At 34.6% G+C, this 72,089-nt stretch overlaps 2 protein-coding genes, 1 long non-coding RNA gene and 1 other non-coding gene across 12 annotated transcripts; 2 read left to right on the top strand and 2 right to left on the bottom strand.

The window, feature by feature from the left end:
• Nucleotides 1-7,591: 7,591 nt before the first annotated feature.
• LOC114420379 lies at nucleotides 7,592-11,915 on the top strand. Its single transcript, XM_028386291.1, has 2 exons — nucleotides 7,592-7,826; nucleotides 11,407-11,915. The coding sequence occupies exons 1-2, from the start codon at nucleotides 7,592-7,594 to the stop codon at nucleotides 11,913-11,915; spliced, it is 744 nt and encodes a 247-aa protein (XP_028242092.1).
• A 2,830-nt stretch (nucleotides 11,916-14,745) lies between these two features.
• Nucleotides 14,746-19,258, top strand: LOC114418787 (transcription factor bHLH18-like). Its single transcript, XM_028384294.1, has 4 exons — nucleotides 14,746-14,894; nucleotides 15,042-15,668; nucleotides 17,985-18,356; nucleotides 18,977-19,258. The coding sequence occupies exons 1-4, from the start codon at nucleotides 14,859-14,861 to the stop codon at nucleotides 19,085-19,087; spliced, it is 1,146 nt and encodes a 381-aa protein (XP_028240095.1). The 5' UTR covers nucleotides 14,746-14,858; the 3' UTR covers nucleotides 19,088-19,258.
• A 3,888-nt stretch (nucleotides 19,259-23,146) lies between these two features.
• Nucleotides 23,147-23,253, bottom strand: LOC114420787. The gene has a single exon (XR_003668420.1). It is a non-coding gene; the product is annotated as a small nucleolar RNA R71 (small nucleolar RNA).
• Nucleotides 23,254-44,989: 21,736 nt separating this feature from the next.
• On the bottom strand, nucleotides 44,990-59,141 carry LOC114418790. Of its 9 annotated transcripts, none has more exons than XR_003668100.1 (8): nucleotides 58,773-59,141; nucleotides 58,257-58,669; nucleotides 57,910-58,028; nucleotides 57,440-57,544; nucleotides 57,121-57,323; nucleotides 56,149-56,664; nucleotides 54,577-54,763; nucleotides 44,990-45,272 (listed from the first exon to the last, which is right to left on the bottom strand). It is a non-coding gene; the product is annotated as an uncharacterized LOC114418790 (long non-coding RNA). The 9 variants fall into 9 exon arrangements; XR_003668099.1 differs by lacking the exon at nucleotides 44,990-45,272 and adding an exon at nucleotides 48,486-48,745; XR_003668098.1 differs by lacking the exon at nucleotides 44,990-45,272 and adding an exon at nucleotides 52,172-52,831.
• Between the last annotated feature and the right edge of the window lie 12,948 nt (nucleotides 59,142-72,089).

The following is a 72,089-nucleotide window of genomic DNA, read 5'->3' on the forward strand; positions in this document are numbered from 1 at the left end:
ATGAGACTGCATACATAGTCCTATCATATTCATAGTGTAAGCAACTGCTTTTGTTTCTTACCTGTAGGTCTGTACAAGGAAGAGGAAAACATTTGTTCTAGTTAATTCTGGTTCAGTGTATGGCTTTGGCTCAATGGGATTTGGCAGCCTCGGATTCCTGGATAGAAGGGTATCAGATAAAGTATTGAAACCTAGAATCCTAGATACCTTGAGAGCTCACCATGTTTCCCAAATTAGCACTGGCTTGTACCACACTGTGGTGATCACTAGCAGGGGATAGATATTTGGCTTTGGAGACAATGAAAGAGCACAACTTGGTCATGACACTTCACTAAACATGTAATTTTGACACAAATGAGCTCTTGTCCTTGATGAACAAAAGATACAAAGAAGAGAATAAGGTCCCAAAAGGATGTGATGGAAATCTCATCGATCCATCATCTTATAGAGATATTATGCGTGATGAAAAGTCTGAAGATATTGCAGAAGGTATTGCAAAATGAGCTCTTAGTCTGCAAGATTCTCTAATCATGATTCGCAAGTTGCAAGAAGAGGCTTCACCATATTCAGCTTCTTTTAGGAGAAAATATACTATGAAACCTGAAAGAGACAGAATTGAAGCAAAGATGATTGGTAGAACGCAGGCTAATCCATTTGGGGAACAAAGTAATCCAAAGGGGTTTCAAAGACCACAGCCTTCAGTTGGTGGCTGTCTAAGTAATTGCCAAGAGGAACTTAAGAAGGTGATTAAGGAGAGTTTGGTTAGGCAAAATATGTTTCCAAAGACCTCTGAAAGATTAAACTTTGGTTCAGAAACATTCTCTACAAGCACAAGCCAATATTTTGTTGTCAGGACTAACAGCCTTTTTGATCCTTCTTTCTTAGCAATAGCTCCAAAGATGGAAAAAGCACCTAGCCTAATTTTCAAGCTGATGGGTTTAGAAGAAGCCCCCTCAAAATCATTTCCAGTTGTTAAGCAAAAATAGTTGGATAGAGAGCCAGATATGTCAAAGGTAAGAAAGAATGACTCTATAGCTGAGAAACAAAAGGCCCTGAGGGAAACTCTTGACACCACACATTTCAAAGGAATTTTGAAGGAGAGTTTTGTCAAAGAGCCCAAGCTTCATGTGCTTCATTTCAATGATACCAATTCCAAGCAGTTTGGTGATTTATCTCATATTGCACTTATGAAACCTCGATGAACTCTTTATCAGGAATCAGTAAAAAGTACATATATGTCAGTTCCTCCAAAAGAGTTACCCATAACAAAACTGAAACTAGAAATAGCCTCTTCTATAACTATCAAACATAGAAAAGGTTCCAGTTCCACAAACATGGGAAAAGAAATGGAAAAAGGTATATGCAAACGGGTGAACAAAGAGGAAGGACCTAAATTTCTCAAAGAGGTTATGAAACTTGATGCAAAAGGAATTAATCCTGTTGAAGAATCATCAGGTAAGGTAAACTTGTATTGTCACATTGGTCATACATCACAGACAAATGAGACAATTGATAAAAAATGGAAGGTGCAGACCATTAGTAGAAAATAGCTGGAAAAGGATATCTCACAACCTATAATTGCGGCAACAAGACCTCAATATCAACAAGGAATCCCCTCCACAAAATTGAGGAAGCTAAAAAGTGGGTCCAGATTCGACATGAATGAGATTTCTTTCCTAAAGAGAACAGGTTCAATCAACATCTCCACTCAAAAATATTAATAATTCCAAGGACCTAAATATTAAGATTAAAAAAACTGATTATGTGGTATATTCCTTAACAGGTAGAAAGAATTAGATGAAGAACCAAAGCCCTATTATTGAGCCTGAACCAAAGCCCAATTATTTGATAAAACCATTAAGAATGGGGCCAAAGATGAAATATTTTGATAAATATTTTGTTTTCGTGATCGTGGCTAATTTGATTGTGGTAACAAAAGGATTCATCAAAAGAGTTAAGAAAAACTCCTATTGAGTTCTTGTATTAGAGATACTCTAAAATTGAACTAAGCTAAAATGAACATGTAGTATTTAACTTAAACTTATCATATTTTTTATATTAAATTCTCACATTAAGTAATGCCACATGATATCTTTTTTACATTTACAACAACAAGTTGATATGAGATCTATTTAGAACAAGTTGCAGAATTTCAAGAAAACATTTACAAACATATATATTTGATATGAGATCTTACTGAAAAGAATAAAAGTAACTAATTAAAGTAAGATTTGCAACATGAAAATATTCCTCATGAATTTTAACGATAATATTCTTCCTAGTCGTCTTCTTTCTTGACTACCCTACTGAAGTTGCACATGAAACGTCAAAAATTATGTGAAGGCTCTTGAATTCACTTGAGAAATGCGAATAAGTCAACTATACTTGTATGCTTAGGAGTAAATTATGTGAAGGCTCTTACGGCACCTTTATTGATCATGGGGAGGGATATCCGCAAGTTTGTTGCTGGTAGCAGGCACCTTAACTGATCTTTTCACTCTATGTTTCCTACAGAGGACGCACAAAACCATTAATTGAATGTGAAAATGAACTTTAATCTTTCAGATAACAGTCATTAATCATCAATGGTTAATAGTGTATATGAGACAGTAACACCAGAACACAGAACGAGGGTGAAGTAAAATGGAATGCACTTTCTCTTGTGTTGTTGTCAATGTGGAGCATCTAAGTGTAACTGAATCAACAGTTTTGCTAGCTTGAGCATTGGGTTTATGTGGCCTTGTTCTAGGTATGGGATGCACACATTAAAAAAGCAGAGACAAATCAACAGAAGTAGCAACTTAGCATAAAAAACTATAAAACATGAACACCCACTCAAACTTAGCATACTTCTACCATCGTCCAATAACCACATCACTCCTTCCAAACTTAGCATACTTCTACCATCGTGCACACAGGTACAACAACCCACAAAGAACACAAAGTTTACCTACGTACCTCACGGAGAAAGCTTTGAGCTTTGAGAACCGACGAGTGTTTCAGCACCCTAGTACCTAGTAAAGGAGTGTATGTAGGGTTTTCTTCGAGCCACGGTTCCAAGAGCAGTGTAGGGTTTTCTTTGAGTTTTCTTCGATAGGGGGTTCTGTGGGTTCGAGCGAGCGGTTTCTGGTAGTATTGAAAACAATGTGGGAGAATGTGGGTGTCGAGCGAGCGATTTCCGGAAGATTTCAGGTGGGAGGAGAAAGAGAAGAGAGACTGCAGGGTTTTCGAGCGCGCGTGTTGTGAAATTTCAATGTTTTAACTTATAAACATAACAACATTGGTTTTTTAAGGATAATCGATGTTAACTGAATATAGTTAACATTGTTTTTTAGAAAACTGATGTTAACATCAACAAGGTAACATCAGTTTTTTAAAAAACCGATGTTAAGTTCGATTCCTTAACATCTGTTTTATCAAAACCGATGTTAACTCTATGAAGTTAACATAGGTTTTTCCAAAACCGATGTTAACATATTCATCTTAACATCATGTTAACATCGGTTATTTAAATAACTGATGTTAACATGAAGTAGTTAACATCGGTTTTTCTAAAACCAATGTTAAGTAACTCCATTTATTTATAAAAATGCCATCGCGCTTTCATTAACATCGGTTTTCGCAATAACCGATGTTAATTGACCGATGTAGAAAGCCTTTTTTTTAGTAGTGATGTGGAAGAAAATGAATGCATCAGACTAGAAAGTGTGGCGTCCCTAAATAATGACTGATTTAATAGTAATAAATTAAATAGCAGAAACCATGGGAAATTTTTTTTTCTTTTTTTTTTTTGCACTGTTATTCATTTCACAGTAATTAATTTCAGAAGGAAAATTATCACTATAGAGTCCTGAATGGTCAGTTCACAACTCTATTTGGATTCATTTCTTTCTAATCACTCATAACCTCCAAACTATTTTTCTCTTTCAAAAAAAAAATATACCAGCCATCATTTTAGGTCGTCACGTGAGAAATAATAAGGTGCGGTCGGTAAACTCTTTTCAAATAAAGTTCATTAACATTTCTTTTTCAAATAACAAGATAAAACATAATTGTTTTCATCATCAAAAACTGTCCAAAATATGGGAGTTTGCAAAATAGCACAGTGACATCCAGAGCAAAGGTAACAACTGTGGTGGCTTTAGCCACAATATATACAATCATCAAAATTTCTATACAAGAGGTCTACCCACCCAAAAAATCAAAAGAGTAAACCTAGCAGTCTGAACTAGATACACCCACCCACAAATAGTATGTACGGCTAATCTAAGGAGCTGTTTGCTATGATGAAGAGTCGTCACTATTCGCTGTCCCTCCAGGGCCACTCTCCTCTGTTGAGTCTACCTCAGATGCTAACATAATATCCTCTGGAGAATCAATGTCAGGGAGCGGGTCCTCATCATCCTCTGGTAAGTCAGGGGCATCCATAGCAGGTTCAGGAGGTAACTCCTCTGGGTCCTCTTCAAGATCCTCTTCAGAGGATGACACCTTTATCAATTGAACAGGCTCAACTAGTCAATATGGAGTAGGCGTAGGTAGTTTCCATTCCACAGGCTGCTGAAGTATGCGTGCGGGTTGCTCCGGATGTACTAGCGAAGTAGCAGTGAGTCGAATTGTGCCACGGAATCGGCACCTCTCATTGCCTTCGAGGGTCTCCCAAACACTCTCTAAGCACTCCATCACAATGCAATCATGGATCAACTACACTGCCATCGCGATCAACAAAAGATAAAAGAAAAGGGGGAAGACTCTTTCACAAGAAACCTAACTACACAGGTAGCAATACAATGTGTCCCATAACGGCTACACATAGTCAAAATGTCTTTTTCAAGAGATTTCCTCTCTGGTAATCGATTACCAAAGTATGTAATCGATTACCAGTGCCCATAAACAAATTACAACAGCCTTTGCACATTGGAACCTAAAAGTTACACTGTGTAATTGAATACACATAAATGGTAATCGATTACCAGTAGCATATGACACTATGTAATCGATTACACACAATTGGTAATCGATTACCAGTAGCATATAACATTGTGTAATCGATTACACACAATTGGCAATCGATTACCAGAAGCTACTAAACGTCCTATTTCAATTTTTTAACCCCTGTAATCGATTACACACGAATGGTAATCAATTACCAGAGGGAATTTTTCAGATAACAACCCAAGATAGATAGCTGGCCAGCCGCCACACAAGCCTCCTTGCTTCGTGGACTTTTGTTCCTTTATTGGTTGACTTCCAGGAGCTTGCCTGCTTAGGTACGTCACAGGTTCTCATTGGCTGACTATGCCCGGGGTGGGTCGGGATTGGTCAAGCTTGGTTTTGGGCAATAGCACCCCACCTGACGTCTCCAAGGTCTCCTGACCCCCGTGACATATCCTCAGGTACCACTCTATGGTCAACTAATAAAAGTTGGAAGACTGACTCTTCCACACTTTCTCACACCGAGCTTATTGGATTATGGGGCACCCGTCATATGTGGTACTAGGTGGCAATCGGGTGATGGCGCAAAACAAATATCCCATTTCCACAAGCCCAGGCATAAGCACACCATCCCCAGTTGCCCACCTTTAAATTGAGCTCATGCACACGTACGTAGCCCTTCTCCTCGTTCCTCTCAGCACCGGGTCCCCATCAACCCCTCCAAGCTTTCACAATATCAAAACAATTCAATTCCATTTGTCATGAAACTACCTTAAAAAAAACAGAGTGGAGGCAGAAATCTTTACACAAGATTCATTCGAATTCCATAGAGTTTTTCCTACCCACATACCTCAGTAAAATCCTCTTCGTTCCGATTCGTTAACCATTGGATCGCCTTGAAAATTTAACAGGGGGTTCCTAATACAGAAATCTAAGTTTTGACCGTTGGGATCTGCTAAAGAATGTCTAAAACACGAGATATACTACCTTTCCCATGACTGCAGAAACTAACACTGCACAACCATTTTTTTTTTTGCATAATTGGACAGCTTTTCTGCATAATTTTGCAGATTTTCGAAATCTAGCTTACATGCATCCAATTCCACTCAAATTGGATCTTACAAGTCCTAAACCATGTATAAATCATGTTCAAACCAAAAACAAACTTCAAACCAAGGTAAAGCAAAACATAGGTATCCAAAACCCACCAAATTTTAGTGAATTTTCAAGGTTTGAAAGGTGAAAATGAAAATTGGGAAATTTTGGGGTAAACTCTCATCTTCATCAAGTCTATAACATTGAATTAGACTTGCTCAAACTGATTTTAAGGTAAAATCTCCACTTATTCAAAATTTGACCTCTCAACACTCAATTTACACTATAAATGGTTTTTTCTTTCACATTTGCCACTCATTTTCCTCATTTGCTCTGACCAAGCTTTCCTACAAGTCCTAATTGACATTCTAAACTAGAATCAACTCACTTTAAACTCAAATTTCCACTAACCCCAAATTTGACTTTCTAAAACCTCAAAATCTCTCACTTTTCCACCTACAACACTACCATTCTCACATTTAACTCTAAGCTAACTCTCCCCATCCTCTCTACTGGTTTTCTATCTACATTTTAAGTACACATATATCTCAAAGCATCATTATTGAACCCTAAATCAACATGGGCAGTTTTACTTACATTCAACATGTCAAGTTTAGCATAGTTACAACAATTTCCTTCACAAAACAACTACCCTAAAGTAATAACCTAGTAGAACTACCCATTATAGCTCCCAAGAACCCAACACCCACAGATTTCAAGTGAGAAGAAGTCCACCCTTACCTGAAATTGAAGGTCCCACGAGGTAGAGGTAGGCTCCTAGACTCCAAAAACAGTTTTTCCTTGCAATTTGGTGTGGAAATGAAGGGGGAATTTGGAGCTTGAAGAGAGTCAACAATGGTGGTGAAGAAAATGAAAAAGCAACATGGAGGAAGAAAGAGGGGCTGCTGGAAGTTTTGGAGAAAGAGAGAGAAGATTTGGCTTTTTAAAAAAAAAAGATTTTTCTTTTCTTTTTCATTTTCTTTTCAAAAGCAATTCCACATGTCCTTTTTTAATTGGAGCAAAAGGGTCCACCTTTATATTTGATTTAACCACATACTCAGCCATAAAAGAAGAAAAAAAAACTGGACCTTTGTGGATGTTGAAATCCTGCCTCGGTTTGCATGTCGTCTCTCTGGTTCCAGTTCTTCACGTTTCTCTGCACCCGTCGGGGCCCGTTTTCAAAGGTAGGCAATATATATATATATATATATATATATATATATATATATATATATATATATATATATATATATATCAAAACGCTCAGAATGAGACCCTGAGCGTGGTTCAGAGGTTGGTTTTGTTTAATTATAAGTTGCACGTAAAACGATAATTTTTAGACTAATTCATTGCGAATTAATCTATAACCGTCTAGTTATGGGTTACTCTTCGTTAATTAGTCTAACCCGCGTATTTCTCCCCCAATGTATATACTTCTACCAAGAATATATATACATATATACACTGAATAATATATATATATATATATATATATATATATATATATATATATATATAATTATTTAAATGTAATACTTACAAAATTCCGGGTAGAAATTCCAGGATGTCACAGAAAGGATCCAAGAAACCACATAGAGAAAGAAAGAACAAGGAGAAAAAGTTCAAGTCAAAATGTCCAGATCTTGATAAATCAGCTCACATGAAAAAGTTCTTCAAACCAGAAGACATGAAAGTATTGATGAGCACATGGGAAGAACTGGACAACACGTCATCTGATGAAGAAATAAAGGAAGAAGAAGAAGCCAACCTTTGTGTGATGGTAGCGCTACATCGGAAAGGTCAGATTCAGAATCAAATGAAAAGATTATAACGAACTTCAAGGGAAACATGAAGAAAAGATAGATATTTCTTTAGAAATTTCCACTCAATCATGAGATGACTTTGAAAGTCTAAAGTTAAAGACAACAAAGCTTTACCTTGAGAATGAGTAAATTTGTAAAGAAAGATCTAGTCTATTAGAAGACCTTCAAAAGGTGAAAAATCAACTTGACGAATTACAAAATGAGTACACTACACTCAATAAACTTCATGGTTACCTAAATGAGGAAAGGTGTAATCTATTGAAAGAATGTTCACAAATCCATAAGAATTATGAAAACTTGAAGGCAAGTAAACATAACTTATGAGTTGACTGTGAAGGATTAAAGAAAAGCCTGAAATTCTCAAATGATAAACTTAAACAGTATGAGGCTTTCCAAAAGCAACCTCAAGATGTTGTTACACTTCATCGAGAGATTGAATTTCTGAGAGAAACTCTATCCAAATTTGTGGGAATCACAGAGAAACTTAACAAAATGTTAAGATACCACAAATGCCTAATTGTCAAATTTGGAAATGGATATAAAGGAAAAAATTATGCTCATGAGGAAGAAACCATAGTATGTTATTTTTATGGAAAGGTTGGACACATGACATCCAAGTGTAGACATCTACCAAAGACTTGATCGACCAATACTTTCAGAACTAACAAGAAAGGACCCAATAAAATTTGGGTACTTGAAGAGAAAATAATTCATGTTGTAGATATGTTCAACCATAACAAGGACACACCAATCATGGTACTTTGATTGTGACTGTTCACGTCACATGACAGGAGAAAGGTGTATGCTCCAATGCCTCACTCTCATGCATGGTAGAACAATCACTTTTAGGGGAAATCAGAAGGGGAAAATAGCAGGAGTAGGAAAGATAAGTATTGATCCTTATCCTCCCATTCATAATGTACCTTTTGTTAAAGGGCTTAAACATAATATGCTTAACATAAGTCAATTATGTGACAATGGACTTGATGTTTACTTTTTCAAAGAAGGGTGTGTCGTCCAACACAAAAATGGGACTGAACTCTTCACTACTAAAAGGAAAGGTAATCTTTACAAGATTAATCTAAGTGAACTATCAAATCAAAATATAACATGTCTCTTATCCATCAAATGAGATCACTGGGTATGACACAAAAAACTTTGACATGCAAGCTTGAGGTTAATCTCAAAACTACAAAGACATGACCTTGTGAGAATTTTACCTAGAATGTCATACAAAGATGATTTACTATGTAAAGTGTGTCAGAAAGAGAAACATATTAAAACCTCTTTTTCAAGTAAAAACTTTATTTTCACCTTAAGAACACTTGAATTGTTGCATATTAATTTGTTTGGTCCAACTAGAACAACCTCTATCAGTGTAAAGAAATATGATCTGGCAGTAGTGGGTGACTACTCAAGATAGACATGTGTTATGTTCCTTGCTCACAATACAAAGCAATGATTGGATCCTTACTGTATCTAACTGTGTTCAGACCTGACATATTGTTCAATGTTGGACTATGTGCCAGATTCCAACAAGACCTAAGGGAAGTTCACTTAACTTCTATCAAAAGAATATTTATTTATTTAATTGGAACTCTTAATCTTGGTATTTACTTAAGCTTAACAAGGAATTCAGGTTGATCAGTTAGCACTAATGGAAGCTGCCATCTCATTGGTGGAAACCTTGTCACTTGGATTGGCAAGAAGCAAGGATCAACATCATTATCCACTCTAGAAGTTGAATATATATCAGCATAAAACTATTGTACTCAACTTATATGTGATAACAAAGTTGTAATAAGTATCTCAAAAAACCCTACTCTGCATTCACGAGCCAAGTATATAGAAATTAAGCATCATTTTCTAAGAGACCATGTTCATAAGGGAATAGTGAAATTGCAATTTGTACCCACTAATGGTTAGCTTGCTGACATCAGTGAATGAAGTCAATGGAGTCTCAACTAACCAACATATAATTCCTCCAAAAATACCACTTACCCCTTCTTTAGATAAAAAAAACAATAAATATTTCTTTCTTTAGTATTGTACATAATTATAAAAATGGTCGAAGACCCAACCATGGCCAAATTAGAAGCCCGCCAAGGCATAGATATAAATGAACCTACACATCCACCGGACATGGGAGAGCATCAAGTAAATCTTCCTAGCCGGATCATTAATACACTCCATAACTCAATTTATGGGATCCAGCATTGAACAACCGCATACCCACCTTATGCGATTCTAACAAATATGCACATTAGTAAGAATACCTGAAATTAAAGACAGTCACATCAAGATGCTACTTTTTCCCTTTTCATTAGGGGAAAGTGCACTTGAATGGCTCAATTCTCAACCACACCATAGTCTAACCTCATGGTAGCAAATCAAAGACGAGTTCTTCAAAAAATTATTTTTGGAATAAAAAATTGAAGCTATCAAGGAAAGGATAACTAGCTTCCAACAAATGGCATCTAAGTCTATCTTCGATGCATGAGAGAGGTATAAGGCTTTACTTAGGAGCTGTCATTGCCATGGTTACTTCGATTACACCCAAATCTCCATGTTTATAAAAGGAACAACTGATCAATGTAGAAGAATGATAAACACATCAGCAAGAGGATACTATGTCAATGGAACCATATCCAAAGTAAGAAAAATCATAGAAGATGTAGCAGTCAGTAAACAAGGCCATGATTGCAACAACACCTCTCCAAAGGACGTTCCCAAAGAAGACACTGAAGATGAATCCCTCAAACAACAAACACAAATAAAAGCTATGCTAGAGGCTATGATGGAGAACGTAACCAATAACATATTAAAACAACTCCAACCATTGATACTGCCAAAACAACTAATTCTCTCATATGAAGAGTGTGGAGGTAACCACCATACCTATGAAAAGTAGGCAAGGGAGCCAAATTCATGAGAGAACACGCTACAAAATCATAAGAAGTGATAATCAACCTTAGCACCACATCCTACTCCAACCTCAAGAACACCATGGAGGTAATAAATTCGTTAAAAGATCAAGTAAAGGAGTTAACGGGGTAAATAAAAGAAATTGCCAACAAGGTTGACTACAATGTCGTAACAACAAGAAGCGAGTTAGCAACTAAAGAGCAAGTAAGAAAGGACATGGAAGTAGATGACAGAATGGAGGAAGACATACAAGAGGAGGACATGATAGTTAAAGAAATAGCATGAGAGCCAATTAAGACAAAGATTCAACTAACATGAGAAGCTAAACAAGCAATTACATGTTAGAAGCCATATCCTCGCAAACCAACAAAGCAAGACAAGGAACGACGATATAGAAGGCTTATAGACTTGATTAAGCAACTTGATGTCACCATTCCTTTCACCGATGCCAGAGACATATTGTCAGAATAATCGAAGCTTCTAAAAGACCTCAAAACTAAGAAGAAGAGTTTGAAAGACTATGGTGTAGTGACTCTCAAAGAGGATTGTAGTGCCATCTTGGAGAAACCAAAGAAGCTAGGTGATCCCAGTAGTTTTACTATTCCTATATCAATTGGGAATCTATCAATAGGAATATCATTCCTTGATCTTGGATATAGCATCAACCTAATTCCATTATCTCTACTAAACAAAATTAGAAAGGTAGCAAGGAAACCAACATGCTTGATGATACAACTAGCGGAATGTTCCATTAACTTTCCTCTTGGAATAGTGAAGAACATTCCTGTACGAGTTGGGAGGTTCACCATACAAGTGGACTTTGTCATCATGGATATAAAAGAAGACGCCTCTATCCCTTTAATTCTAGGAAGACCATTCATGAATACCGCTAATGTCATCACTAGTGTTGTAAAGGGCAAATGCACTTTACGAATGGGTGACGAGGTCACATTTGATGTGCATGAAGCTATGAAGCACCCCAAGGATAAAGGAGCTTGCTTCAAGGTGGATATAATTGATGAAGTAATATATAAAAAAAACTCCACAAATCTTAACACCAACACCATTAGAGCTTGCTTTAACCAACATCGTGCAAGACCTCACTCAGAGCATAATAAAGAGCTAGAGGAATGCATCTAGCACCTAAACTCCTCAAAGGATATGCTGGAAAATAAAATAAAAGATCTAGGAACCTTGATTGAAGAAAAACCTATCTTTGAATTAAAGCCCTTGCCTCCTCGCCTTAAATATGTCTTTTTAGAGGGAGAGGATGAGAAACCAGCCATCATTTGTAGCACATTGTCCAAAGAGAAAGAAAAAAGACTAATGGAGGTACTAAAGAAGCATAAGCAAGCCTTCAGATGGAAAATCTCTGACCTCAAAGGAATAAACTCATCCATCTTCATGCATGACATCAACCTTGAAGAGGACTTCAAACCAATAAAACAACCACAAAGGAGACTCAAACCAGTGATGAAAGAGGAAGTCTAAAAAGAAGTATGGAAGCTTCTTGAAGATGGAATGATATATGCCATTTCTGACAGTTCATGGGTAAGCCTAATCCAAGTAGTCCCCCAAAAGGGTGGAATAATATTGATAAAGAATGACAAGAATGAGTTGATTCCCACAAGGACTGTGATCGATTGGAGAATGTGTATCGATCATCACCTTCTCAACAAGGCAACAAGGAAACACCATTTTCCTTTTCCCTTCATGGATCAAATGCTTGAGAAGTTAGCCGATCAATCTATTGCTTGAGAGGTTAGCCGATCAATCTATTGCTTTCTGCATGGATACTCGGGGTGTAATCAAATTCTTATTAATCCGAAGGGTGATGAAGGTGCAACCAGCCCGTCTAATGATCCTTTACAAGGGATTGGAGGTCATATCACAAGGTCCAAGACTAAGAGAATGAAGCAAGCATTGCAAGGCCTGATTCTAAAGATCAAAAAGAAAAAAGAACAATGTGAATTAATGGTTGCACCTAATTGGGTCACTTTCCTACAAATTGATAAACATACTTGGAGGCAAACTTGAAAAAGCTTATTTATTTCAGTACCTACCTTACATTACATGCCTGGCCCCATTACAATCTGACATGTCTCACTTATTTGGAATTTTTTGATTTATTTGAGTTGAGTTGATTGATTTACAAAGTTTTGAACTTGCTCATTAAATTGTGATCTTGAGTATAATTGTTTGTCTATGTAACATTGTAAACACTAAGAGACAGTGAGTATAATTATTTAAAAAAGTATTTAATCTTTTATCTTATTTTTTGGTTCAATTTGATCATTTATCTTATGTTTTTGTTCAATTTAATTCTTTAATTTATTTAAGATTAATATCGTTAATTATTTAAAAATGAGTTTTCTTGGTTTAGATTTCTCTAATTCCCTTCCACTTCTTTTTTAAACAAAAAATGTTTATTTTTAAATGATTAACGGCATCAATCTTAAATGAATCAAAAGACTAAACTAGACCAAAAAAAATAAGTAACCAAAACAAAAAATTTAAAAGATAAAGAACTAAAAAATAAAAATAAGATAAAACACCAAATAAATTATTTAATCTATGATAAATTATTAACATTATACAATGCCTCCACAGCTTATAATTTCTGGATCTGTTGTCACGGAAGCAAGGCACAAAACATGATATGGAAAATAAAACATGAAAGAATAGCCAAAACGTTAGATACATCGATTCTTAGAAATATAAAAACATATCTTAGTCCTTAACAATCATAAATATCAACTATATATATTAGTTCTTTTCAAATATTAGAGTATTACATGATAAACATTTGTCATTTTAGCGGAGATTATTGTACGTATTTTGTATTATTTAAGATTAATATATCTAACGCTAAAATTTCCAGGCACAGAGTTGAAATTTTATCTGAAAAAATATAAATTTAGGAAGACTCTTATTAACTAACTTATATGGCAAAATATTACAAACTATGATTTTATATTAATCTTTATAAATTTTATATATTTATTTTTTAATAATTATATTTTAGCAAAAACAGATATAATTTTTACATCACTTTTACTAATTATAAGAATTGAAATTGAATAAAAATTTTACAAGATTAAACCTGAAATTAATTATACTATTCATATTTTGGGAAACTAAAATATATTTAACTTTATTTTATTATAAAACAGCACTGTGTTCATGTCCTCTTCTGCAGTCCCTCTTTTAACTTTTAACTACTCTCCCATTCTCTATTCTCAATCTTTGTGTCAACAGATCTTTCTCACTATCGCAACCCATATAAGATCCACGGGCTAATACCCCAAGCCCTAAAAATCCCCATGGATAAACCTCCGTTGCATCCAATGTCACTACACTAAAAAATAAAACCATACAGAGTAAAAATGCTTAGAGTATGATAAACATCCACCCCATTTTGGAGTAAATAGATTATGGTAGACAGAGAGAAAAAAATAAGAAAAACAATTAATTACAAAAATTATAAGTATAATATTTAATGTGATACGAAAAATAAAAAAATAGATAAAGATAAAATAAATAAGCAAATGAATATATATATTTATAATTTTTGTAACGATATATGATAAGATCCAACAATATAGTGCAAACTTTTGTGATTGCATGCCCCTCCCCAAATTAAATCAACAATAATCGTTAGCTTTTCCAACCCTGGGGCCCAAAACTTGCCATAAGTGTCGACGACAACATTCAAAAAGCAATTAGACGCAAAACTAGCCACAAGCATTTCTCTTAAATTATTTTCCTATTGCCCAATATACAAATTAATGTGGTAGAGAACGTGCATAATAAAAAACATAGCAGGTCACCACTCCTTTTGATTGTATTACCGAGAGTGCCCCATAACTAAATTATCGAGTTCCTTAATTTGAAACAAGACAGGGTTAATTTTGGTACGAGGGGTTTCAATCCCCATGCCACCATTTGTGTATATATTCGACTCCATCTAACGGTGGAAATGGAGGTCGCATGTATAACGAGTTGGGTTTCTTGTCTCCATTCATATAGGCCTAAAGATACTATTGGTTGGGCAAAAATCTCAGTTCTTCCAATTTTCTTTGGATGGAAGACTCGTGGCAGAATTGGATTTCTTCTTTGGTAATGAGACACTAATTAAAAATAATAATTTCTATTTTATATTTTATTGTATGAATGTGATGATCATTGATTTCTCTACAATACATAGATAATCTTTTTTTTTTCTTTAACCCTTCTATTTGGTGTTTTCCCGTTGTGTTGTTATAGGAAATGGGTGACGACAATTCCAATGGTCAATCTCACATTAACTCACTTGATCAGGATAAGCTCCTCACTGGGATTGTCCTAGAGCCAGAGCCACCAAATTTCTCATTTCATCAAAGTGTCCACCACCACCACTCTTCTACCATGTCACAAAATAATCATCATCATAGTAATAACAATGTTTTGGTTCCCACCACAAGCACCATGGGAAGTAGTACCTTATCCTATGATGAGGATGCAAGCTTTGATGAGAGGCATGGCAAAATGCTCAAGTGTAATAGCTCAAACTCCATCACTATTTCTCAAGATATTGTTGCCAATTCACAGATACCATCCAAATCTACCTTCATTTTGTCCTTTGAAAACTCAACTGTGGAACCTGCTCTCCATGATAGACCTAATTATAACAATTCCCCTAAGCATTTTGAGGCCACATGTTCTTCCCTTTTGAGCTCAGAAATAACACTCAACAGTGACTATATCATCACTAAATCAGAGGCCAAGCAAGGTGCCAAGAAGCATAGAACCTCGTCTGAGATCAAAGATCACATAATGGCTGAGAGAAAAAGGAGACGGGAACTCACTGAGAGATTCATTGCACTCTCTGCCACCATACCCGGATTGAAGAAGGTGTGTTCTACAATTTCACAATTCATGTGTTAATAAGTCCTAGCTAGATTCATAATTAATCAAGAAAAATTTAATCCTCCTAATTATTTTATTACATTTTTTTCTCGCAATACACATATATTTTCTCAATCTCCCAATTGCATTATTTTCTTAAAATTTATTTATAGTTTAAAAATAAATAAATAAATAAATAAATAATACGTACACTCACATCACGAACAATTAATATAAGTATATGTTTAAGTGAGTGTTTATAAAATTAATTTTGAAAGTCAATTTTGAATAAAAATTAATTTTAAAATGAAATAATAAAATTCATAAATATAATAAAAAATTGTTTTAAGTTTTTTCTCATCCGTAGGTATTGAAAGTTGTTTTAACTCTAGCGTTAATTGTAATTTTGTAAAAATTAATTTTAAAGTTGTTTTAACTCTAGCTTTAATAAAAAATTCTTTTATTTAATTTCTCAATCATCAAACATCTGATCTTAATTGTGATTTTGTACCTAAAATTATCGTAAGTGTGCTTTAACTTGGTTTTGAAGTGCATCTTCTGGTTTGTTGTGCTGTATAATACTAGTAATTATCTTAAAATATCAGGGTGTTTTTTTTATTTTTTTTTACAAAACTTCTATTTTTGTTTTTACAATAAACCTCTATTAAACTCTAGAAATTTCCACAAAATTATGTGGAACTGTTGCATGATTGTAACATTTTGTATTAGCACGCAGGCAATAATCAGACAGCGGTAGCAAGAACCGGTTCATTGTTTGATGACTAGCATATTCAAACAGTCGTATATTATTACAGTACATCTTAGCATTTAATGTGCTAATATGTACAAGCATGTGTATATGCATGGAAATATTTACTTTTTACAAGTAAGATAGTTTTTGAATTTTTATAATTTTAGAAAGAGAGAAATGTCAGTAAGACAGTAACGTATTTCTTAATTTCAGTTAAAATTCATTTAAAAACTATAAATTAAGAGTGAGACTTAAGATTTATAAAGTTTTGTAATTTCAAACAAATTTTTCATAATAATAGAATGAGTTAGAAAATTTCTTACTAACATTTATATTTAATTGAATGTTTTTAATAATTGATATATATTAAGAAGATGATAACACACAAATAAAGGTACTAATATATAGCATAATGTTCAGTACATATAAATTAACATTTAAATAATAAAAGTGCATGTAGAGGACTGATTCCATGCATTGGATCTCAAGAACTAATTAAACCGAACATGATGGAAAGAGAAATTGTACAAAAGCTCCCTTGTGTTGGAATGAAAGCATGGCCACTGTGGCAGAAAAAAAGCTGTCTATCTCAATTTTAAAACATGTTTACAGCACTTTTTCAGACCACAATTTTCTACAGTGTTTGCTGCACTTTTTGCACCTTTTCAGCAAAGCTTTCTGCATCCTGGCCTGTTCAACCAGACCAGCTTACTTTTTTCTTTCTACCTTGCATCATTATCATCATCATCATATTATAAGTGTTATGTTAATGTATAATTTGGTAGAGTGAAATGAAATAATGAAGTATTTGAATTAAAATAATATAATAAAGGTGTAAGACTTGCTATATTTTTTTTTAAAAAAATTCTCTTCTTATTCATGTCAGTGAAGTAAGACGAAGGGTTTGTAACTTTTGTATTTCATGCATGCTTTATATTAGTTGTTTTACATATTAGAAAGTACTATGATACTCATTACTTAGCATAATAATGAGTAAAAGCTTTACGTAGTTCACTATTATCCTCGTGAAACTCTGGAACCTTTTATAATTTCATTATGAACTCTTTTTCGTTATTTTTTATCAGTACCTTTTCATTAATTTATGTAATTAATATTATATATTACTTCCTTTTTTTGTCCATCACAAATAGTAACTCTAGTAGTTTTAATTATGAAGAGAATAATAGTTTGAAGTTTGAACGTTGAAATAACTATGAAATTGAAGGAATAGTTTTGACATGTTTAAAGGTAGAAATATAGATATGTAGTATTTTCTCACATTTCAACATACGAGTTACACCACGTGCTTATTCATAGGCTTTACAAATTTGTAGTATTTAAACAGCACATAAAAGTCTCCAAATGACACAACTAGACTAGACATGTTATATTTGTATATTTTTTGAAAAACAAAATTGCGTCATAAATAAAACAATGCATTAGTCAAACCGTAATTTTGTTTGGATTCGTGTGTATAGCCTAAGTTTATTAATTGCACATTTTTTATATAAATTTTATTATAACAAGTTTGCATATAATTACATAACTTTATAAATATGATCGATATATAGACAGACAAGGCCTATATACTTCGGGAAGCTATCACATATATGAAACAACTTCAAGAGAGAGTGAAAGAGCTAGAGAATGAGAACAAGAGGAAAACAACATATTCAAGAATATTCATCAAGAAATCCCAAGTGTGCTCAAGAGAAGAAGCCACATCATCATGTGAAACCAACTCTTATAGATCCACGCCACCACTACCTCAAGTTGAAGCAAGGGTGTTGGAAAATGAAGTTCTCATTGGAATCCACTGCCAGAAACAAAAGGATATTGTGCTCAAAATCATGGCATTGCTTCAAAGTTTCCATCTCTCTCTTGCTAGTAGTAGTGTATTGCCATTCGGGACTTCCACACTAAAAGTTACAATCATTGCCCAGGTAAACAATAATGATAATATTTCATTTTCCTGGCAATCGACATTTTTAGAAAAGAAAATTGTTAGTAATATATTTCTTTAATATGTTTTTTATTATTAGATAAAATTTATTAAAAATAATATATTGTGATTTGAATCCTCTGCGGGAAAGACTTCTCTAGCCTCTATATCTTAATTTCTCTATTTTTTTTCTCTTCAATTTTCTATATCTATCTTTCCATTCACTTTGTGCTTCTCCTTTTGATTTTCTTAGCTAAAGAAGATAGAAGATAGAGGAGAATCTATTTTGAAAGATTTGTTGAATCCGTATCTTAGAATTTAATAAGCCTCATGATTTTATAAATTTTAATTAACAGTAAGTGTTTATTGGAGAATGTGATACTAAGTTACTAACACTTTTCTTTTAATCAAACTTAAACATTTAGGAGAATGGATATAATTTCTTTTTATAAATATTCAGACTTACATATCTTTCTCTAAAGAAAGATGGATATAATTTCTTTTTTACATAAAAAGTTTAAGTGCATGAAATTCTAACATGAGAATATCTATATATATTCTCCATATGTATGTACAGTGTATAACAATTTGATATTCTAAATTACTTTATCTATCTTGCAGATGGGCGACAAATACGGTATGGCAGTCAATGATCTAGTAAAAACACTGAGGCAAGATCTCTTGAAGTCACATGACATTCAAAAGTCATATTCCAAAGAGTGCCAAATATAATATGCAATTGTTTATGGAGAGTGAGGTTTGCAGAAATTTTAGTTTGGCTTCTTAAATTTCAACAAGAAAAAAAAGATGAGGATTTGTTTGCAATGAAATTGAACCTCATAATGTATTAAGGTATGCACAACACTTATTAATTATGAGGAAAATTAGTGTTTTTTAGATGAACTTAAAGGAAAGAGTGAAAATGGCTATTGTTAAAGAACACACTGCAAATAACTTGTTCAATTCTACCACATTAGAAAATACTATAAATAGGATTTTTAAAATAATTATTACAATTTTTTTTATTAACCAAAAGTATATTATATATATATATATATATATATATATATGAAGGGAATAAAAGGTAGCAGTGGCATCCTAAGAATTTCAACCAGACTTTAAAGATTCCAAGTTACAGAAGGAAAGGACACCATGATCTCCATTCCCTACATAATTAGCCCTTCCTAAAGCTTCATTCTCCCTCCCCAAGATACAACAAAATAACGCTCACTGCACCCCAATACAACATAAGAAAGAAAAATATCACAACAGATTTCCCTTCTTGCACAAAACAGGATCTGTTGCCCAAGCAATCCATGATGATGAAAAAGTCTTATCCTTTGCAGTTAACCACATCCAAGATGTCATCTTAATAAGCTCTATAGTCTTCTCCACATCAATTGTTTCTGAGAAGCCAAATACTCCATATATACCGCTGCACACCAAGACGCCTTCCAGCATTGATATATCTTGAGATTCTCCCCTTGGATAGAATGTTGCATGGAGTTTCTTCGAGGATCTCTCTTCATGATAAGTTATCTGAATACCAGCCCATTGGTAGCACTTACTCCATACATCTCTCGAGAATTGGCAGTTGAAAAATAGATGTTGTGACGTTTCATCTTGTTGGGCATAGAACATATAGAGTTTCAAGCCAAAAGATAAGGTGCATGCATATTGGGAATTGAATTTTTATCACTAAGGTTTAAGTAGCTTAAATGCAAAGTGGAAGATTACATTTTACTAGATGAACCTTAGTTGAATGGATGTATTGAAAGTTGTTTTGTTTTAACTTCCAAGAGAACTTATTTATTATAGTTGGTGACAATCTTCATTATAAATAGAGAATAAATTTAGTCGAAAAATAACACACAAAGAGAGAGAGTGTGAGAAGAGAGATTCTGAAACAAATTCGCTTTGTTGTGAGAAAAGTGTCTTTGTGTGAGAGTGTTATCATTTTTTGTAACCATCGAGTAGGATACTCCGATTTGTAGAGTGATACACTATTTGGGATGAGTTACAATCTTGTAATCATTTTTGTGATAGTGAAATATTTTTTGAGACGATTTCGTGGACATAAGCAAGAAGTGTCAAACCACGTTAAATTCTTGTGTTTGTTATTATTTTTCCTATGGTGTAATCTTTGTGTGTGTTCTCACAATCCTTTGTGGGTGTGAGTAATTTTGTTTGTGTGAGCGTTGATTACCCAACAGTGGTATCAAAGTTATGGCCAGAAACACACAAAGGTCTTGATTAGGTGTGGTGTGTCATTATTTTCTCTTATTTCTTAAACCCTTTTTGCACCATTTTAATTACTAATTAGTCTTAATTGTCAAATTAATTTGGCAGTTTTATTACTTGGGCTCATTAAGCTATTTTGATGTTTTCAATCTAATTTTAGGAACAAATGAAGCATTGGGCTTAATCCGGATTTTGGTCGTGGACTTAAAGAGGGCAAATAAAACAACGTTTACCTTAAATAATTTTAAATTAGGAGATTGCAATTTCATTTTATATTGTTCAGTGTTTATTTTGTTTTGGGCCAGAATAATGTAATAGGGCCCAGTGACTCTGAGTGACCCTTATATATAGTAGCCTTGGGATTCGTGTAAAGGCTATTCTGTTAAGCTATCATTTAGAGCATATAGGGTTTTACGTTTTTGAGCTTATTGTTACTGTTCACGTAATGCACTTTTCCATTCTCTGCTTCTAATTGCAATTTCATTTTTATTTCTTCTTCTGCCTTTAGTTTCATTTACGTTTTTGTTTGAGTTTCATTCTCGTTTCTATTTCTAGTTTCATTTACATTTCTGCCTTTAGCTTCAATTGCGTTTTTTGATTTTGGTTGAAATTATAGAAGGCTAAATTTCTAGTGTTGTTTCCTTCTGAGGATGAAGCTTAACTCTCTTCGAGGTTCTGTTTATAATGTAGTTTCCTGACAGTTTTCCCTTCACCAATTAACCCACATGCGTTCTTTTAATTTGTGCACGCTTCGTGTTCGATTAATTGGCTCTGTGCTTAAATTGCGTTTGTGCTTAATGAACAAGGGGCTAATTGGTGTATGTGTTGCTTAATCACATATTGACAGCCCTAAATTGATTTTTGCTTAGTAAATTAAAATAGGGTTGGATTATGTGGTTAACTGTTAGGGACGAATTCTTCATAACCTAGGACAAGAGAATGGCTTCTGAACCAGAGGAAACAACACGTTTTTACTATTATCAATTTCGTATTTCAGTTCGCTTGTTCTTTAATTCACACAACAAACAACCCCCCCCCCATTGTTACTGTTACTACTAGTATATTATGAACAATTTTTTTATCATTGCTCATTGGGAAATGACCTAGGATCACTTCCTAGTTACTGCATTTTAATGTTTATTTGATTCGGATACGGCCTCGATCAAATTTGGCATCGTTGCCGGGGAGCAGTGTCCAAAGGTTCATAATTCATGCTTTATGTCTAGTTGTTTTATGCTTTCATGTTGTGTTAGTGTTGTGTTAGTATTGTGTTAGTGTGTTTAGAGTCTTGTTATTTTGTTTAGTGTGATGTTTTGTTTTAGTTTTTTTATTCAGCGCTTCCCCTGTTTCAGCTTTTGTGTTTTGCTGTGAATAGTTCATTGCGACGGATTTAGCGACCACTTTTGCTGAACTGGGACACAGGGTAGTAGTGGAAATCCCTTAGCAACGAATTTTAGAGACCACCCTTGCTTAATTAATTGAGATTTTTTGTTTTGGTAGCTAGAGTTATTATTTTTGGCTGAATTTTTTTGTAGAAAATAGTTGGAGCCCTTAGTTTGGTCAGATTTGAAAGTTCCCAAAAAGTAGCAAATTTGATTTTTGTCAAAACTTCAAATGGCCATAACTTTTGCTCCAGTTATTAGAATCGCTATTATTATATATGTATTTGGGGTAGAAAAAAATTCCCCCTGCCATGGCAGCCGCCTGAGGTCTCCTTATTCCAAAAATTGCGATTCCATCAAAAGTTTTTATTTTCCAAGTATTATTCTCTTATTTTTCTTAACTTATCATTTTTAGCTTCTATAGTTAGACTTTGAATTTTCGTTTGAATTTTTTTGTGCTATCTTCTCATCATTTTATAAGGTTGCTCACAAAATTTCAAGTCATTTGGATATCATTTAATGGTAGTTGTAGTTCAAACCTACACTGTTACTTGCATAAGAAGGCAACTAGTTGTGTGTATGTTGAATGTAGTGTATGACTAGAGGCAATCCATTTGACTTACAACCCTTTGATCCTGAGATAGATAGGACATTTCATAGATTAGTTAGACATCATTTTATACCTTTTGAGCATCATGAGCATTTTGTTACTGGAGAGTCTGTGCATTTTGTTATTGGTGATTTTGAACATCCTGATTTTGAGCATTATAATTTTGAACATTCTGAGAACATGGCACAACCTCCACCCCGTGAGAGAACTCTAAGGGAAATGGTTGCACTTGATTTCACCTACGAAAGCTTGTGCATCCAATACCCTGATGAGGATGTCCAATATGTTCTTAAAACCGGACTGATCCATTTGCTTCAAAAGTTTCATGGCCTTGCAGGTGAAGACCCACACAAACACCTGAAAGAATTTCATATTGTCTGCTCCACCATGAAACCACCAGATGTCCAGGAGGATCACATATTTCTGAAGGCCTTTCCTCATTCTTTAGAGGGAGTGACAAAGGACTGACTATATTACCTTGTTCCAAGGTCCATCACGAGCTGAGATGACCTCAAGAGAGTATTCCTAGAAAAAAATTTCCTTGCTTCCAGGACCACGACCATCAGAAAGGATATTTCAGGCATTAGACAACTCAGTGGAGAGATCCTATATGAATACTGGGAGAGATTTAAAAAATTATGCGCCAGTTGCCCTCACCACCAGATTTCTGAGTGTGACATCTTGGAATTTCTACCCGAAATTTCTGTAAATATTACATTTAAATAATTAATAAAATATATTATTCAGTGTATAATTATATATATATATATATATATATATATATATATATATATATTTATATATATTCTTGGTAGAAATATGTACATTGGGGGAAAATACGCAGGTTAGACTAATTAACGAAGAGTAACCCGTAATTAGACGGTTATGAATTAATTCACAATTAATTAGTCTAAAAATTATCATTTTGCATGCAACTAATAATTAAACAAAACCAACCTCTGAACCACGCTCAGGGCCTCATTCTAAGCATTTTGATATATATATATATATATATATATATATATATTGTTTACCTTTGAAAACGGGTCCCGACAGGTGCAGAGAAACGCGAAGAACTGGAACCGGGGAGATAGCATGCAAATCGAGGCAAGATTTCAGCATAAAAAAAGGTCCAGATTTTTCTTCTCTTATGGCTGAGCACGTGGTCAAAGTCAAATTAAAGGTGGGCCCTTTTTGCTCCAATCACAAAATTGCATGTGGAAATGCAATTAAAAAGGAAAAGAAAAAGAAAAAAAATGTTAAAAGCAAGACCTTCTCTCTCTTTCCTCCAGAAATTTCCAGCCTCTTCTCCTTCTTCCCCTACATTTTCTTCTTGCTCCTCCATCACCATTGTTAGCCTTCTTCAAGCTTCAAATTCTTCTTCAATTCCACACAAAATTTCAAGCTAAAGCTATTTTTGGAGCCTAGGAACCTACCTCTACATCAAGGGACCTTCAATTCCAGGTAAGGGTGAACTTTTTCTCACTTGAAATCTGAGGGTGTTGGGTTCTTGGGAGCTATAATGGGTAGTTCTACTAGGTTATCGCATTTAGGTAGTTGTTTGTGAAGGAAATTGTTGTAAATCATGCTAAAACTTGATATGTTTAATTTAAGCAAAACTGCCCATGTTGATTGATGGTTAAATGATGATGTTTTGATGTTTATGTATGCTTAAAATGCAGTTAGTAAACTGGTAGAGAAGATTGGTAGAGTTAGCTTAGAGTTAAATGTGAGGAAGGTAGTGTTGTAGGTGGAAAAGTGTGAGATTTTGAGGTTTAGAAGGCCAAATTTGGTGTTAGTGGAAATCTGAGTTTGAAGAGAGTTGATTCGAATTTAGAATGTCAATTAGGACTTATAGGGAAGCTTAGTGAGAGCAAATGAGAAAAATTAGTAGTAAATGTGAAAAGAGAGTCATTTATAGTGTAAATTGAGTGTTGAGAGGTCCAATTTTGAATAGGTGGAGATTTTACTCTAAAATCAGTTTGGCCAAGTCTAATTCAATGTTATAGACTTGATGAAGATGAGAGTTTACCCCAAAATCACCCAATTAAAATTTTCACCTTTCAAACCTTGAAAACTCACTAAATTTTGTTGGTTTTGGATACCTATATATGATTTACCTTTTTTTGAGGTTTGTAATTAGTTTGAACATGATTTATACATGGTTTAGGACTTGTAGGATCAAATTTGAGTGGAATTGGATGTATATAAGTTAGATTTTAAAAATCTGCAAAATTATGTAGAAAAGTTGTCAAATTATACAGAAAATTCGATTGTGCAGTACCAGTTTTCACTGTCACGGTAAAAAATTTATATCTCGCGTTCAAGACATTCTTTTACATATTTCAACGATCAAAACTTATATTTCTGTATTAGGAACCTTCAGTTAAAATTTCAAAGCAATCCAACGGTTAACGAATCAGGGATGGGGACTTTACTGAAGTATGTTTGTAGGAAAAACCCATTGAAATTTGAGTGAATCTTGAGTAAAAATTTCTGATGCCAATCTGGTTTTTTTCATGGTAGTTTCATTTCAAATTGAATTGTATTGGTTCCCAAGGACACTATTAAGTCTTGTGGATGTGTGTATTGAATTGATTGATGGTGAGGATGAGAGTAATCCGAGAGAGAAACCAGAAGAGACTACAACTATAAGAGATGATGCATTGTGGTGGTTGACAATGTTAAGGCTTGGAGGGATTGATGGAAACCCGGTGCTAAGAGGAACGAGGAGAAGAACTACGTACGCGTACATGAACTCAAATTAAAGGTGGGCAACTGGGGATGGTGTGCTTATGCCTGGGCTTGTGGAAATGGAATATTTGCTTTGCGCCATCGCCCGACCGCCACCTAGTACCACATATGATGGGTGTCCTAAAATCCAATAAACTCTGTGTGAGAAAGTGTGGAAGAGTCAGTCTTCCAACTTTTATTAGTTGACCACAGAGTGGTACCTGAGGATATATCGCGGGGGTCAGGAGACCTTGGGGACGTTAGGTGGGGTGCTATTGCCCAAAACCAAGCTTGATCAATCCCAACCCAACCCGGGCATAGTCAGCCAGTGAGAACCTCTGATGTACCTCAGCAGGCGAGCTCCTGGCAGTCAACCAATAAAAGAGCAAAAGTCCATGAGGCAGGGAGGCTTACGTGGCAACTGGCCAGCTAACTATCTTGGAAATAATTATTTGAAAAATTCCCTCTGGTAATCAATTACAAGACTTGTGTAATCGATTACAGGTTTTAAAATTTAAATCAAAATGTTTAGTAACTGATGGTAATCGATTACCATTTATGTGTAATCGATTACACAGTGTAAAATTTAAATTCCAATTTGTAATGGCTGTTGTAAGTTGTTTTTGGCCATTGGTAATCGATTACATACTTTGGTAATCGATTACCAGAGAGTAAATCTCTTGAAAAAGACATTTTGACTGTACGCAGCAGTCATAGGTCGCATTGTATTGTTTGCCTGTGTAGTTAGATTTCTTGCGAAAGAGTCTACCCCCTTTCTTTTATCTCTTGTAGATCATGATGGCAGCGCAGCTGATCCGTGATCACGTCGTGATGAAGTGCCTAGAGGGTGTTTGGGAGACCCTCGAGGGCAACGAGAGGTGCCAATTCTGCGGCACAGTTCGACTCACTACTACATCGCTTGTACATCCGGAGCAACCCACATGCACACTTCATCAACCTGTGGAGTGGATACTACCTACGCTTACCCCATATCGACTAGTTGAGCCCATTCAATTGATAGAGGTGTCATCCTCTGAAGAGGATCCTGAAGGGGACCCAGAGGAGTCATCTCCTGAACCTGTTATGGATGCCCCTGACTTACCAGAGGATGATGAGGACCCACTTCCTAATGTTGATTCTCCAGAGGATATTATGCCAGCACCTGAGGCAGACTCTACAGAGGAGAGTGGTCCTGGAAGGATGGAGAATAGCGACGACTCTTCATCACAGCAGACAACTCCTTAGATTAAGCGTATATACTTTTGTGGGTGGGTGTATCTAGTTCAGACTGCTAGGTTTACTCTTTTGATTTTTGGGTGGGTAGACCTCTTGTATAGAAATTTTGATGATTGTATATATTGTGGCTGAAGCCACCCCAGTTATTACCTTTGCTTTGGATGTCACTGTACTATTTTGCAAACTCCCATGTTTTGGACAGTTTTCGATGATGAAAACAATTATGTTTTATCTTGTTATTTAAAAAAAAAATGTTAATGAACTTTATTTGAAAAGAGTTTACCAAACACACCTTATTATTTCTCACGTGACGACCTAAAATGATGGCTAGTATTTTTAGAAAAAGAAAAATAGTTTGGAGGTTATGAGTGATCAAAAAGAAATGAATCCGAATAGAGTTGTGAACTCGCCACTCAGGACTCTATAGTGATAATTTTCCTTCTGAAATTAATTATCGTGAAATAAATAACAGTGCGAAAAATTTTCCCATGGTTTCTGCTATTTAATTTATTACTATTAAACCAGTCATTAATTTAGGGACGCCACACTGAGCAACTTCTTCTGCAATATTTTTATGAAGGACTCAGTAACAAGGAGAGAAGTATGATAGATGCTGCCAGTGGTGGAGCCCTTGGAGACATGACCCTTGCTGAAGCCAGGAATTTAATTGAGAAGATGGCTTCCAACTCCCAACAGTTTAGCGCCAGAAATGATGCTATAGTCATTCGAGGAGTGCATGAGGTAGCTACAAACTCATCTGCATCATCTGAAACTAAGAAGCTTGAAGATAAACTAAATGCCTTGGTTAACTTGGTAACCCAACTGGCCATGTATCAGAAATATGCACCTGTCGCAAGACTCTGTGGTTTATGCTCCTCTGCCGACCACCATACAGACCTTTGCCCCTCTGTGCTGCAATCTGGAGCAATTGAACAGCCTGAAGCATATGCTGCCAACATCTACAATAGACCTCCTCAACCTCAGCAGCAAAATCTGCCACAACAGAACAATTATGACCTCTCCAACAACAGGTACAATCCCGGGTGGAGGAATCATCCCAACCTTAGATGGTCAAGTCCTCCACAATAGCAGCAACAACAACAGCCTTATTTTCATAATGCTGCTGGCCCAAGCAGATCATACGTTCCTCCACCAATCCAGCACCAACAACAACAGCAACAACCACAACAGCCCCAGAAACAGCAAACAGTTGAGGCTCCTCCGCAACCTTCCCTCGAAGAACTTGTGAGGCAAATAATTATGCAAAACATGCAGTTTCAACAAGAGACCAGAGCCTCCATTCAGAGCTTAACTAATCAGATGGGACAATTGGCTACAGAGTTAAATCAACAACAGTCCCAGAATTCTGACAAGTTGCCTTCTCAATTTGTCCAGAATCCCAAAAATGTGAGTGCCATTTCATTGAGGTCGGGAAAGCAGTGTCAAGGACCTCAACCAGTAGAACCTTCCTCATCCGCAAATGAACCTGCCCAACTTCACTCTACTCCAGAAAAAGATGATGACAAAAATTTAAAGAGTAAGTTACCTAACAATTTCTGTGCAGGTGAATCTTCCACTGGTAATTATGATTTGCAGAAGCAGCATATCCCTCTTCCATTCCCTCCAAGAGCAGTTCCCAACAAAAAAATGGAAGAGGCAGAGAAGGAGATCTTGGAAACATTTAGAAAAGTAGAGGTAAACATACCTTTACTGGATGCAATAAAGCAAATTCCAAGATATGTTAAATTCTTGAAGGAGTTGTGCACTAATAAGCGGAAGCTTAAAGGAAGTGAAAGAATTAGCATGGGCAGAAATGTCTCTACATTGATTGGTAAATCTGTCCCCCAAATCCCTAAAAAATGTAAAGATCCAGGTACATTCAACGTACCTTGTATTATAGGGAATAGTATGTTTGACAATGGCATGCTAGATTTAGGAGCTTCTGTTGTTAGTGTTATGCCTCTGTCTATTTTTAATTCTCTATCTCTAGTTCCTTTGCAGTCAACTGATGTGGTAATTCATTTAGCTAATAGAAGTGTTGCCTATCCTATTGGTTTCATAGAGGAAGTCTTATTTAGAGTTGGTGAACTAATTTTCCCTGTTGATTTTTATATTTTGAATATGGAGGAGGGATTTTCTCAAGGATCAGTTCCCATCATTCTAGGCAGACCCTTTATGAAAACTGCTAGAACTAAGATAGATGTATATGCAGGCACACTATCTATGGAGTTTGGTGATATAACTGTTCATTTTAATATTCTTGATGCTATGAAACACCCATCTGAAGATCTTTCTGTATTTCGTGCTGAAATAATTGACCATGTTGTTGATGAATACATGAATGATCTTTATTCTAATCTGCATGCCTGTCACTCTTCATGCATTGAGTCTGAAATTGTACTTGATCATATGTCTGAATTTAATGCTAAGAGTGAATCTAAAATTGATATTGATTACATGTATAGTGATGTTTTACCTCTTGAGATTGATTTTATAGAGTCAGATAGAACTAACCATGTTTCAGGAAGTACACATACCTCTGACTTTCTTTATGAGGTACAGGCTGAGAAACCATCTCTTTCTTCCACTATCCAGCCGGCCACACCAAAATTGAAACCTCTGCAATCAAATTTAAAACATGCTTACTTGGATGATAGCAAAAGTTTTCCAGTAATTATATCTGCCTCCCTTGCTGATGAGCAAGAGGAGAAGCTGTTATATGTCCTCAAGAAGCATAAGAAGGCTATAGGCTGGACCCTGGCGGACATTCCTGGTATTAGCCCATCCACATGTATGCATCGAATAAATTGAGAGGATGGGGCTAAACCAGTAAGACAGCCACAGAGAAGACTCAACCCGATGATTCTTGATGTAGTGAAGAAGGAGATAACCAAGCTTTTGCAAGCTGGAATCATTTATCCTATCTCCGACAGCCAATGGGTGAGTCTCGTCCAGGTAGTCCCGAAGAAAACCAGCCTCACCGTGATAAGAAATGAGAAGGAGGAGTTGATTCCTACTCGGGTGCAGAACAGTTGGAGAGTCTGCATCGACTATAGGAGGTTGAACCAAGTTACCAAAAAGGACCATTTTCCCCTGCCATTCATTGACCAGATGCTTGAACGCCTGGCAGGTAAATCTCACTACTGTTTCCTTGATGGTTTTTCTGGTTATATGCAAATCACTATTACTCTTGAGGATCAGGAAAAAACCACATTCACCTGCCCCTTTGGCCTGTGCAATGCCCCTGGTACCTTCCAGCAGTGCATGATCAGTATTTTTCAGTGATTTTTTAGAAAATTGCATAGAGGTGTTTATGGATGATTTCACTGTATATGGATCCTCTTTTGATGTTTGTTTGGATAGTCTAGAAAAGGTTTTGAATAGATGCATTGAAACTAACCTTGTTCTAAATTTTGAAAAATGTCATTTTATGGTTGAGCAAGGTATAGTTTTAGGCCACATTATTTCCAATAAGGGCATTGAAGTAGATCCAGCAAAATTTTTTGTTATATCACAATTGCCTTACCCCTCTTGTGTGCGAGAGGTGCGATCTTTTCTTGGTCATGCAGGATTCTATAGGCGCTTTATAAGAGATTTTAGCAAAGTAGCCCTTCCACTATCCAACTTGTTGCAAAAGGAGGTGGAGTTTGACTTTAATGATAAATGCAAAGAGGCTTTTGATTGCCTCAAAAGAGCATTGACTACCACCCCTATCATCCAGGCACCTGACTGGATAGCCCCTTTTGAGCTTATGTCTGATGCATCAAATTATGCATTAGGGGCTGTCCTTGCTCAGAAAATTGATAAATTGCCTAGGGTGATATATTATGCTTCTAGGACTTTAGATGCTGCCCAAGCGAATTATACTACTACTGAGAAAGAGCTACTAGCCATAGTTTTTGCTCTTGAAAAATTTTGTTCTTATTTTCTTGGTACTCGCATTATTGTTTACACTGACCATGCAGCTCTAAAGTACTTGTTGAAGAAGGTTGATTCGAAGCCTAGATTGATCCGATGGATGCTCTGGCTCCAAGAGTTTGACTTGGAGATCCGTGATAGGAGCGGAGCACAAAATTTAGTTGCTGATCATTTGAGTCGGATCGAACATGTGTCTGATGAGGACTCACCCATTCGAGATGATTTCCCGGATGATCATTTGTATATATTGTATAGTATTTCTGATTCTTCTTCTACTCCCTAGTTTGCTAACATTGTCAATTATTTAGTTGCTTCTGTTTTTCCTCCCTTAGCATCTAAAGCTCAAAAAGATAAAATTAAAAGTGATGCTAAGCATTTTATTTGGGATGACCCCTACTTGTGGAAATTGTGCAGTGATCAGGTCATTAGACGATGTATTCCAGATCATGAGACTGACTCAGTCCTGCGGTTCTGTCATTCTTCCGCACCAGGAGGTCATCTGGGTGTTCGAAGGACAGCTCATAAAGTGCTTGATTGTGGCTTTTATTGGCCCACCATCTTTAAAGATGCGTGGAAGATTTGTAGCACTTATGAGCAGTGTCAGAGAGCAGGAAGTGCACTTACATGGCAACAACAAATGCCTCAGCAACCTATGCTATTCTGTGAGGTGTTTGATGTTTGGGGCATAGATTTCATGGGCCCTTTTCCTGTCTCTTTTGGTTATGTTTACATTCTCCTTGCAGTTGATTATGTTTCTAAATGGGTGGAAGCCAAGCCCATTAGAACTAATGATGCTAAGGTTGTTGCAGATTTTGTCAGATCTAATCTGTTTTGCAGGTTTGGAGTACCTAAAGCAATCTTTAGTGATCAAGGAACCCATTTTTGCAACAAATCAATGCATGCCTTGCTTAAAAAGTACGTGGTTGTACACAGAGTATCCACACCATACCACCCCCAAACCAATGAACAGACAAAAATTTCTAACAGGGAGATCAAGAGAATTTTAGAGAAGATTGTGCAGCCAAGCAGGAAAGATTAGAGTACCAGGCTTGATGATGCTCTTTGGGCACATCGGACTGCCTACAAAGCACCCATAGGAATGTCTCCTTATCGGGTTGTCTTTGGAAAGACATGTCATCTTCCAGTGGAGATTGAGCACAAAGCATACTGGGCAGTGAAGACCTGCAACTTCTCTATGGATCAAGCTGGTGAGGAAAGAATGTTGCAACTGAGTGAGTTAGATGAGATCTGCCTAGAAGCCTACGAGAATGCCAAGTTCTACAAAGAAAAGACCAAGAAGTTTCATGATAATTAAGAAGGACTTCATGGTTGGGCAAAAAGTGTTATTGTATAATTCTAGGCTTGGGCTCATGAGTGGTAAGTTGAGGTCTAAGTGGATTGGTCTTTTTTTTGTTACTAATGTTTTTCCTTATGGTACAGTTGAGATCAAAAGCGACACCACAAACAAGAGCTTCAAGGTCAACAAACACCGACTTAAGCCATTCCTCACAAACCCTTCTTTAGTGGACATAGTGGTGGAAGAGACTTCCTTAGAAGATGAAAGGCTGGCTTCTTTAAATGAAACCGAGTGGGCTAAGATTCAAAGGAGGGTTGTGAGCATGATTCGGTTAGTCCTTGCTCCCGAGATAAAACACAACATGTTGAAGGAGAAAACACCAAAGGCATTGTAGGAGAAGCTCAAGGATATCTATGCGTCAAAGTTGTTAACCAATCACCTTTGTTTGAAGATGGAGTTATATCAACTCCAAATGGAGATGGGAGGAGATCTTCATGACCACATCAACAAGTTCAATAAGCTAGTAAGTCAATTGTTGAATGCAAATGATAAACTCTCTCATGAGGAGTAGGCATTGTTGTTGTTGGCCTCACTACCAAGGTCCTTCAAAGAGCTGGTTCAAACGTTGCTTGTAGGAAGATCAATTTTAAATTTGGATGAGGTGATTGTCGCTCTTAGAGAATGAGAGAATCATGAGAACTAAAAATGTTGTTGATGATGGACACAATGCAATAGTTGTGGTGGAGTATGAGCAAGGAAGGAATCATTCAAGGAGACATGATGGGCCAAGAGGAAGATCAAAACCACAATCGCATCCACAATGAGATATGAGTAACATACAATGTTACTATTGCAGTGAGAATGGTCATGTGTGAAGTGCAAACAAATGAAGGAGGACTTGAGGAAATTAAGAGATAAGAACAAAGATGGTGCCAAATCCCAAGCTAATGTAGTAAAAAGTGTTGAAGATGATGTGTTTTTGGCAACGAATGATGAGGTTGCTAAAATAAAATAGGTGATGGATTATGCTGCCTCAAAGCACATTCACATAGATCGAGATATGTTTGATACTTTGAAAATTGATGGAGAATTCGATCATTTCAAGTTAAGGAATGGTGGAAAAATGAAGGTTGAAGGCATAGGGAGTGTGAGGTGTTGGATCGAGTGGCCTCAGAATAATTAAGAAGGGGGGGTTGAATTAATTATTCCTAAACCTTTACTAATTAAAAATTACTCTTCTAAGGCTTTTACTAAGTTGTTAACAAAATGAGGAGTAGAAGAGAAAATTAACAGAAAGTAAAAGCGGAAATTAAATGCACAGCGGAAAGTAAAAGAGTAGGGAAGAAGGAAACAAACACACAAGAGTTTTTATACTGGTTCGGCAACAACCCGTGCCTACATCCAGTCCCCAAGCGACCTGCGGTCCTTGAGATTTCTTTCAACCTTGTAAAAATCCTTTTACAAGCAAAGATCCACAAGGGATGTACCCTCCCTTGTTATCTTTGAAACCCTAGTGGATGTACCCTCCACTAGAACTGATCCACAAGAGATGTACCCTCTCTTGTTCTCAGTCAAACCCAAGTAGATGTACCCTCTACTTGTACCATAAAGGATGTACCCTCCAATGTGTTGAGACAAAGATCTCAAGCTGTTAAACCTTTGATACTTTGTGAATGGGGATACAAAAGAATTCTCAGACGGTTAGTCCTTTGAACACTTTTGTATTAGGGAATGGGAAGAATCAAAAGAATTCTCAGACTGTGTCGTTTTGAATTCTTTGACAAGGGAGAAGGGAGACACAAAAGAATTCAGGCGGTTAGTCCTTTGTTCTTTTGGAAAAGGGAGAAGAGAGACACAAAAAGAATTCAGGCGGTTAGTCCTTGGCGAATTCTTTTTGACAAAGGGAGAAGAGAATGAAAAGATGAATAGTATAAGTTTTCAAAGTTTAGAAAACCAGAAAACTTTGGAAAGCTTTTAGTACAAAGAAGAAGAAGAAGTTCAAGGAGATTTAGGGCTTGTAAAAGATTGATTGAATAAGTGTTCAAGATGCTTGAAATGCAAAAGAAAGCCTTGCTTTTATAGACTCTTCATGTCTGGTCAAGACAACCATTTAGAAGAGTTATAACTTTTAGAAAAACTTAAAACCAATTTGAAAAATTCAAAAACTATTTGAAGAGTTACATCTTTTGATTTATTCAGAAACAAACACTGGTAATCGATTACCAAATCAGTGTAATCGATTACACAAGGCTTTTATGTGAAAGGATGTGACTCTTCACATTTGAATTTGAATTTCAACGTTCAAAGGCACTGGTAATCGATTACCAAAATATTGTAATCGATTACAGCTTTTTGAAATTAATTGGAACGTTGTAAATTCAATTTGAAAACTTTTTCAAAACAATTTTGCTACTGGTAATCGATTACCCGAGAGTAAAAACTCTTTGGTAAACATGTTTTCAGAAAAATCATGTGCTACTCAATTTTTTAGAAAAACCTTTTCATACTTATCTTGATTAAGCCTTCTCTTGATTCTTGAATCTTGATCTTGATTCTTGAGATCTTGAACCTTGAATCTTGATTCTTGACTCTAAACTTTCTTCTTGAGTCTTGAATTCTTCTTGATTCTTATCTTGAACTCTTGAATTGTTCTTGATTCACTTGAGTTGTTCTTTGATTGATCTTTGAGCTTTTTGTCATCACGTTTGTCATCATCTTTTGTTATCATCATTGTTATCATCAAAACACCTTTGAATCACCTTTGATTCTCCATGAAGCTTTGCTTACAATCTCCCCCTTTTTGATGATGACAACTTCTGAAATCAAGAAACACATACACATTCTTTTTCCTAGTCGATCACTCACTTAATTCTCCATATTCTCCCCCTTTGTTTTTGAATTTATGCTTCACTTGAAGGGACCATAGAAACGCTTAGCAAGCTTGGAATAGGATGATCCTCTAGTAGAGAGTTGGCGCTGAGGGCGTAGCTTAACCTTAACCCAATCTCCATTCTTAAAACTCACTTCTCGTTGATGAATATCAGCATTGAGCTTCATCCTTTCTTGTGCCTTCAAGAGTTTCCTTCGCAAGCCTGTGAGCATAGCTTCCCTATTGGTTAATATGTCATCCATTGCATCAATCTTCGATGTTCCAGCTAAATACTATGGAATTGTTGGGGGTTTCTTGCAAAAAGTAACTTCAAAAGGTGAAACACCTATACTCGAGTGTTGAGATGTGTTATCAGACCATTCAACCCACATCAAGAATTTACCCCAAGAGGATGGCTTGTTGTGCACGAATGCCAACAAATAATGTTCAATTACTCCATTCAAAACCTGTCTGGCCATCGGATTGGGGATGATAAGTTGAACTCATACATAACTTGGTGCCACTCAACTTGAATAGTTCTTGCTAGAAATGACTAATGAACAAAGGATCACGGTTTGAGACTAAGCTACAAGGCATACCATGCAATTTACCCATAATATCCATATAGGCAGTGTAGTGAGGTTGTAACATGCCCAGGTGTAAGCCTTCGGAGAAGCGATCGACCACGATCAAAATTATGGTCTATCCTTGATATGTAGGGAGCCCCACAATAAAGTCTAGGGATAGGTCCTCCCAAGGAATAGAAGGAATCGGCAATGGGCATAATAAACCTACAGGTTTGTGATCTTCATATTTAGTGTGCTAACAATCAATGCACGTTGCTATAAAGCGTTGAACATCATCACGGATGCTCTTCCAAGTGAAGTTTTCCTTTATCCGAGCCAAGGTCTTCTTAATTCCCATATGACCACTCGTGGGTGTCGTATGGAATTCTTTCAGCAAGGTTCTGATGAAGTGAAGCCCGTTAGGCAACCAAACGCGACCTTTATGTAAAATCAGATTCTAAGCAATGGAACAATCCAGATGAGCAGAAGGGTTATTCTGAATGGCTTGCCAAAATGCACAAAATTTAGGGTTGGAAGATAATTCCCTTTTGAGTTCTTGTAAAAAAGTGAAATGAGGCATGGATAACATGAAACGTGAGCCATGGGTAGCTTCAAGGATTCTCGACAATGCGTCTGCAACCTGGTTTGATTTACCCGAATGATATTGGATTGAGTAGTCATACCCAATCAATCACGCCACATACATCTGCTACACTAGAGTCTGCACAACCTAGGACATAAGTTCTTTGAGGCTACGGTGATCAATGAGGATCACGAAGTAATGACCTAAAAGATATTGTCTCCATTTTTTAACCGTCATCATAATGGCACATAATTCTTGGACAAAGGTTGAAGCATGAAAGAGTTTGGGGTGTAATGGTTTGCTGAAGAACGCGATTGGGTGGCCCTGTTGGGATAATATTGCACCTATTCTTACCCCTGAAGTGTCTATCTCTAATATGAAGGGTTGAGAAAAATTTGGTAGCAATAATGTGGGTGCCTTGCTAACTGCATCCTTCAATTTATCAAAATCTTCTTGAGCTTCTAGAGACCATTCTAACTTCTCCTTTGTCAAAAGATGAGTCAAAGGTGAGGCAATTGTGGCATAGGCTTTAATAAAACGGCGATAGAAGCCCATTAATCCCAAGAAACCCTATAAGGCTCTATGGGAACAAGGAGCAGGCCATTGTTGAATAGCTTGGACCTTGACGGGAACAGACTCTACCCCGCGAGTCGACACCAAGTGACCCAAGTACTCAATCAAAGGCCATTGGAGCTCGATGAAAGCACCAATATGTTAGGCTCACAAAAATAAATCCTTAGAATTTAAGGCTAAGGGAACCTCTAGAAGCAAGGTGAGAACTAGAAATGGTTTTCTTCATGGCCTTTCTTAATTCATATATATATATATATATATATATATATATATATATATATATATATATATATATATATATATATATATTAGATGCAGAATACTAAATGAAAAAAAAAATAACAAACTAGCCGATAAGCATATTCCCTAATCTGTACTAACTAATCCTGCGAGGACAGCATTATCATTCTTCTAACCGAATTGGTTATTGCTTCTTCACACATAATCCACTAAGTGCTTGGCTGGTAAACCCCAGTTAAATGCATTTCCGACGGTTGAGATTTTCGTTGGAAAAACGTCTGTGGAAAATGGATTATCGACAGTTTAAAGCAACCCTTGAAAGTGCATATATAATATACCTAAACCCCTGGTATTTACTACGGGTTATAACCCCCATTAACACTAGTCATAACTCATAGTTTTCAAGGAACTTACCCGTTTTGTTAAGCCCCGTTAATACCAAATTTTATTTTTAAGAAAATCATTTACTATTTAGGATTACTCCTGCCTTATTTTTTTTATTGTTACGATTTAGAACAAAGGGTCTTTGCATTTACATAAGTTATGAACAGCTCTTATTTTGTGAGCTAGTGCTTGGAGCTGAGGTAAATCCAAATTCTAATAAGGTGTTGTGCTAGTAGCATATGTGTATTCTATATTTTGTAAAGGTCACATATGAGTAAAAACTTGGGAACAAATCAATTTTTCTGGGGAATAAAAACAATAGCTAGTGATCAGTAATATCGGAATAAAAACAATAGCTAGTGATCAGTAATATCAGAATCTTCTTCTGCATTTGTCTATTTACCAAATAAAATATTTCCTCCTATCATTTTCATAAGAAACAAGTAGTGATATTCATTATTATTATTATTATTATTATTATTATTATTATTATTATTATTATTATTATTATTATTAACTATTAATCTGATAGTTCCATGTCAAATGAGACCAAGTTGACTAATTAACAATGCCTTGAATTCTTTTTTCTACTACTTCATGTCAAAGTTTAGTCAAAACACAACAGTAGTTCTTATTAGAATTATTATTTTTAAAAGTTTTATGTTTGCCTAAGTTATTGGCTGCTTCTGCTTCTTGTTTCTAACTATCTGTTGATTCACTCTCTCTCTATATTTGCGACTTTTCTTTCATACATTCATCTACTTTTTCATATGATGACTCGTCTTCCATTCATCTGCTTCTTCACATCATACACAACAAGAATCATGAACAATACCAGAGAAAGGGAAAACATGTTTGCCATTGCTAATGTTTGTGGTTACATAGAGTGTTTCTATGAGAATGCCTCAGTTTTTGTGCTTGCCATTAAAAACATGGCACATGTAATCACAAACATTATCAATAGCTTTTCCCTTTTACTGTGTATGATATGAAGAGGTAGTGAATGAAAGAAAGAAGAGTCGAACTTGGATTTCCTATAGCCAGGCTTAACATAGTCTGTCTAGATTTAGTGGCTAAAGTTTTTTCATCTTTTATTTTATTAATTGTTGACAAAAAAAATATTGATGGCTTAGATTAATGACTATGTGACAGCGTGAATGCAAGGAATCCAAATCCGCAAAGAGAGTCAGTCAACAAGTTAGAAAAAGGAAGGAGAAGCAACCAATAACTTAGGGAAGCATAAAAGTTTAAAAAATAATGATAATAATAATAAATGTTGTGTTTTCACAAAACTTTGGCATGAATAAACAAAAAGAACATCCAACAACCAATAGAAGTTGATAAGATAAAACTACCTAGGAAAATTGATAAAATTTTTGCTCATTGTGACCATTATAGATTTCATATTATACTAGTACAACACCTTATTAGAAAATGGATTTGGGTCTAACTCAACTCTAAACGCTATCTCAAAAACTAAGAGTGCATAACTTATATATATATATATATATATATATATATATATATATATATATATATATATATATATATATTATTTTGACTATATTTCTAGTCAACATGAAATCTTCGATCTCCAATACAACCTAAACAATATCTCGAAGAATCTAAGGAGGGAAAAAAATAAATATCTATACTCGTGTGCATTAGGGGAATTACAAAGAAGAATCAAGTAGGCTAGAAAAAAAATGACATACCTAGAAGTTAAACACTAGCATATGTTAAACAATAAGTTAAATCTTTCTACGCTATAATTAGTTGTCGAGTGTTCTGCAGTTAAAAACTTTAAGTTAGAATAAAACCTAGAAACTAATTGGGGAACAAGTTTTCATTCATTTCATAGTTTACATGTCTACCATTTTTATCTCTTTGTATCTATGTGTCTCTCTTACATGAGTGTATTAACATACTTTGCTTAGGTTAATTGGTTTTGGACTTGTGGACAAGTGTTGTCATTACTAAAAATGGAACCTTTTACAGCACACGCTCAACGATGGTTGTCCCAAAACCATCTTTGTTTTGAACGAGGTGGCAGTTTTGTAAATACTGCCCACATTTCAAAGATGGTTTTCACGAAACCGTCTTTCAAACCTCAAAATGACGACGATTTTTAGTAAAATCGTCGTCCTTTTGAAGTATTCAAAGACAATTTTGCAAAAACCGTATTTGAAATTTAGGCAATTTTTATTTGCATCGGCCCTAGCTGTCTCACTCCCACTACCTCTACTTTCTTCTTCCTCCTCCCTTCTCTCATTCCCCACCCACCTTGCTCCCTTCTCCTACGCCCTCCTTTGAGGTCTCCTTGACACTTAACCCGCGTCGACAATGACAACGGCAATGACGGCAACCCTGACCACTTCGAGATGGATGAGTACAAAATGGAGGAGCTCGACAACAAAAAGGACTTTGACATTGAGTACAACCCATTCATGACCGTCGTCCTCGACGATGAAAACATCACCATCATCAAGAGCAAGAGCTTCGTGTCCACGCTGGGCTGGGACTCCAACCCCAATAATGATGTCTATGATTTTAGAGAGGTTCCTAACCCTAATAATACCACGCTTTGAATCCATGCATACCTCTTCTTTCTTTTGTTCAACTTTTCACCATTGAGTTTTGAATCTTTGTTCGTTCATAGATGTATGTTACTCCTTCAGATATAGATGCTTATTCAATTCCCAAGGTTCTTGCTCCAATGCCACAGAAGGTAAGGTTCACTTTATTTGGATAAGTAATTCATTATTACAAAATGCTATATATATATATATATATATATATATATATATATATAGGTTGTGAGACTTACAGATGGCAAATTGGCAATTAAGATGTCAGATTATTATTTCTTGTGTTTTGAAGGTGGAAACTCTTGCTCTAGGAAAACCCTATGTTTTTTAATTTTGATCTCAAATCTGGTCTAAAATTGTGTCAACCTTTAAAGCATTGATGGATTATTAACTCCTGCTAATTAAAGATTTACATAGTAAAAAATGTAATAGAAATTAGTTAGTGGACTCTTAACTGGATTTTCATTATGATCTATGAGAATATATATCATCATCTTTTTGGTTATGCTTTTGGCAGCTATGTTGATAGATTTGTTGCAATCCTTGCAGTGAAACATGACTGTGTGTTTGGTGATGACTTGGATTTAAATGAAATAAGCTATATGTTTGAGGTATTTTGCAGTTCCCCTCCCCCGTACCCTTTTCACTACCTCTCATTCTCACATAAACATTGAGATTGGTAATATTCTTCCAATGATATATCAGGTAATTTATTGTATGGCATGTCATGACAGTTTCTCAACGAGCTTAAACACCCTACTGTGTATTCTCTATCTCCCAGAACCAATGTGACACCAGCCATGACCAAGGATGTCAATGGACTATTCAACGTGTAGAGAATAATAGGAGATGATTGAGATTTATAGGAGGGCGTCCAGGCTCATTTTGATGTAACAAGGTGATTAAGCTGGCTATATTTTTGTTTAAGATTTTTTTATCAGCCTTGCAGTATGTTACAATCATGCTACTTCTCCATATACATTTTGTTATCACCATATTACATAACTTTAGTTAATTTAATTCTAAACCAGGGATTTTTCTATAGTTAATATTGTAGCACCCCATTTTCTTTGAAAAAAATATTAATTAAAAATGGATTTTAATTAAAATAAATGAGTTTTTATTTAAATAAAAATAGAGGTTTGGAATAAATAATAAATACGAGTTTTTAGAAAATAAAAAGAAATTTTTAGAAAATATGAGAGGTTTATTTATTCATTTTTTATTATTTATTTAATAGAGAGAAAATAGTGTTTTTATAATTAATAAAATAAACTAGAAAAAATAGGATAAGAATTAGTCATCAGATTTCTCACTATATAAAGGAACTTTTAAACCCAGAGCAGTTTTACAAAACATTTTCTACATTTTATGTTCCTTTTCTCTAATGCTCAACTAACAGAGCAACCAGAGGAGGAGCTCTAGAGAGCACCGGAGATGTCATCATTGCTAACGGAGAATGCTTGAGCGACTACATCGAGATAAGGAATGAATCACTCATACTTAGGGATTCGAATGAACATGTGTAGGAATTCCTAGAATATCAATTTTTTGGTTGTTTTATGAAATTTAATTTTGTTCTTATGCTTTTAATCACTGTGTTTGGCACACCAATTGATATCCCGATATAAAATTGTAGTGAAATTAACGTGTTCCTGTGTTGAGTGTGAGCCCTAAAAATTAAGCCTTTTTTTTCTAATTAGCATGAATTGGTAGAGTTTCTCTTGTTTGCATAAACCTAGGTAGAATTTTTATTTCTCCTCTTTCCAAATCCTTTTGATTTTTAAATTTACATATATTTTTTTCTTGTCATGATAACTCGATTTCCTGCACTTTATAAAGTGAATGCGTGAAAATTATGCGGCAGTGATTTTTTTTATACTTGATATATTGGTCTTTCAATCTTGTTAATTTCTTTTTCTTCTTTCTAGAATTTCCGACACCGCACTATATTCACGTACATATATTGACACTTTTATTTCACAAGTTTTGTTTTTCTTCAGCATACATGATTTATCATGAAATGCATAGGAGAAGTGGTTATTAGATATTTGAATTGACTAAAGCTTTATTCACATTATGTATTTAGGCATTAGCTAGATTCTCATGGCTTCGTTGGAATATGTTTAATATACTTATATATGTTTTCCATATAAAGCTTTATTCACATTATCTAATGATACATTTGATATTTATTGTAATTATTTTATATTAATATATATATATATATATATATATAAAATATGTTTATTATTTATATATGTTTATCTAATGATACGTTGGTTATTTTTTGTTGTTGTTATTATTATTATATTTAATATTACATGTATTTGTATAGTGATGTGTTATATATATTTGTTACATGTAAATATATTTAAAAGTTTCAAAGTTAGATATATTTTATTATAATAATGCATATTTATCTATTTGTTAAGTATATATTTGTAGTCAGTTAATTGAGATTCATGGGTGCACATCAATGTTTTATACTTACTACTTTGATTTGATTAGTGCGTGTATACCACATAGATTTTATAATGTTACTAATTAATTGACACTCAAGATGTTGTAGTGTTGCTATGACGTGATTATGAAAATTATGTGAGTCGGTGTATAAAATTCATGAAGTGTGATAAATTGTGACATTAGAATCATGAAATTGTGGTTGAGATTGAGTATAAGTGACAAGTTAAGCATGTGTTAATTTGTAAGATGTTAAATTGTGGACATGAGATATGATTATGAATAAATGTGTGGTTAATACTTGATGTGATATTATACAATAACCCAACTGGTGTTCACATTGAGATCATGGGTATTATATAACTTATGAACAGTGTCTACATGCAGGGGTTAAACCAGAATCAGGAAGGTGAGATCCTAATGAATTCTTCGAAGTCTAAACCTTGGGGGTAAATACACTCGGCTTGAGTACTCCTTTAAGCCTACGTTGATCTCATATGGTTGAAACATTCTCGCAAAACAGAGTAACCCTAACTGGTCACCTTATGATTTCACTTAGTGAGAGTGATCTAACATACCCATTGTGTGACGTGTCTTATTATGTACTCCTAAGCACCCTAATATTGTTTTTCATTGACATGGTATCACATTGCATATAGGCTTGAGCCTTAGTATAATTGTTACATAATGCCGATAAATTTTTTATTATGAAATTGGTGAGTGTCGTTACGTCTAAAGTCAAGTGCTTGATTCATGTGTAATGTGATTAGTGATTGAAAAGTAAATTTTAAATGATAACGTGGTGAAGTGACGAGAATTGTATTAAGTTGGACTATGTGATAAATGTTTACTTAATGAAATTTGCTTATGTTTTTGTTTATCCGTATTTTATTTGAAATGTGATAACTCACTCTCGATGTGTGTTTGTGTTTGGGTTGAATGTCATTTTATTTCAGGTGAGTCAGTCTATGATGATGATAATCATGCTGGAGATGGAGAGGCTTAACCTTTCTCAAGGAAATGTTTTGATAGATGTGACATAGGGGCATGAGACTTTTAATTCACTTGTTATAATTCCATGAAAAGTGTAATTTTATGATTTTCGTTGTTAGTTGAATTCTTTTTCATAAACTTGGGCGATCCTGTTTTGAGCCAAGACAATTCGATTTTCTTATTTAGGCTAGTTCTATTTTGATACTTGAGAAGTGAATGTGAATCTTTTACCCTTGAAAATATTTTTATATATTATGTGTTTGATTAAATTTTAATTAGCTCTTCATTTATATTTTATTTATTACATATATGTGTGCAGGATAGAGGATGTCACATTTAGTGGTATCAGAGTAGGTCGAACCTTTCGGCCATGTGTGTTATGAGCTTTTTATGTTTTCTTGTGTACTCTGATGTGTCGTTCTGCTTGTTGTGTGCCTTGTTTTGTTATGTTCAGAGACTTACTCTGTTGTGGTACAATTCTCAAAGTTTTACTTCTTGCCTAACTCAGGAAGTGATGGCTGCGAGAAATGAACGTAAGTGACTTCTTACCGAGGCTCTAACCAACCCGACACAAGTCATATCTAATCAGGGAGGTGGTGGAGGAGCAGCAGTGTACCATGATTTAGATCTCTTTTAGAGGAATGACCCACCTACCTTCAAAGAGGGTCATGATCCTAAGGGTGTTTAGGCTTGGCTGAGGAAGATTGAGAAGATCTTCCGGGTGACGGAGTGTCAAGACCAGCAGAAGGTGTTGTTTGATACTCACATGCTGGCAGATGAGGCGGAGTACTGATGGAAGAACACTCACCCATGTCGAACACTCACCCACATCTAGAGGAGGTGGTACTGTTGTCCCATGGGGGACGTTCAGACAGACTTTTCTAGAGAATGTTCCAGAAGACGTGAAGAACAGGAAGGAAATGGAGCTCCTCGAGCTGAAATAGGGGAGCACAACAATGGCAGAGTATGCAACTAGGTTTAAGAACCTTGTCAAGTATTTTCCTCATTATTAGGTGGAAGTTGGGGAGAGGTCCAAATGTGTGAAGTTTATCAATGGCCTTCGACCAGACGTGAAGATGATGGTGAACTCCTACACATGTTGGTTAGTTATGCAAAGTTATGGATATCGTTGCAGTTCACCATCATCTCCACATTTGGTCGGAGGCCATTGATAAACTTCACATATTTGGACCTCTCCCCAGCTTCTACCTGATAATGAGGAAAATATCTTACTAGGTTCTTAAACCTAGTTGCATACTCTGCCATTGTTGTGCTCCCCTATTTCAGCTCAAGGAACTCCATCTCCTTCCTGTTCTTCACGTCTTCTGGAACATTCTCTAGAAAAGTATGTCTGAACGTCCCCTATGGGATAATAGCACCACCTCCTCCAAACGTGGGTGAGTGTTCTTCCATCAGTACTACACCTCATCTGCCAGCATATAAGTATCAAACAACACCTTCTATTGGTCCTGACACTCCGTCACCCGGAAGATCTTCTCAATCTTCCTCGGTCAAGCCTGAACACCCTTAGGATCATAACCCCCTTTGAAGGTAGGTGGGTCATTCCTCTAAAAGAGATCTAAACCATGGTACGCTGCTGCTTCTCCACCACCTCCCTGATTAGCTATGACTTGTGTCAGGTTTTTTAGAACCTCGGTAAGAAGTCGCTTATGTTCATTTCTCGCAGCCATCACTTTCTGTGTCAGGCAAGTAGCAAAACTTTGAGAAATGTACCACCACAACAGAGTAAGTCTCTGAACATAACAAAATAAGGCATACAACAAACACAACAACACATCAAAGTACACAAGGAAACATAGAAAGCTCATAACACACATGGCAGAAAGGTTCGACCTGCTCTGATACCACTAAATGTGACATCCTCTACCCTGCACGCATATACATAATAAAAAAAATATAAATGTAGAACTAATTAAAATTTAATCAAACACATAATATATAAAAATATTTTCAAGGCTAAAAGGTTCACATTCACTTCTCAAGTATCGAAATAGAACTAGCATAAATAAGAAAATCGAATTGTCTTAACTCAAAACAAGATCGCCCAAGCTTATGAAAAAGAATTCAACTAACAATGGAAATCATAAACTACACTTTTCATGGAATTATAACAAGTGAATTAAAAGTCTCATGCCCCAATGTCACATCTATCAAAGCATTTCCTTAAGAAAGGTTAAGCCTCTCCATCTCCAGCATGATCATCATCATAGACTGGCTCACCTGAAACAAAATGACATTCAACCCAAACATAAACACACACCGGGAGTGAGTTATCACATTTCAAATAAAATACGAATAAACAAAGACATAAGCAAATTTCATTAAGTAAACATTTATCACATAGTTCAACTTAATACAATCCTCGTCACTTCACCATGTTATCATTTAAAGTTTACTTTTCAATCACCAATCACATTACACATGAATCAAACATTTGACTTCAAACGTAACAACACTCACCAATTTCAGAATAAAAAATTTACAGGAATTATGTAACAATTATACTAAGACTCAAGCCTATATGCAATGTGATACCATGTCAGTGAAAAATAACATCAGGACGTTCAGGAGTACATAATAAGACACGTCACACAATCGGTATGTTAGGTCACTCTCACTAAGTGAAATCATAAGGTGACCAATTAGGGTCACTATGTTTTGTGAGAATGCTTCAATCATATGATATCAACATAGGCTTATAGGAGTACTCAAACTGAGTGTATTAACCCCCAAGGTTTAGACTCCGAAGAATTCATTAGGATCTCACCTTCCTGATTTAGGTTCAACCCCTAAAACAATTTCTGCATGCAAACACTGTTCATAAGTTATATACCCAAACAATATTTAGTCAATGTGAAATGTTCAATCTCCAATACAACCTAAACAATATCTCAAGAATCTAAGGAGCAAAAAAAAAAAAAACAACTATCTACACACACATGCAATTGGGGAAGTAGAAAGAAGAATCAAGTAGGCCAGAAAAAAAAATATATACCCAAAAGTTAAACACAAGCATATGTTAAACAATAAGTTAAACCCTTCAACTCTTTAATTAGCTGTCGAGTGTTTTGTAGTTAAAAACCTTAAGTTTCAATGAAACATAAAAGCTAATTGAGGAACAAGTTCTCATTAATTTCATAGTTCACATGTCACCCATTGTTCTCTCTTTCTGTCATAGTTGTCAATACCGGCGTAGCGGAGAAGAGCGGCCGACTCCGAAAGTGGGATAGCGGGATAGCTGATAGCGGGATGATCGCTATTTTAACATTTTTTTTATATATGTTAAATAATTAATAATATATATATATATGTTCAAAAACAGATATATATATATATATATATATATATATATATATATATATATATGTATATATATATATATATAAGTTTTTAGTATTATAAAATTATGATATTATTATATTTATTTAATATTATTTCTATATTATTTAATTATTAACATTATTATTATATATGTTTTTTTTTGCTGAATCCCCTAATGGTATATTAAAACGTGAATTTACTGTATAGTGTATACACATGGTAGATAATTGTTAAGGCAGGACAATTTTGGGAGACGTGGTATAAATAGTTGGTGGAGCATGCAGATGCAAGCATTGTCTCTTTCTGGAACATTCAAGTCCCGTCCCTTTCACTCCTTCTTTTACTACTTTTCCTCACACCATAACACATTAATTAACACCAACACACACGCGATCAGAACATGAAGAAGATAAAAGAAAAACATCATACACACAAGACCATAATACGCAATTCATTCATTCTTCCTCTCTCTCTCTCTCTTTCTTCTGTGTCAAAGTTTTTTTTGTGGAAAAGAAAAGAATAGGTTTCTCGTTTTGTCTCTGACCCCTTTTTTCTGCCACCTTCACTTCATTCACCCTTTTCCATTTTCATTTAATTTCTCGCTCTTCTCTTTTCTTTTCTTCTCTTTTTCTTTTTTCCTTTCCTCTATCTACCTTCTGATGCTACGAACCTGGTGTTGTTTGTTGTGGTTGTTCTGCATGGTGGGTACCTTGATTTTCCCAATGGGCATCTGGAAAAGGAGGGTTCGCTTTGAAGTTGCGACGCTACACACATGTCCATCACGGATGGGTGCCACTCCGCTCCGCTCCGCCGCTATAGCGGCCACTATTGACAACTATGCTTTTTGTGTATGCATGTCTCTCTTACATAAGTATATGTAACAGACTCTGCTTAGGTCAATTGGTTGCGGACAATTGTGGATAGGTGGTAAAGCCTCTGTAGCTAGTTATGTTTGCAGCCTTAACTCTCCCCAAGAAACATGACATGAAAACATTTCTAATATAATAAAGAAAGTGGGAAAAACTAGAGAGAGGTTGTTGGATTGCTTTTAAAGAAATGTAATTAATAATTAATTAGTGTTATTGTTATAGCCTTTTTTTATAAAGTTATAAATGAATTGAATTTAGTGGAAGAAGTTAGTCTCTCACAATGTGATAGATCACTAAGGTTTGAATCCCGTGTGTTATTAGTAATCTGATAATGTGACATATGACTAAGCTACTTTATACCTTTTTCTAAATCAAACACATAATTTTCTTGTGTCTTTACAATGTCAAGAATGTTAGCAACATTATATACTATACTAACACTTAAATATGTTAGTTTAGCCTATACATCATTATAAGATCATAAGACAATATACCATTATTTGTATCTTTTTTTCCTTTGTTTGCGGTCTTCCCAAACAAACATACCAATTATGTTTCCCTATGCTCATAATCTTTATTTTTATTTTGTTCTTCCATATTTAGGAGAATTCGGTTTGGATGAAGAGAAAAGTGTAGCTACTCTAAGAGAACCCTTAGAAGACATCATTAGAGACATTAACAACTCTCATCAACCACTTGAATTGGTTGTTAGTTGTCCAAGTTTAAGGACTCGTTTTCACTAGAACAAGTTTTTTAATAAGATCAATTAAACACCTACAGTATTTTCCTCCAAGTTGTGTGCCAAATATAACAATTCTGTAAATCAAAAGCATTAAAGAAAATCACAAAATACACATTCAGGGAGCCTAAAGGTCATTTTATTTGACAAATATTTCTATTTTTAATTTTTCCTTCAAGTACAAAGGTTTTAAAAAATGGTATGTGACCACAGTTTCAGCCGAAACATCAAGGTTTATGAGTTATTCATGACCTTAACATGCATTGGCCGCATTTGTCTTCAATTTCCCACAATATCAAGAATAGTGATGAAATTGCAACTGTGACTACAATTTCAAATTGTATTTTTCTAATAATAAGTCACATAATTTATAATTGTATGGAATAAAATAAAAGTAAAACAACACATTTATAAGAATTATTGAAAATTATTTTCTCAAAGTAAAGATGCCCTAAGTTTCACGAATCAATGCATTTGTTTTCAAGTAATTTTCTCTAATCACAAATAATAATACTTGTGCCTCAAAATTCTTTGTGAGCAAGGATATCCTCTGCTTTAATGTCTCTATGAATGATTCACCCATGACAAATCTCATGAAGATAAAAAAAGACCTAGCTCAAATAGAACTTGATGTTCTATTTTTTGAAGTCCCTCTATTCAAAGTTTAACTACTATTAGTTGTCCATCTTGGAGGCTACCCTTGTAAGCATCAGCTAGGCACCTCTTCCAATCATATTCTTTATAAGTAATCGGAAGAGAAAATTCTGCCAAATCAAATTGGTATTCTTTTTCAAAAAGAAATGGTATAGTTGTTGAGAATTAGGAACAACATTTTAAAGAAAAGAACAAAAGACACACGAAAGGATACCGAGGTTTAGCAATTTTCCCGTGTCCCCGAGAGCATAACAAATGTATATTTCATATTAAATAGAAATAGAGTTACAACCTATATATAAAGCGTACATTACATGTGATGCAAGCTCCATTGGAGCTTGTAGGCCTAGGATCTTCTTCATCAATGGATTCCTTTGCTTCTTGGAAGATGAATGGCAGCGGAATGGAGAAAGGGAAAGAGAGAGGGGGGAGCACGAAATTGAAGGAAGAAAAAGGGAGAGAAGTTGAACTTTGAGTTGTGTCTCACAAGACTCTCATTCATCAAAGTTACAACAAGTGTTACACATGCTTCTATTTATAGACTAGGTAGCTTCCTTGAGAAGCTTTCTTGAGAAAACTTCCTTGAGAAGCTTCTTTGAGAAAACTTCCTTGAGAAGCTAGAGCTTAGCTACACACACCCCTCTCATAACTAAGCTCACCTCCTTGAGAAGCTTCCTTAAGAAGATTCCTAAAGAAGCTTGAGCTTAACTACACATACCTCTCTAATAGCTAAGCTCACCTCCTTGAGATGAGAAGCTAGAGCTTAGCTACACACCCCCTATAATAGCTAAGCTCACCCCCATGACAAAAAAACATGAAAATACAAAAAAAAAGTCCTTATTACAAAGACAACTCAAAATGCCCCGAAATACAAGGCTAAAACCCTATACTACTAGAATGGTCAAAATACAAGGCCTAGACGAAGGAAAAACCTATTCTAATATTTACAAAGATAAGCGGGCTCATACTTAGCCCATGGGCTCGAAATCTACCCTAAGGCTCATGAGAACCCTAGGGCCTTTCCTTGGATCTCTAGCCCAATCTACTTGGAGTCTTCTAGCCAATGCCCTTGCGGGGTAGGATTGCATCAACATGTTTACAAAATTACCCCTATTCAAAACAAAATGAGTCATGCATAACAATACTCCCAAGCAGCATCCACATATAACAAATACTTTCAAATGAACTCAATCAAATTATACAACAACCAAGCCTTTTTTTTACTAGTTGGGGCAAAATGATTAACTCCAATGATAATTTTTCTCTACGTCCAACAATTGGACTACCCAATGGGGGCTCTTACAAGTCCTATATATACATGCCTAAACAAACCTAAAGCAAGTTCTATCATCCTTTTTACAATAGTTGTTACCTTAAATTTCTCTCTTGTTCATTCATTTTTTTCTACTCTTATCTTGTCTAGTATATCCAATCTTGCAAGGCAACATTACATTATTCGTGTATTTGGTTGGATGTTAGAAGCTCTTGATGCACGTCAATTTGAAAATATATAATACATGCTTCTACTTTATTGTCACAATCTTGACATCAATTTATTATTTACTTGTACATATGAATCTGAGATGTTAAAGCAAACACAACCTATAATTTATTAATTATAATTCTATCTTGTTTGGTTTGTCCTCTAATCCTAATCCTAATTCTTATGAAAATATATTATAATTTTCTAAATACTTGAAATACAGTTGGTCTAAAAAATAGTGCTAGACTACAAACCATTGCTAAAATTGTTAGTTGCATTTCTCAAGTTAGAGAGACTGAAATTCACCAAAGTTTTGGAACTGTATGGATTACAATGAACAAAATTTTCTCCAATGCTTTTGATTTTTGGAATTGATATGTTTGGCATACAACTTGGGAAAAAGATGGTAAGTGCTTAATTGATCTTATTTTCTATGGTTTAAAAAGTTTCCTCCAATGAAACTAAGTCCTTAAGCTTGGACAACTAACAACCAATTTAGGTGGTTGATGAGAGTTATCAGTGTCTATAATGTCTTCTAAGAATTTTCTTTTAGTCATAACCACACTTTTCTCTTTCTCCAAATCAAATTCTCCTGAGTCTAGTAGAGCAAAATAAAAATGAACATTATGAGCATAAGGAAAGATAGTTGGTATGATTGGTAGGAAAGAAAGTAAACAAAGGGAGAAAAAGATACAAACAACGGTATATTTTCTTATGATCTTATAATGGTGTGTAGGCTAAACTAACATGTTTCAATGCCAATATAGTGTATAATGGTGCTAACGTTCTTGACATTGTAAAGACACAAGAAAATTATGTGTTTAATTTAGAAAAAAGGTATGAAGTAGCTTAGTCATATGTCACATTGTGGGATTATTAATTATAAGGGGATTCAAACCTTAGTGATCTGTTACTTTGTGTAGGACTAACTTCTTCCACTAAGTTCAACTTATTTATAATCTCACATGTATTTAATTGTCCTACACTGTGACAAACTAAGTTACTTTATTCTTTTTTTCTAAATCAAACACATGATTTTCTTGTCTTCATAGAGTCAAGAATGATAGCACCATTATATACTATACTAGCACCAAAACACGTTAGTTTAAGATCAAAAGAAAATTTGTCGTTATTTGTGTATTTTTTTTCCTTTGTTTATTTTTTCCCAACAAAACATAGCAATTATCTTTTCCTATGCTCGTGATGTTCACTTTTATTCTTCTCTACTAGACCCTGGAGAATTCAATTTGGAGAAAGAGAAAAGTGTGGTTACTCTAAGAGAACTCTTTGAAGACAACATTAGAGACACTCACAACTCTCATCAACCACCTGAATTGTCGTTATTTATCCAAGCTTAAGGACTCGGTTTCACTGGAGAAAGTTTTCTAAACTATGGAAAATAAGATCAATCAAGAACCCACCATATTATCCCAAACATAACAAATCCTAATTGCAAAAACATTTGTGAAAATTCGGTTCTATGTAATCCATATAGTTCCAAAACTTTGGTGAATTCCAGTCTCTCTTACCTGAGAAATGCAACCAACAATTTTAGCAATAGTTTATAGTCTAGCCCTAGCTTTAAGAACAATTATATTTCAAGTATTTCAGTAAATAATTTATTTTCATTAGAATTAGAATTAGAGGACATGCCAAACAATATAAAATTATAATTAGGAAATTATAACTTATGTTTGGTTTAATGTCTCAGATTCACGTCTACAAGTAAATTCATGTCAAAATTGTAACAATAACATAAATGCAAATATTATATGTTTTCGAATTGGCGTGCGTCAAGAGCTTCTAATGGCCAACCAAACAAACGAATAATATAGTATTGTCTTGCATGAGTGGATATACTAGACAAGTTAAAATTAGAAATGAACGCACTACATTGTAATCCTCTATGTTATTTAACTTAAACCAAGGTTAACTAAAAAAGAAAAATAACTATTAGTATCTTAGTTTATTTTCGTTATAATTAGAGTAATGCAATGTTTTAGGTTGCATACTTACCTGAAGTTAAGGAATAAGCAACAAAACATAAAATTCAAAACATAATAATATTTATCTACAACTATAACATTTATTATCTTATCTCATTTTTTGATAGTATGAGAGTACACATTTTTTAAAACAATAGGGTAAATCCAATGATATTACTTCCTTCTTCTTCTCCTTCTTTTTCTTCTTCATATAATACCTTAGGAGAAAGTTTGCTAGACTAAACGGTTGGATTTTTCCTGTTGCTGAACAATGTATTCCTATTCTTAATCAACTATTTCCTAGTCATGATCAACATATTCCTACTCTTACTCTTGGATTCAATCAAGATATTCTTGCTTAGACATTGCAATGGGGTGGGACAGGGACGAATATTGTCTCCCCAATTCCCGACCCCGACTCCGACTCCCCAACATGTCCCATACCCATACCCGATATCTGACGGATTAAAATAAATACCTAGATCCATTGTCTGTTCCTGATTCGAGCATTCTTCAACAAGGAAAGCTGATGCCTAGCGTAATGGTTTTTACTCAACCTAACCTCTTGAGTTTCTAACGGGGCGTCGATCTCTCTTCAGATGAAGAGAATGAAGGATGAGCTTTTGGTGGATTGGTATATTGGAGACCATAGTCTTCTTATAAAGTGTTAGCCTAAAAGGGTTTTTATTATCCCCTTATGGGTCAACACTAGAATCGCACATACACACCTGGAAATTGGAAAAGTCATAGACTAAAAAATTAAAAGTCATCCAGTAAATCAAAATGCAAATCAAGAAAGTCATAAAGTGAAAAATCACAAACTTAGAAAACAGAATCATATATGCAAATCCAGTAATAAACCTCCATTTTATTTTGCACCTTTATGGAAGGGCAATGATGTGGAGGATGAAGGTGAAAGGAAAGTGAATCGAGAGAGGGAGATGATGGAGGGGGGAGGGTGAGAGCGAACTAGGAGAATAATGTTTTGGGATAGACATCAACTTTCATAAAATTTATAAGAAAATGGGGAATTCAATTATTAAAAAAAAGCACAAGAATTACAAGATCGAGAAAGTTTCTCGTATGTCATGCAATGCAATTGGAAACTCCATTGTGCTTTACATGGCACTACAATCGGGACAAAGCTAAGCTATTTGACATGTTGCAGAAAGCAGCGAAGGTGCTAAGCTCCCTGCGAAGGAGATAGCATCCTTGATTTCATGCAACAACCAAGAATCATTAATTATGCTAAGAACACTATATCAAAGGAATAAATAAACAAAGCACACAACACCACAATAAACCAAATCAAAGTTTTAGTTTTTTCCTTCTTTTCGTAAAGTCTAAATCCAAAAATTCACTATTAGAAAATAGACTTTTAACATCGGTTGTTTTTTACTTCCTACATCGGTTAAAAAACCGATGTTAATTTTATCAACGTTAACATCGGTTTTCAAAAAACTGATGTTAACATACACTACACAACATCGGTTATTACGAAAACCGATGTAATATATTAAGAAATATGCAAAAAAAAAGTGCAAAAACAACATCGGTTTTGATAAAAACTGATGTTATAAGATGCATAACAACATCAATTCTTAAAAAAAACGATGTTCAATTATGTATTTTGAAACATTTTTTACATCGGTGTTCTTAAAACCGATGTAAAAGTGCCCTTATAACATCGGTTTTAGGCCTAACCGATGTAGAAAGTGCATATACAACATCCGTTTTTGTCACAATCGATGTTATAAGGACACTTTCTACATCGGTTTTAAAACAACCGATGTTATAAGGGCACTTTCTACATCGGTTTTAAAACAACCGATGTTGTTTTTTATAAAAAAAAAAAACAAAAAATATTTTATTTGTTTTATAATAAACCAAAGAATCAATTTATAAAAAATATATTAATTTTAAATTAAAATATTTTAAAATTATTATTTTCATTACAATATCACATTACTTACAATCTCAATATTAATCTAGAAACAAATTTAAATGATAATTATCAAACTATAAGATATAAATATTACTTATTTTCAACTTACATATATATCTTAACAAAATAAGTGAATCCAAGTTGGGGTTTTGGATGCAATGGAGTGGAATTTATTCCATTCTAGTTTAACAATCCAAATTTCATTTCATCCTGCTCTATTGTTTCACTTTCCCCAAATCCAACCACTTTTTTTTGTTAATAATTTGGGTGCTAAAAGATAGATCAAAGAAGTGGATACAAGAAGGATGTAGACACAAAAATGAAATGAACTTCTATGACAAACGCCAAGGCAGGAAGCAACTAGGTGAGGGATATGCCTAGGTAACAAATCAAAGAATTAAAACTTGGTTCTTTTTTTAATTGGTAAAACTTGGTTCTTATTTATAGCTTGCAAATTGCAAACATGTAATACTCAGTTTGGTACAACAAACGAGAAATATGACAAATACTCAGAAGAGAGCATGTTACCTAAGTTTTAGATACATAGGACCAAATTTTTTTCCATGAGCTAATCAGTTCTTGTATGAGCAGAAAAATGTCCTCCTTCCATGATTCTTTCAACTGTAGGTCCCACTTCGTGGACGAATTTGAAGGATTCCGAGAGTCGATTGAGAAGGTTCGTCAATGCAATTACCTCATTCCTTTGCAGCTGCAACTGAAAGATCATCAAGTTAGATACTAGGCTTGAATATCTTATGACGTTAAATTACTATCTTATGACGAATTTGACGACTTCTATATTATTAGTTAGTCTGAGTAGAATATTACTAGGCTTGAATATCTTATGACGTTAAATTACTTTCTTAAAAATTGAAATAAAACTAAATTATATCTCAGGAGCTTAGGAGTGTAAGCGGAGGATGTGAATCTACTAAATCAAATTCAATCCAATTAAAATTTTATAAGCTAGGTTAAGTTTTTTTTAGTGTACAAAATTATAATTAATTTAGTAATGGATTCACGAGTTGTAAATCTGACTTAACTCAATTACGTAATAATAATATATTAATTGTCTAATTCTATGTATCATGTATAAAATTTAAATGATTATTTTATTATTGTTGGTTTGACTTTTCAGTATTGTGATATGTAAAACAGTTATATATTTTATGGATACTAAAACTATGATTATAAAATAGTTGTATGTTTTATGACTACTAACGATGAGTTATATATAGAATAGTTTTATGAATACTATATAACTTTTAGTATTTGGAGAAGTATTGTTTGTGTGTTACATGAACTGTAGTTGAATTATAAGAATTAAAAAAAATTGAAGTAATATTAATTTTGAGGTTTTTAATTAGTCATTATTAATAAATAAAGTTTAATATATTAGTAGGTTCTTAAATTTTTTGAAAAATTTGAGTTTGTTATTTAAATTAATAAAATGTAATTAAGTTATTGATTTTGTAAAAAAATTGTAATTGGGTCCTTGAAAATAATTTATGATGACTTAAAATCGTTAGAAAAATAATGTTTTGTGTCAAATTTACTAACTCTAAAAATTTAATTATAAAAATTGTACGTAGAAAATTAAGGACCTAATTATAATTTTTTTAATTTAAGAATCTGATTAAAAAAATTCTAAAACTTTGAAGACCTACTTATCTATTAAACTTAAAAATGACAATAGATGTTAGGGGTGATGAAATATAATAATTGAGGGTTTAAGATTATCTATGAGATTCTTTCAGACAAATTTTGAAAATTGTTTACAATGGCTGATTAAGGATCGAAGAGAGTCATGCTATTTTATGACTATAAAAGAGTTTTGATGAGTCATGCTTGTAATAATTATATATAAATAATTTTGAAAAACATGAAGGGCAACAATAATGGATTATAAAATTATTTTATAGTTGATCGGTAGATTTTAAAAACTCAAAAAAAAATATCACCCTTCAACCTTGAACCTTGTCTGATAATAATTTGAAATTTTACATAGAATAAATTGTTGATAATAATTAATTAATAATTTTGAAGAATAAAATTTTATGAAAAAGAAACCGTGAACACAAAATAGTAAATAGTTATTACCTGATGACGATTGTCTTCGTCTACAGGCAACTCTGACCTCACTCTTTCACATTCTCTTCCTTCAAATGGTGACCAAATCAATTATGAGCCTTTTCACGTTGCTTGTAAAATCGTCTCCATTACCACTCGAGTTCGAATCACACATGAAAAATATTAAGTTAACAAAAAAATATCAAGAAATTATTTTGAAAAAGAATTAAGAAAAAATGGGTGAAAGGAATTAATTAAATAATTTGAACTGAAACCATTCAATAATTAAATAAATTGAAAAGGATAAGGAAGTATTGAAACAATATTATAAAAAGTGCAGGTGTCCTTAAAAAATTGAAAATGCTTTCCTTCAATAATATTACACAAAAGGTATTGTGGAATATGGAGGAAGCTAGAAAGATATATAATAATATAGAAATGAATTGTATGCATTGTGCAGATACAAGTAAAAGGACATATGAAGATATATAATATAGCTTACCCCATAATCAACATTTCTCACATCCTACACAATCCATCAATGCACTGCATTCCACAAAATAACATTCCATTGCCAATGAGATAAATCAAAAGTGTAAGTTGAATCAGTAATAGAATAATAAATGGAGAACAAGTAAAAGGAGTGGTCATTTAGTTGTCTTATGTTCAGATTAGATCAGCAATCAAAGAGTCCAGATAAACCAAACCAATTTAGCATCCATCAGTATGTGGAAAACTCAAAATGAAAAGAAAAACCATATTGTAGGACTAAAAATATCAATGATGGGATTTTAGATAGAATCCAACCTATATATACTATGATTCCTTCCACAAAAATGGTTTTGTAAGCATTACTACGAATCATTGGTAATCAATTGTCATTTTTTAGCAGTATGATGCATGCTTACAAGAGACTAAGCCACAACAAAGCCCTGCAAGTTATTAATGGATAATATTTAGCTAGACAGAGCTCAGTCCACTTCCACTAGTTTGAAGTAATACCTGATGTTTCTAAATTGTTGTTGAATTTTCTGTTTTAGCTCAGGTCCACTTTGGCCTTTCCACAAATTGGCTTCATCAAATGGAATTGGACATGCAGCTTGAAGCTTGGGGTTGTAAAGTAGCTATTTTATCAAGGATTGTGTTGTAAGGTCCTCATTGGGGTTACCAGTATCATACTCTGCCTGTTCCAGATAATCTAAAGCCTAAAGAGGAATGTGGATTGCATTAACTAACAAGTATTTCTAAAAAAAAAATAGCAAGATTGATTCGTATATACATGCACAATTTGTGAACTTAGACCATCACAATTTATACTCACTTTGGTTACTGCTCGCAGAACAAAGAGAAAAGTGAAATACAAATTTCTGACATGATCAGGGTATCTTAGGACTCGGTCATACATCAAAGTAAGATTTTGTCCCCACTGGAATAATAAAAAGGAAAGAAAGAAATTAGATATTGAAATACATTTTTCTCAAGTTCATAGTGAAATGTATTAGAGTAACATGGGTGTGCCAGTATGCCAAAAAAAAATGCAGGTGGCTTGAAAATGAGCTACATCCAAATTATTTTAGTAAATAGAAAGATCAATAACTTAATTTTACAAGGTCCATAATACTCTAAGAAAATCAAATTAATTAAAACTTTTAGGCTGTGAAACAAAAATCAAACAGCGGTCTATCTACATGCTCAAATATGCAATAACTGTATTAATTCATCAAAAGCAATACAAATATTCCTTTCAAACAAAAAACAAGCTATTGCAGAAAAGAGGAATGGGAGATTTACCAAATTTGTAGCTTCATCAAGTAGATAATCAAAAGCTATATGAATTGATATGGAGGAGTGAAGACCAGATATCAATTTATACAAAATCTTTTCCTCTTGGCATAACTCTTGATACGAATCTACAAAAGACAATTTTTTTGTAATTAAACGGCTACTTTTATGAACAATTTAACGATATCTTTCACTAAAAGAAACAGACGATAAGAACATGACCAATATCCAATCTATCAAAAACAAGAAACATTAGATGATTAAAAAAATAATGCATAGAGATAAAGATAGGGTAATCATTTGCATTCAAAGCTATTGGTCTGCCAAATATCAATGTTAGACAAAATGAAAGGTACCACCAAACTCCTCTGCTCAACTTCGAAACCAAGACATTTCTCTATGATTTCCTCCACCAATGCTTGAGTTAGGTCATCACCGTCCTCAGTTTTCGCATACCGCCTCAGATCCAGAGGATCCCTCACCATCTCCAACTATAATCATAATGAAATTCACATATAATCTACTAATAAAGATAAAAAATCATAAGTCAAAATTCCCTAAATTATTCCATAGAACAAAAATCACTTTTTTTTTAACTTTTTTCTTAGACTTCAGAAAAAAAAATAACAATAAAAAAATATAGTAGCACAACTAGACTTCTTAATTCAGGGGTTTTCCACAAGCTGGGGAAGAAATTCCATGGCAGAAGCGCTTAGCTTTAAGGCCCCATATGAGTTTTGTAAGCTTGCTAACAAATCCTTGGTACTCGCTGGAATTTCCAAATCCAAACAAACAACACCCCCATCAGTAATTCTCGTCACAAGCAATTTCACAAGGGGAAATAATATAAATAAATAAATAAAAGGTTATACCTTTTTTAGGTTCTATTTTTCCACCAATTCCAACGGTGGAATCAGCATAAGCACGTTTCTCCTTCGAGAACTTGCTCAAGAGGCTGCAAGCATGAGAAAAGGTGGCTCAAGAGGCCGCAATCTTCGCCGGGAGGGAGGCGAATGGCGTCGAGATCGAGAGTGGAGAGATCGACGCATAGACGTAGCGCGGTGTCCTCGATCTCCTTTGTTACCATGATGTCTGCCATGATTGTAGCAAGCATAGTGTTATCATTATGGAGGCAGATGGCAATGCGAGAGAGGATTTGGTTTCTAGGGTTTTCTCCAGTTTCAAAATGCAAAAAAGATGTGTCACATGGTGTGTAAGGATTCTGTTTTGCTCTTCCTTTGTAGGAGTCTTTTTTTTATATATATATTTTATGTAGGTGTCTCTTTTTACATATATTTTATGTAGTATAAGTTTAGTGAGTTTGCAGTAAAAAAGTATAGTGAATTTTATATTTATTATTTTAAGAATTATCTTTTAAATGTATGATTTTTTATTATTTGTAAAAATTAAATTTATATTTTATTTAGGTGGTTGTAAAAATATATTTTAAGGAATTTTGTGATGTATGTTTTTAGAATAATAAAAAATTAGATAGGTTAAATTTATTTTTTCATTGAAATAAATTATTTAAATAAATAAAATATTATAACTAAGTTAAAAATTTTATATTTTCTATAAAATAAATAATCTTAATTTTTTAAATAATAAATTATATATATTTAATTTACCGTTAATTATATCCATAAGTAAAAGTAGTCGTAGGTATAAGTTTGTAGAGATTTTAAAATATAATGATAATTTAATATTTACTTATTGAATGATGACAAATATCTCATAAAATATACTTTTTAAATATTTATTAGACATTTTGATAATAAATAATATATACATTGTCTATATAAATGTTTTTGTATGATAAATTTTTTATTTTTATAATAATAAAATAAAATATATTAATAATAAATTTTAATTTTTTGATGATATAATTGTTTTTACCAACATTTTATAAAAATTCTATAAAAGTTAAACTCTACTATTAAAAACAATTTTTTTTCAAATGAACTAATATGAAATAATTAATATAAATGTGTGTTATATTTAAATGATAATCATGAAATAATAAAATTAAAATTACATAATTTATTTTAAAAATTTAGTTTAATTTTTAAATGCTTACCTTTTCAATTTGTTATTATTTATTAATTATTATATTTTTAAATTAAAATATAATTAATAACTCAATATATGATTTTTTTATGAATATATAAATAATTTTAAAAAGAGTTTATATTAACATCGGTTATTCTAAAACCGATGTTGTAAGTGCTTATACGACATCGGTTTTAAAATAACCCATGTTAAAATCGCATTGAATGAAGTTGTTAACATCGGTTATTTGAAAAATCGATGTTGTAAGTGTTTGACGACATCGGTTTTCAGATAACCGATGTTGTAGGTACTTGACGACATCGGTTTTCAAATAACCGATGTTAACATGATGATGTTAAAACTTATTTTTTTAGTAGTGATTGGACCACACCACAAAAGACTAAATTGAAGTTTCAATTTTCTTGTTATTTCCCAAAGCTTTAAATTCGAAAATTGGAAATTCACATAATCCTAACCCTAACAACCATAAGCATATCACCCACGAAACCCAAACCCAAACAAGAACAAGATCACACATTCCTCCACAATAATTTCATGATCGAATGTGCTGCGTAAAATGGTCACAACAGAGAAAGTGTGTTGTAAACCTTCGCAACCAAAAGATTCTTGTGGCATTGTGCACCAACAATGAGGATGAAGAGCATAAGGCCGAAGAACCCACCTTGTGAGACCGCGTTGGCACATGATGATGATAAAGCGCAATGAAGACCACGTCCTTAGGATTAAACAACACATAGTGGAGCATATGCATTGTTATTTCCCAAAGCTTTAAATTCGAAAATTGGAAATTCACATAATCCTAACCCTAACAACCATAAGCATATCACCCACGAAACCCAAACCCAAACAAGAACAAGATCACACATTCCTCCACAATAATTTCATGATCGAATGTGCTGCGTAAAATGGTCACAACAGAGAAAGTGTGTTGTAAACCTTCGCAACCAAAAGATTCTTGTGGCATTGTGCACCAACAATGAGGATGAAGAGCATAAGGCCGAAGAACCCACCTTGTGAGACCGCGTTGGCACATGATGATGATAAAGCGCAATGAAGACCACGTCCTTAGGATTAAACAACACGTAGTGGAGCATATGCGTGAGGAAGGAGGCGGTGCTATAAGAGTCTAAGAGATGGTTGCAAAGGAGGAGAAAAAACAAACGGAGTGAAAGAGGAGGCGGAACGGAAGAAATAGGATCGATTTAGGTTTTCGGATTTTACTAATTAAGGACATTAGGTAATTGTCTCATATTTTAAAATATGTAAAAAAACAAAAGTACCACAATAGAACACATTTTTGAGTTGTCCACCCGAGAACCCGTCTACAAATAAATAGATATTTTAAGTTGAAATAAAAAAATAAGAATATATATATATATATATATATATATATATATATATATGTAAGGCACACAAATGTAAGTTAAGAGAAGAACCTACAAGAGTGAAATTATGTCGGGGTTATCTGATGTCCCATTGTAAATTTATCAAAACAAACAAGTGAGATGAAGAAAATGTAGCAAACTTAAAGTACCATAAAAAGAAAGTGAGTGTATATTAAATATTTTTCATATCATTGAGGTGTATTTCAATTAGAAATTTTTTATGTTAGCAAAGATTTGTCATCATTTTTTTATATTGCTTCTTGATCACTGTTCCTCATTACAATTGTGAACTTTTTTTGAAACATTTGTTTCAAGATATCTACCTACATTTTTAAAAATGATATTTTCGTGAAATAACTACAAGTGTGATTATAAGAGACATTAAAAATGTTTCGTTAACATTCATGGTAGGAATGTTTTTATTTATTGGGGTAAAATATGTTTTTAATTTTTCTAAAATTTCAAAAATTCAGTTTTAGTATCTCAGAATGTATGTCCTACTTTAGTCTCTTTAATTTAAATTTAGTCTTTATGAGAAGGTATATCAATTACATATTCACAACACCATATAGCATTGCAAGCAATATCGAAAGTTGCATAGCGGTCAAAATATATGATGTATATCAATTACATATTTTTTAAAAATATCTCATCTCGATGGCTGAGGGTTCCTCACTATGTCACTATGAGAAGGTATGAGAAAAAATTGTCATTAAACACGTTTTACCTTTACATATACAAAGAGGTTATTTTCTGATTTGAAGCCATGATATATATCATTTATATGTTATAAAAAAATTAAGTTGTATGCAAATAAAAATCAAATGCAATAAAAAATTAACATAGTATTAATTAACTCGATGTTCAATTGGATGGAGACTCGTCAAAGATTATAAGATGGCTTAGGACACATGCTACAACCACGATACCCATGGTGGCCACAATAGCATTGTAGTAGAATAAATAAAATTTATTTTTGCCTTTAAAAAAAAACAGATGTAGTCTTAAATCACGGATCCAAGAAATTCCCCAATGCAATAGCATTATAGTGCCTCTATGCCAACTATTTAACAATACAAATCCCTAGCCCTTGTCATGTGGAAAAACCCCAATATGAACATTTTTTTAAGAATTAATTATGTCTAAAAATGATTAATGTTACAAAGACTGCATACATGTGAGGACAATCAAACATGTGGATCAATAGATGTAGGGTTATTTTAGCTTAATTAAAAAATCTCGAGTATATGTTCTAAGTATGCAATTGAGTTAAATAATCATAGGTAGAACTTTGCCTCCCATGATCCTATTTGGCTCCAACATAATTGTTTTTAGTGGAGAATACGTATCATCTAGGGAAAAAAAATGCATAATTGTGAGGAATATTTTGGAAGCATAAAAATCCCAAAATAATAGATGGTAAGAAGGGAAGAAATGAGAAAAAGCATGGTTATGGATGGAATTGCAACTTTACTATGTAGTATTGAGGCATTTGTTTCCTATACTATCCATCTCTTGACCTACACCTCCCAAGCAATTTTGTGATGACAAAATTATCCTTAATGACTTGTGTGTTATAGCACTTCCCTTCCCCAACCCTATAACACCTCCTTCACTCCTTTCATTGTGTGTTGCCCAAACCTTTACTTGGAAGTGTGACGACGGCAACAACCCCTGTAGTGCCCTCCTCACACCACCCTGAAACAACCCCATTCTCCCTCTTTCTTTGTACGGTTGAGGCCCCTACACCCCCATCATGCCACCCTTTATACACCAACCTCAATCACCTCAGAAGCGCATGACACTGATAAAGCCATTTGAAGCCCTAACCCTAAAAAGTAATGCCATTGAAGATAAGCTTGGAATGGGTGCTTCTTTCTTTTTGCTAAGTTTTGGCCATTGGGTTTTTAGTGTGGTGGTGGGTTTCTAGTGGTTGGTTTTGGCTGCTTTTTTCTTTTTTGACATGGTGCTGGATTCTGGTGTGGTTTTGGGCATTCCAAAATGTTCATTCTGGAACATAGTTTGAGTTCTAGAAAAGGCTTTCTAGATAATATAAAAAATCATTCTTGAATACCTATTTCAGATAACAAATGCAATATTTCAAACACTTGATCACAACTTTAATTGGTTGCCTTAGGTGCATGGAAGGGGGGTGTGTTGTTATGGAAGAGTGATAAGAAATGGGAGGTATACTTTTTTCCAAAAAAATAATTGAATTAGGGGACAAAGAAACAAAGGGAGTACACTTTGAAGGTTAGTTTGAAAAAAAAGGAAAATAGAGAGTGCATCAATATAAAGGAGGAATTGATATAGCAACTGTCGATTTCTATGTAGGGTGTTGCTAGGTGCACCCAACAACATTGCTGGTGCACCCAACAACATTGCTGGTGCACCCAACAATTAGTGTGAATGGAAAAAAATGTCATTGGGCTTATTTTAAAATAAAAAAGGCGCACCCATCCCACTTTTTCCGCTTCGTCTTTTCTTCTTCTTCCTCCGCCATTTCCTTCGTCACGCAGCTCATTCTTCCAGCATTTTTGGACTTGCCGTCGAGGTTGCACTCTATCGTCAAGGTTAGTTAACCTTTGTACCTAGTATAAGCTTTTTTTCGTTGGATTTTGGTTGTAGGGTAGACGCCATTGAAGATTAGGATTTTCAGAGGAATTTGAATAGGTGCAACACGTACGGAAGAACTTCTTCCGTATGTGTTATTTAGGTAGTGACAGTCATATAGAAGAAGTTCTTCCGTAGCGTCTTACGGAAGAATTTCTTCAGTATGAGTCTTACGGAAGACGTGTTACTCATACAAAAGAAGTTCTTCCGGAAGTTTCTACGGAAGAAGGTTCTTCCGTAAGAACAATTTATACTTACGGAAGAACTTCTTCCATAAGTTCCTATGGAAGAACCTTCTTCCGTAAGCACAATTTGTTCTTATGGAAGAACCTTCTTCCGTAGGAATGGTTTTCTTATAGAAGAAGGTTCTTCCATAAGAAGGAATTAATTTTTTTAAAACTTAGTTTTTTTATAAATTAAGTTGTTATTTTTTTTATATAAATTAAGTTGTGTATGTTTTGTTTTGTAATAATAGAAATATTTATGCTTGCATGGTGGTAAGTAAAAAAATATATATTATATATAAGGTTAAATTTTTGTTTTTTATATTTGCATAAAAAATATGGTATTAGGGTTAGGACCTAGTTGAGTGTATGATATATGTTTAGTGGTTGAGTGTGTAGGGTTTAGTTTAGGGTAGTCAACAATGCTTAGGGTAATATGATATGATATATGTAGGTTTTTAATTATATGAATAGTTAATTTGACCCAAAAAAATACGTGTTCTTCATGATTTGTAGATCATGGTTAGAACAAGAGGGTTAGGTCGTGCTTTAGCTAGGGTTATAGGCAGAGACATGGGTAGAGAGGATGAGCATGATGCAGTTGATGTTCCCCAGAGGTGTAGGCCTACCGCATCAGCCCATAGGCAACGGGTACATGTTGCGGTTGATGAGGGTGTTCCTCAGGTGACTGAGGATGTTCCTCATATGACGGATGATGTTCCTCAGATGAGTGAGGATGTCCCTCATATGGTTGAGGATGTTCCTCATATGACTGAAGATGCACCTCAGATGACTGCGGACATAGATGCAACTGTTGCAGAGGACTTAGGTCGTGATGGTGCTGAGGGGTCACATGCTGATGAGGGATTCCCTGGTGGGCCACGTGACCCATCAGTGCTGACTTCATTTGCGATAGGAGAGTTGACGATCATGCTGGATGATGTGTCATCACTCCTGTATCTTCCTATCAGTGGCGCCTTCCACGGCTTCGAGGCTCTGGTGAGGAGGCTAGAGCCGAGACAGTACGAGCGCGCGGGGCATATGTATGCCTGTCATGGGTTCGAGAGATCTATGAGATGAGATGTGAGGCACGACGATGGATTGTAGAAGCTCAAGCTTATCTCCTCCACCTAGTCAGTTGCACTCTTTTACTAACAAGAGTGCAACACATGTTCATGTGGTGCATCTTGAGGCTTTTCGCGACCTGGGTCAGAGTGGGGGCTATGCCTGGGGAGCTGTTGCGCTGGTTCATATGTATGACCAGTTAGATGAAGCTTCTAGGACCACGACACGGCAGATTGGGGGGTACCTCACTTTATTACAGGTAAATTTTGTGTTCGTAATATGTTACATTGGATTATTATGTAAACATGTTTTTATGTTATGTTAACCTCATTTTTGTAGTGCTGGATCTACGAGCACTTTCCGAGCGTGCATCAGTGCGTCACTGATAATGCGTACGAGGAGACATCCCCACATGTCTGCCAGTGGCTGATGATGAAAGCTCATATGAAGGGAATTACAGGAGCGTCGTACCGAGCACGTTGCGACACTTTGACGGTCACAGATGTGTGCTGGTTGCCTTACACTGACCATCGAGAGGTTAGGGGGTTTGAGTTGATTTCATCGTTCTAGGGTCAATTGAGATAGGGTCCTATTGTGGTCACAATTTGACCAGAGAGGGTGGTACGCCAGTTTGGGTACATTCAAACCATCCCTCTGTCGCCTATTAGCGCTTCATTGTCATATGATGATATAGATGACAGGTGGATGCATTTCTCGGACCACGTAGCAGCTACGGGTGAGATTTGTGTAGTGCCTGGGCAGGTATCTGCGAAGTACATTGAGTGGTTTTTCCAAATATCTCACCCGTTCATTATACCGACCCAAGCAGGTGATGAGCCTAAACATCCACCTGCCCCAGAGCATGACGAGTACGTCCAGCCAGAAATCCCAAAGGTTCCAGTGGCATTTGATCCCCCTAGACATACACTGGTAAGATAAGTTGGTTCAATGTTTTATAAATCGTTATTTATTTTAAATTTTGTAATAAATGTTTTTTATGACTGTCACAAGATGATTACGAAGGCTATAAAGCGATCACAGAAAGCTTGGAGCGTGTGCTCAACCTTAGGATGATCACGGAAGGCACAGAGTTATATGATATCATGGAAGATTGCATCAAGATCGCCAGGGGAGGTGCCAGCGCAGATGGAACTGTTAGGGCTCGACAAAGATGACGCAAAGAGCATTGATGATGTTTTTTATGTTTTGTACTTGACAACATTTTTTGTATTTGTTACATTTTTTCTTTAATATAGTTTAATTTTTGTGCACACTATATGAAACACCTTCCATGATTGATAAAATTAATAAATAATAATGATCACATTATCTTAAAAATAAATATAAAACATATAACATAAAAAATTATACATTATAAATAAAAAGGGGTATTATTATAAGATTAAAAATATCTCCCATCTAAACACATGGTAAAAGTTTTCGGATTGTGATGTATATTATTTTATCATATTAACTGACGTACCAATTCCGATTCCAATCCCGGTTCTTAAGCCAAGTTTTGGACTCTTATGAAGTTTGGATTAAAAATGTGAAGCTAAAAAAAAGAAATAAAAATTATAGACTTTAAAAAATTGGATTTGGACCCTTCAAACTATGTCTAAGTACCCCATATTTGGTATTTTTTTAAAATTATGTGGTAGTCGATAACAACATTCGAGGGCTGCTTTCTCTGAAGTCTGGACATCAAAGAACACTAAAAAAATAATATCGTGAACCGGTTCCATCGAATAACACCTCAAAAAACAACCACAAAATAAAAAAAATGGATTTGGACCCTTCAAACTATGTCTAAGTACCCCTGTTCAGCATTTTTTAAAAATTATGCGGGAGTCAATAACGCCATTCTAGGGGCACTTTCTCTAATGTTTGGACGTCAAAGAACACAAAAAAAATAACATCATGAACCGGTTCCATCAAATAGCACCTAAAAAAAACAACCACAAAATAAATAAAAAAATTGGATTTGGACCCTTTAAACTATGCCTAAGGTCTGAACGTCAAAGAATTCAAAAAAAATACATGATCAAACATATGGACACCAACATGTTGTTTCAAAATACTGGAAAATGAAACTTGCATTCAAACAATACATTCAATTTTATTTTGGAATTCAAACACATTGTAAACATATAAAACTTACATGAAAAATTAAAAAGTAAACCTTGCATTCAGTCGTTTAGCGATGTAACCACGTCGTCTTCCATTTTCATAACATGTTTAGTAAAAACAGCTAAAATTTCTATTAGCCTAAATATTTTCCAGCAGTTAGACTGTACTAACACCTTCAGCACTTCATCGTAGGTTTTCAACTCAATAATTTCATATTTTATAACTTTATTTGAATACTCAAAACGACTTGGTTGGCGAAAAAACAATTGTCTTACCATTTGTGATTCGTGAATTCCATGAGGGGGAATCCCTTTAGGTGCAACTTGCTTTATCAAATCCTTCAGTTCATCGATGGTACATTCAGAAGGAATTTCAAATTTCTTTGGATTTTTTCCTGCGAACGCGCAACCTACAAAGTTGTTCTAGCGTGGCATGTTCCACCTCCTGTTGTAATACAGGAACGCGTCATGAGTAGGGGTCATAGTGAATTCAAGTAAGTTTAATATTCCATATGGTGTTCTACCAACAGTGCATAACAATTCAATTGGACCAACACACGAAAATTGATCATTACACATTAACATGGTGTTGACATCGTTGTCATTTTTCAATTGCATACAACGAAAGCGAAAATAGTTACCTGTCTATGTGACTAGCTGCCGGTAGTGAATTTCATCCAAAAAATTGTTCATGGGTTAGATTAAGGGTGATGTGTATTCTGGTTTTCAGCGTTGCAAAATCACAGTTGTTTGGTACTCGAATGGGCACCGGAGTGGAAGTTTGAAAGTAAACCCCAGTATCATTGCGACTAATCGATCCATTTGAAAAAATGAAACCCAACCTTGAGTTGACAATCGTCTGATTGCTAGTTTCTCCTAAAAATGTCATACTTTGTGTAACAATTAGGAGAGTATGTGAAATCAAGTTCATGTGTGATTTATTAGTGTTTATCGTGTCTCATATATATAGATGGTTCTCACCAAATGATTGATTTACTTTTTTTATAAAAAAATAGACACGCGTGAACATGTTTCGTGTTTATGTTTCCTACTAAACCTATGTGGTGTCAAGCTGTATCGTGCATTAGAATGTGTTGTCAAGTCAGTGAATGTCGTGTCACGCTCAAACTTTAATACGCATGCATATCATTATGTGTTGTCAATTATGACAACGACGTATCATACATGCGTAATTGATTTTGGTTGCACCAACTAATTTTTTTCTTAATGCAACAAGTACTTAATAATTGTTGATTAACGACTTACAACAAATTATGAATACAATTAGATAAAAATGCATGTTCAGTCTTCATTTAGGTCGACATAGTCTCTTTTGAAGGTCGTCAAGCTTGTGTACTACTGCATTCTACTAATATATGGAATTGGCCACTGCTTTACCTGAGGAAAACAATTGCTTGACCACAACAACGCTAGAGGTAGTAAAGGACAATGGTCTTTCAAATAAACATGTTGTACATGAACAAACACTATTAAGTCAAATGAACCAGGGAAGTGATTGCATAATTCTAAAAGTTAGACTAACTATCTTCAATGTACCTGAACAAAATGATTTCCAAATACGTGACCGACACATATCATGCGGTGCACAGAAGAATCGGGTGGTGGTTGACTTCTAAGAGAAAAAAATGTCATGCTTTGTTGTCGGGACAGCGATACAAGAATTACATTATACCTTGATGCAATGATATATCCCATCTCTGTTATATCCATCCACTTGTCCACACTAACCTGAATCAAGCAAACATACACATCTAAGTTATTTAAAGTTTGTTCTTAAAAAAAATAACCTAAAAACATACCTTGGAAAACCCATCAACAAGTAGGGATAACCTTAATTGTTCAAATCTCTCTGTGCCACCAAAGAGATTGGTGTAGTCATGCGACCATCTGCCAAGTTCTTTAATCAATTCGTTGTGCACCAACGACAGAGAATCTTCTTCCATACCTAATAAAGCAGCAATGGACTGATATCCACAGTTACCGTCCGCTTTCACATCCACAACATTGTGAATGAAACCCTGTATAAATGGCAGAAATTGATCCAACATCGGGATTATCCTTGTTGGCTTCGGCGGTTCAGAAGATGATGCACTATGTTTCACTGAAGAGTTGCTGCTTTGAACAGAATGAAAAACATCAACATACTCCCAGTAAGACGGATCACGCTTTGTGGTTCTTTGGCTTTCATCGGTTTCTTCGGTGCACCTTTACTGTTAACCTTTGACGGAGGATGGCACATAGAGTTTTGATCAGGGTATGCAATATCTCGAAGTTTACTCTTGAGAGTTACTTTGCCACACACATCAAGTTCCTCAAATCTTTTAGATATGGTCTCAATCTCTTCCTTGATGCTGACTTCGGCCTCACATAACCCTTGATCTGAAAAAGCAAAGTCTCCTTCATAACATATGGACTGAATCCACTGGGATGCTGCCAGCAGTATACCTAGATAGCTCACATGCACAAGAAAGACCGTGTGTGCTTCTCATCACATAACCACAAGAAGAGGGATCATTGCCAAGATAACATAGACGCTCAACCTCAGCAACAATCTCATTTAAGGCGTTCCTTGAAACCATTCCAAGAAGCCTCTTGTATAAGGTTTTTTTTAAATACATGTCCAACCACATGCGTACTAGTTTCGAATGATGCTTTAATTTCAACGTGCTGCAGCGTGATCATGTTGTTCATGACATCCCAAACACTACACAGGTCTCCAAGGCTATTTTGTAATACTCTTTTTAGAGCCCAATGAGTAGATTCAACCCTACATTTAAAATACACAACAAACATTACAAATATACAACAATTAAATACCATTTATTAATAACCCTTACTTGAAAAAAATAACATTTTAATAACTGTTTGTTATTGTGTTGCCTAGGTGCATGACCTTATTCGTCCAGGCTATAATAAAATTTTCCTTGTGTGGGATAATCCATGTTTCGTTAACATAATCAACGAACATTGACCAAGGTGAACAAGCTATTTGAAACTTGTGAAGGCACTCAGTGAACTGCTGTTCGGACGGACAATCAACCAAAGTACCCCAGTTATCCATCACATAGTCCCAGACATTTTTTTGACCGATTAAAGATTTGCACTTGGCCTTGACATTCATGACAATGTGAAACCTGCACAACAAGTTTGTACATTCTGGGAACACTGTTTTCACTGCATTCATCAATGCTAGGTCTCTGTCAGTGATAATAACAACAGGGAGGCGATCGTTTCTTAAAAATAGACCTTGAAACCGTTCCAAAGCCCATACAATATTATTAACATGTTCACCCTCCAGATATGCAAACCCAACAGAGAATGTCATCCCCGTTGGTGTCACCCCAACAAAGTCAAGTAGTGGGAGTCTGTACCTATTTGTTTTGTAGGTATTGTCTATAAAAAAACACCATATGACATGCATTGCATAAATTTACTGCATCTGGGTGACACCAAAACAGATCACGCACCACAACTCCATCCTTCAATCTATGTCAATGAATGTATTGATCACGTTCAAGAAGCTTCATTAGATGTTGCATTTCAGTATCAGCTCCTCTAATGGAAAAACAATATGCACTTCTTGCATTGTAAATTTGTTTGATTGTGGTGCAACTGTTGGCATTGTGCTCCTTCAACGTTAGTAGGATGCGTTTTTGGTTTCATCATAAACTTTGTCATCTCAGCAATAATTTTCTTTTCATCCTTGGTCAATCGCCCAACGTATGGATGTCCAACTAAGGACTTGGCCAATTCATGATTGTGAATCCCACAGATCAACTTTATCATCTAACCTTCCCCTCCATGCACTGGTTTCCCACGAAGCCTGAAGGGACAACCACATTTCCTACTCTCAGTATCTCTTCTAACAAATTCTTTATTCCTACACTTGTACAGACCGCTCCTTTCACACGCAATTCACACAAATGAATTTCTTTCTCATACTGTGTCAGACCTCATAATCACTGCAACAAATTCGTTTTCATGGGCAACTGTTTGAGCCCACTGCAAAACATCATCTCGGGTACCAAAGACCTACAACGCAACCCCGACATATTAATTTTTATACAAAACATACATTCAACCAAATGACTCAAACTAATGAACATGATTACCTGAGAAGTATTAAAAGCATCTGAACAATCAACAAGTGGTTAATTCACACCACATTCTTCTTCATTTTCATAATCCATATGAACTTCTTATGACATCGTATTGTCATACGTCCATTGATCTTCGTTCATCTTAACGACATATTAATAAATTATGCATTATACACAAGTACATACAAATTACCATATTAGCAAAACTAAAAATTGACTAAATAATAACTACGCACATATTAACAAATAATACAACTACATTCAAAATTTAAAACTAAATTATTTACTTAAACTAAATATTTTGTATTTCTAAAACACAACAATATTAAATTTTACGAAACATCTAATTTCACAAAAAAATTCCTTCAAACAAATAAATATTTTGCACCGTAATTAACAATAAAAATATAGAACACTATAACTAATAACTAATTAAACATTTTACTACTACAACAAAATACAATTATTTTACTTAAATGATTTAATATTATACATAAATTATTATACCTAATTAAACCAATTATCCACAATTTCAAAAATATGAAATACAAAAATTATAAATTTTAATATTCATATTTATTA

The sequence above is a fragment of the Glycine soja genome, chromosome 7 (genome assembly GCF_004193775.1).
Source record: "Glycine soja cultivar W05 chromosome 7, ASM419377v2, whole genome shotgun sequence".
NCBI lineage: Eukaryota > Viridiplantae > Streptophyta > Magnoliopsida > Fabales > Fabaceae > Glycine > Glycine soja.

Bases quoted from the DNA above. Each gene is read 5' to 3' on its own strand.
- LOC114420379 (XM_028386291.1), top strand. From the start codon at position 7,592: ATGTCACAGAAAGGATCCAAGAAACCACATAGAGAAAGAAAGAACAAG. The intron at 7,827-11,406 runs GTCAGATTCAGA...ATCTATCAATAG, and splicing joins GGTAGCGCTACATCGGAAAG to GAATATCATTCCTTGATCTT.
- LOC114418787 (XM_028384294.1), top strand. From the start codon at position 14,859: ATGGAAGACTCGTGGCAGAATTGGATTTCTTCTTTG. The intron at 14,895-15,041 runs GTAATGAGACAC...GTGTTGTTATAG, and splicing joins AGAATTGGATTTCTTCTTTG to GAAATGGGTGACGACAATTC. The intron at 18,357-18,976 runs GTAAACAATAAT...TCTATCTTGCAG, and splicing joins AAGTTACAATCATTGCCCAG to ATGGGCGACAAATACGGTAT.